The sequence below is a fragment of the Papaver somniferum genome, chromosome 9 (assembly GCF_003573695.1).
Source record: "Papaver somniferum cultivar HN1 chromosome 9, ASM357369v1, whole genome shotgun sequence".
Lineage (NCBI taxonomy): Eukaryota > Viridiplantae > Streptophyta > Magnoliopsida > Ranunculales > Papaveraceae > Papaver > Papaver somniferum.
This window is the reverse complement of record NC_039366.1, coordinates 180,957,553-181,029,641: the sequence shown is the minus strand read 5'-3', so window position 1 is coordinate 181,029,641 and position 72,089 is coordinate 180,957,553. Positions and strand designations below refer to the sequence as shown.

Here is a 72,089-nt window from a genome sequence, read left to right as displayed (position 1 = left end):
GGAATACGAACTCGAGACGAGTGGCGAAGATGGAAAGGAAAAATTTCGAATACGAAGAACAGTACCAAATTCTTAAGGAGTTTCTAATAAGTCGTTTGGGATGTTAGGCTTAATATTAGTTTGCATGGATGTTGTCAAGTTTAAGTTTTAATGTAATCAAAAAACTAGTTGAAGTTTTAATGTAATGAAAAACTAAAACAATTTGTAATGAAAAAACTAGAACAATTTCATTCACCATAACTACTACATCTTCATTAAAATTAAAGCTGATACATTTATTAATTAACTGGCACTACTTCATCGTGGTCTTCATCTTCCGCATCTTTAGCAGTTTGAACTCCAAATTGTTTTTCCAAATTTCTCTTGTTTCGTTTTTCTTCCAACTCCTCTGCTAACCTGTCCATCTCCATCTCCCATACCATATATTATCTGGGATTCATTGTTGTGGTGTTTGCATTTAGAATCTTATTTTTGTCATAGTCTGAAACAAATTTCTCTTGAGTTTGTCGATGGTTTTTCATCTCCCTAGTCAAGAATTGACGGTCTACAACTCTTTGTTTTTCGGCAATCTTCTGATGCTCTATCAAAGTATCAAAAGCACCTCCTTCACTTGCTTCTCTTTCTTGGGAAGCTTTTCTCGCTGCTCTTGCATGATTTCTTCCTAATAATTTTCTCTTGATCGCAGCATTGACATTCAAATTGGAATTGTTGTTTGTTGTGGTTTCTGGTGAAGAAAATGGATTCTCCGAAGGGGGGTGAGATGTTTGAGATGGTTGTGAACCTGGTGTTGAAGGAGAAGAAGTGTATGATGAAATTGCAGGTACATTCTGCATGTTTGCTAACACTTATGGATTATATTTAGGTTACACTTTCAAAATATGATAACAACTTTCATAAGCAAAAATTTTCCCATGTTTATGGTGCCAATCAGTTCGACACTTTCGTTCGACATCAACATCGACAAGACCGCTCGCTCGAGCACAAGCAGCTTGCATTAGAGCAGTGACATACAAGGCAACTTGGTCGTTGATTATAACAAAGCGACCGGAAAATCCATTTGCATGATGATCGTCTATGTTCATAGTTTCTTCACGAAATTTAGCAAATATGTTATCCCACAACTTGGGAGATTGTTGATGGGCACCATCGACACTATCTTGTGTATAGAACATATAGTTTCTGCAAATGCTTTCATCTTCGGCTACAGTAAATTTTGCACCCCTAATCTTCTTAGTTTTATTAGATTGAGTATTAGATTGAGACATATTAAAGAAATTATACAATACGAGTGAATGAAATAGTTGGATGATGAAATTTGTTTTAGATTAACAAATGTGAAGAGTAGAAAAGAGAAGGTGTGAGTTAAAATGGTAGAGGAATGTGGTATTTATAGAGGGAAGATTTATGGCAGTTGGATCAGATTCTACTCAGCGGTTTACACTAGACTGACCGGCCTTATAAGAGCCACTAGCGGTATAGTAAACACCTAACGGTGTAGCCTTGACCGAGTGGTCGAGTCTCGACCATTCGGTAGAAACTTGACCTGGCCTGGCTAAGTGGCAAATTTGCCACTTAGCCAGGCCGGTTTGCCAGTTTACCCGCTCCATAGTGAGCACAAAAATGACAAACTCTCAAGTTTGCCACACCCAAAAAAACCGGCCTTATGCTTCTTAAAAAACGGAAACACTTTTAATCTGGCTGCCCCATCATAATTAATAAAACCTCGTGAACTCTGTATTAGCAAAGATAACTCAGGAGACTTTTAGTCAAAAGTATATGCTCTCCAATGCAATGAATGAGTACAGGACGAACTATGTAATGACTTGGGCTGGCTTAAGCCAGCCAAAGTCTAGAAAAACTTACATTTTATAGTGCAGTTGTGTATGACTAAAAAAAATCAAGCTTAAACAACGGGATTTAAGCCATCCTAAGTCAAACCAATTTGTTTTTAAGCCATCCCAACATTCATTTTCTAGCTCCGCCCCTGAGTGAATACACCCGCCGCTAGCTATTTTCAATTTCCCGTACTTTCCTAGGTTGATCTCCATGAGTAAGAATCTCTCCAGAGCAAGCAAGACTGAAAATGAATATCTCATTTTTCAAATTGTTTTCAGTACGTGCGTCATGGATCAAGTCATTTTTTATTTCTTTACGTATAAAAGATGAAAGCCGCCAAAAGGTAAGTAGTAAGTCTTGGTCAAGTAGTACATCATTAATCTTCTAGTCTTACCGACTAATCTTGTAACGGGTGATAGTGTATTAAAAAAACGAATAGTGCAAAATTGGGCACGGCCGAATTGTATCCTAGTCATACAGAGTTGTAACTCTATAAATAATGTCTTTAGGGTCCACAAAATCTATTGATTAAATAAAATCATCAATTTAACGAGTTTTTATTTTATTTTTATTTTTTTTTTGAATCGGTGAAATCAAAATGATGATTATATGATTGCTTATAAGATTATCAAAAACACCAAAATACTAGATAATCAAATACAAATGACGACATCAACTGTAACTACATCGCAAAGAGAAAGAGCGATGAACTGCAAAGACATCCAATTTTTGTAGATGTAGTAGTGCTGAATGATGGTGTGAACCGGAAACAATTCCGACCATCCAATTTTTGTAGATGTAGTAGTGATGAATGATGGTGTGAATCGGAAACAACTCCGACTTTTTTTTTTTTTTTGGAAATCGCTGAAATCAAAATGATGATTATATGATTGCTTATAAGATTATCAAAAACACCAAAATACTAGATAATCAAATACAAATGACGACATCAATTGTAAGTACATCGCAAAGAGAAAGAGCGATAAACTGCAAAGACATCCAATTTTTGTAGATGTAGTAGTGATGAATGATGGTGTGAACCGGAAACAACTCCGACCTTTTTTTTTTTTTTTTGGGATAGGCTAAAGCCGGACCCAGGCCCCTACCCAAATCCAGCCAGCTGGACTAGCCCCACTGCTAGATCCAACCTCGCCAAACCCCTCTAAACAACTAAATTAAATACAAACCTCTACTACGGTGGGGATCGAACCCCTGACTTCCTCCTTACTGGAGTTGATGGGGTACCACTGAGCTATGCTCTTGGACCCAACTCCGACCATTTAAAATGATTATCTTCTTCGATAAGAGATGCTCCAAATGAAATGGAGTCTTTTGCCCCAATCTTGTAGATCCAAACAAATTCGAGTGCCATAAATTCCTCTTGTTGAAGATGAATTCAAACGACTCCGAACAGAATCGTTAATGTTCTTGATGAATCGAGAATAGCAAGCCAGAAAAGATCATGAAGATTTGAAAGAATCGCTATTAAAGCGAAGAGAAAATCGTCCAAAACACGAAGAAAATATCGCCCAAACAGCGAAGAAATGTGTCCATTGCCACCAAAAACAACGACAATAAAACCTAGCAACACAAACTAGATGATTCTTATTCATAAAAAACCAAAAAACCTTCCTTCCTTCTGGACAAGATCTGAACAAGAAAAATGAGGAAGTTTTAAAGTTTTTTCCTTCTTTTAGGAGAGAGGGGAAGAGAGATTTTTTTTTTAATGTAATGAGTTAAAATTTATTTTTTATAAGCCTAGTTGAAAGAAGAAATTTATATTATTTTAGATAGATTATTAAATAATTAAATATTAATTAATAGAGTTTCAATTTTATATTTATTATTTTTATTGTTATGTTAAAAAGGTCGTCGTCCATCAATTGCATCGTTGGTGGTTTTAGACTAATCACTATGGGGAGTGTTTTGGCTTAGCTATCCCTCGATTTAGCCAAACCCAACTAGTATTGACTGTGCCTTGGCTAGATTGTGCAGAATCAATTAGAGTTCGCTAACTAATTTGGGCCAGACGAATATTGTGTTCTTGACACTAAAATTCGGAAATTGTTGCAGGGCCTACGGTCATAGATGTGCGGTCCAACTAAATACCTAGAATTTATCTTTCTCTGTATATAAAGAACATTATACCCTAATATCTGATGCCTCTTTTATTAAAGGCAGACTTACATCTCTCCAAATGTAAGCCGTTCGTCATTTTGATGATCAAGATATTCTTTCCGTTCGTTCCACATAGCATATCATCTCTTTCAGATCTAAATATCTGCATTAAGTTTATCGAGCAACAAAAGTCATAATAATACTATATTGAAAGTAGTAATTTCCAATTAATTTTTTTCAAATCCCCATTACCGGAAACTGTAACCTTTGTTGAAGATGAAAATGAACCACTGATAATGTTAGATACTAATATTGAAGGCTACATACAACAACAGGTACCTAAAGTGATTCTGACTTTAATGAAACAAATAGGGCTTTTTAAGAGGAAAAAATGCATCTCTACTATAACTGAAAGACAAAATCAAGATGATATGAACCCAACTTAGCTTAGGATTATTATTCTTTCTCAATCCCAAATCAATTCAGATCATACAAACCAAAATAAAAATCAAACCTAATTCTGATTACGTCTTATGGTTTGCCGTTTATGATTGCCCCAAATCAATTCAGACCATTCAAACCAAAATTAAAAATCAAACCTAATTCTGATTGTATCTTATGGATTCAAAATAGGTTTATGATTATCCCAAATCAATTCACAACATACAAACAAAAATTAAAAATCAAACGTAATTGTAATTATTTCTTATGGATTCGAAATAGGTTTCTGATTATGATTGTATATGATATAAAAATTCTTTCTTTAGATTTCAGATTTAACAGTTCTTCTCCTGGAACAGAATTCCTAGAGAGAAAGATGAGAGAAGGAAAATAAGAAGAAGATGAAGGAAAGAGAGAAAAGACGGACAGTGTAAGGAAAGAGAATATTCTTTTACCTAGGCGAAGTTAACGAAGGAAAGTGGATTTTTTTTATTCTTTTAATAAACTAAACTCATCTTGTAAGGGTAAAATTGTAAACCATCCACCTTAGAAATAATAAAATCAGATTTCAAAAAAGTTTTAAATATCCAAAAAAAATTGTAAACTCTATGCAAAATAATAATATTTTAATCTTTCGTAACCTATACGTGGGTATACAAATTAAGAAGATCCTTTGTTTTTATCATTTCAATCAGAAACGTCAAAGGTATACTACTCAAACAAAGCTTTTTACTTTTTCAGTTTTGTTATCTGCCATCTGTATTTCTTTCCATGTGATTATGTCATGTTGTGTTTATTGTTTAACATCTTTTGAAGACGAAAAAGTATATTGGTTTTATATGATCTGTTTGTATAAGATCTGTTTGGGGATGATTTAATTTTTTTTTCCACTGCCCTAGATTTCTTAATAAATATACGTTTGTGCATTGGGTGATCATCCACTACTGATTAACGAAATCATCGTTTTTTTATTTTTCCATATAAACAATCTGAATTGTATTTGTTAACATCTTGAATGACGTGATATATTATATTATTTTATATTGCAGCATTATATTGGGTTGTGATGAAAGCACAGTATTCTTTTTATTACAATTAAATATTGGAAGTGTATATTGTTAATGTGTGATGAAAGAATTTTTGATATCACATCTCATCTGTTCGTAGTACCATCTCGACAATCTCCTCCACGCGGTATTCGGTACCTCAGTTAATCTATTTTTCCCTTTTTCAATTCAACATCGAGAATGTTGCTACATTGTTGCTGTGTAGTACGTCCTGTAATTTTGATCCTATTGCTACATGAAGCTATCGGCATAGGCTATGTTTGATGTTCTAATTGTCTTTTTGATTTTTATTTTCTTTTTCATTAAAAAAAAAGATCTGTGAGCGAAAAATTGTGTCCGTGGAAGAAGAAACGTTCCGAGATGATGAAAGAAACATCTATCTGTGGACCCAGTCGGTCAAACCCGGTCTAGCCATTCCTCGTCTAACCCGGTCCACCCGTTTTTGGTCCAACCTGGTCCATTCAGTTCCGGTCGGTTCCAGGTCCAAGTCCAGTCGGTTCTAGGTCAAGTCAGTTCTGGTCCAACCAGGTCCAGCCAGTTCCGGTCTGTTCCTATTGGTATTCCCTGTTTCTGGGTGTGCGCGACCAAGGTTGTTCCGGTTTTGTATATATACAACAGGAACCAACGTATGAGGTATGTAACTATATTGTGGGTTTTTACATTGAGTAATTGTTGAGATTATTTATTTATTTTTATTTTAAAAACATGCCTAGTTCAGTTCTTTATTATTTTTCTTAAGATAAGTGCATAAACGGTCAATGTAAATTATGAGTGCTGATCTTGATCATTAAGAATTTTGGTCTTAATGTTATTTTGTTCTCTTGAATATGATATCGGCTATAGTTGAATGATGTCTTTTGTTCAATTGGTTGTACCAACTCGATTCAGATATATTTATTTGGGGTTTAGAAGTATTTGAACACCATTATTGCGTACTTGATATTTTCCTCCCAAAATTTGAATGTTCCGTGGAATGTAATCCACTTGCTCGGCTATTAACTTGTTAGTAGTTTCAAAAGATACATTCAAATAAAATCGCATGTATTCTAATTTTTGTGGAAGAACTCACAAAAGATGATATGAGTCAGAAAATTTGCATTTATCTACTTCATCCATGATACTAGCGAACCAGTATATGTTGAAGTATGACAACAAGAGCACTATATTTAGTAATATATTCAACCTAAAGTACGTGGTTGACATGTGTAGTGAGATTCTCTTGGCCTGTTGAGATAAAGAAATTTCTCAAATTAAGCTTAATGTAGCAAAATTGAAAATGGAAAGAACCCTGAAACAATGAGGGTTAGACGTACCGCCTCATATAAAGCATGTGAAAAGGGACATATATATCATGAGGAAGATGTAATTCTCATGTGAAAAGGGACATATAAAGTACAGGTATCAATTGAACATGGGATGAAGCTAAGATGTAATTCTAGCTCTCACCAAAGAGTTGGGAATGAATCTTCTTACCGGTATTGGTACAACCAATGTAATGCGGGTACCATAATAGCAACCAATTTCCATAGGAAGGTCATAATTTAGACATCAACTTTAATGACAAGAAGAACTTTGCCTAGCGAATTGACTATTCAATTGAACTAGATCCGATATTAGAGCTTATGGAATGAAAAGTACACCACTCCCAAGAAACATAAATTCTCTAAAGTACTTGGGATATATCTGGATGAAACGTTACATTCACTCTAAAGTAATTGAGTTGAATCTCACTTTTTTGTTACTAATAAGGCCACACCACTTATTTAATATCTCAAGACTCAATGTCTAACAGATAGTGGTTTCCCTCCCACCGGCTTAAGGAATTTAAACTAGTCGTTGAACTATTTCCTTATAATGTGACTACGAGGATTGGATCATCGAGAGCAGCACTACTCAAAATTTGCTTTGTTTTCGAGATATAACAAAGACGTCACAAAATCTCTACATGAACCGAGAGATAATCACACCTTGTTGAATTCCAAAGAAACCCATGCAAATAGATATCATGTGGAACCTCACAATGATGAGAATGTAACTGATTGCATCTTTTATAGTATTTGGAAGGAAATATATTTTAGAGAAACTAATGAGTCAATCTAGTGAAATATAAATCACTATAATGTTTGGATTATTGAATCTATATTGACTCCAATGATGAAATGTTGGGAATTGACTCATACAGGCTTTGGGAATAACCATAAAGCAACTTTGGTGGTGACATAATGATCGTTTTGAAAGGACTCATGCGAACATCACTTTATTTGAGTGAACAAAAACGGGAAAAAGATCGACATAATGCGAAGTAATGACATATCTCTCAATAAGTGTTTTTTAAAGTACCAGATGCAAAACCCCCTTCTCCCTCCCATTATGCTTTTAAGTAAGAGAGCATATCACTCATTTTACAAAGTCTTCAGTAAAACAGGATCGAGACCATCCTAAGATGCAAATGGTAAAAAATCATATTACAAAGATAACAAGATGAAATTTAGAAAAATATTCATGCAGAATGCGGACCATTAAAGTGACTTATGTCTCTGGTGAATTTTTGACATTTTGGACTAGTTATAGTTCCAAAGAAATTTGCGTTTAAAAACTTCTAGCACATATTACACAATACAGAGTGCAAAGGCTCACCACCCTTATTAATGCTAGAGAATTTACATCAAAAGGACTTGATGAATATTGCATGTTTAATAGGATCAATATAGAGCATATTATACCCAATGGTCTCGCAGAGGTTACCATCAAAGGTTACAAATGGTGCCTAAGGAATAGGTTATGCGTACCAACCTATCTTTTCTTGCTTTGGGGATATGCAATATTACATGCATCTTACTTAATTCGTTTTTAGAACCCAATATTAGTCAACCTTTTCTGCGTACCAGTTGGTAACTGGATTTAAGCATGATATTCATGCTCTTAAGCTTTTTTGGTTGCACTATACATGTGCCATTACGACTCCACATCGTATTATGATGGGTCTTCAAAACTGTTAAGTAGTTATGTTGGAAATAAGTTCCCAACAATTATCCGCATTTTAAAACTTTTGGCAGGAGATCTCTTACCGTTAGATTTGCGGGTTATCACTATAATGAGACAGTCTTCCCGTCGTTAGGGGGAGATAAGAAAAAGTATTTTCTAAGGCAGCGACAGGAATTGTCGTGGTGTGCTCCCACTGTGTCTCACATTGATTCTTGTACTCCACAAATATAAATGTGAAGTGATAAAGAATATTCGATTTTCAGAATGTACACTGAAGTTGCTAAAGTGATGAGATCACACATACCAGCTGCAAACCTACCTGCAAAATTACAAATCCTCGATACAGGATATACACCATAGACTAAGATGTTGCAACCACACTCAGTGGAAGTGTGGTTGAGGCCGTGGCTCCATAAAGGAAGTTGGAGAGACCACTTGGTTCGATCAATCCTCATCTAGAAAGGAAGTAGGTGAGTAAGGCACAACTTATTTATATCATCAGAAATCATCTCATAAGATTGTCTCTGAATATGTCCATAAATCAAACTGGAGGACGCTCCGAAGTTTTAAATGATTCTAGAGAACAATGAAATCCTGACGGATTATGAGAATGCATATGAGTCAATGGAAGGATTATGCGTGCACAATGATGAGATAATCCATAAATAGTTGCTCCAGAAGTAGAGCACAATGATATCGAACCATGCTTTATCTTGATTAATTTCAAATAAATAGCATATTTGGCCTACGGAATCCAGGTAGAACTTAGTTCTTTGACAAATATACGGGTATTTGGTGTGGTAGTGCTAACCAACCTAGTGTAAATCCTGTGGACATATGTGGTTATTTGTCACAAAGTGTAGTGAGAAGAATGAGGTCTTAAAGTATAAAGAATCACTTTGTGGCGCGAGGTTTCTCACAAAATCCTGGATCGCTTACTCTTTTGAACATCATAATGTTCAGTTAATTAGTTTGCTTGGTAGTTTCAAAAGAACTTGAAACATAGTAGATGTGGTTATATCTCTGGAGATTTGAACTCAAAGATATTTGCAAAAGTGCATGATGGCCTTTTGCTTCCCAAGTCAAATGACTCTAAACCATGGAGTGTGTTTGCAGTTACACTGGAACACTCACTTGTTGATTTAAACAATCAGGCGGATGTGGTATACCCGTCTAAGTGACTATTTGATTGGGAAGGGATAAACAAGTAAGGTTTCGTGCCATGTGTATTAAATAAGTTCCTGATTCAGAATTATAGCTATTTATGTCGACGGTATGGACATGATAAGTACTCTTAATGGAATAAGAGATCTTACAAGCTATTTAAAATCTGAATGTGAGATGAAAATCCTGGGAAATCTCGATCTTATCTATGTTATAAACTAGAAGACCGAGATTGTGGTATATTATTCCACCAGTTTGCATATGTTCATTGTCAGGCAATTAAAAAGGACGTGCATGCTGCTAGCACTCCCATGATTAGTCGAGTTTCAAATGTACATAAATGACCAATTCGTCTAAAGGAAGATGATGACGTTGTGTAGGGAGATGAACTTCCCTTATCTATGTATAATATACGCATTATTGTACTTAGCATAATATACTCGACCAAATGTTACATCCTCAGTGAACTTGTTAGCTAGACTTAGCTCAGCGTCAATGCAACGTCATTGGAATGATATAGTGAATGTAATTATGTATTTAAGAGTAACCATTGACATAAACTTGTTTTATCCCTGCAAATACATAAAAAGGAATGCTAAAGGAACTGCAATCCAAAGGTTGTTGATTATGAAGGAACAATAATCTCTTCTCCAACGAAAGTAATCAGGGGGAGATATGATAGACTATTTCTTAAGTCATTACCGATATTTAATTTCGAAAAGTACATGACTAAAGGAACTGTATGGAATAACTCTGAAAAGTAATTAGGGGAGATGCCGACATCAGGGGGAGGATCCAAGGATATGATGTCGACATATTTTACTTCGAAATTGAAGTTGTGTTATACTCTTTTTCCCTTTGATCGAGAATAGTTTTCCCAAAGGTTTTTGTTACTCGACAAGGTTTTTAGCGAGACAACACTAAAAACATCAAGTATGTTGTACGTTGAAGACATAAAGATCGCGTTGATATTACTGAAAATATCTGAATCAAAGAAATGAAATGCGATAGTCCATTAAGCAACGTAACTTCCAGAATCAACAACAGGGTCTTATAAATATTCAAGTCTCCAAAGTAATGTGTGATAAACTCCTTTTGACTGCATTAGACTAATGAAAATTATCTAACATCAGGGGGAGCATCAAATGGTGTGTTGAACTCTTTTCCTTCATCGAGGTTACTTTTTCCCACAGGGTTTTGTTGCTCGGCAAGGTTTTTAATGAGACAACAACAAACACCGGGAATTAATTTCCCAACTAAGGCTATTGTCTTTCCCACGAGGATTTTCTGCCTTAAGAGTTGTGAAGCAACTAATCAACTTTAACGAAGCAAAGTGATTATCTGCAACGGATCACCTTTACTTGCATCTGTCACGTTGTACTCTTTCTCCTTCGTTAAGGTTTTGTCCCACTGGGTTTTCCTTGTCAAGGTTTTAATGAGGCAACATATTCGAGTCCAACTATGTTCTAAGTTTGCTTAATATTGTACTCTTTTTCTTTAATTTAGGTTTTGCCCCTATGGGTTAGCCTGACGAAGTTTTAATGAGACAATTAACTTAGACTCAGCGATCTTTAAATTTCTTATTACATGTGATGAACTATATGTAAAATACGAGATAACATGTGAAGTACTACATGTGAAGAGTTGTACCAAGGTTTTGTCCCATTGGGTTTTTCCTTGTCAAAGTTTTTATGAGGCAATTGATTTCGACACAAGTCATCAAGGAGAGGAAGACATTTGAATAATTACATTCGAAGCACTATATGTGAAGTACTGCATATGAAGTTCTATTGGACCGCACGAGGGGGAGTGTTGTAGGGCCTACGGCCCATAGATGTGTGGCCCAAATAAATACCTAGGGTTTACCTTTCTCTGTATATAAAGAACATTATACCCTATGTAATATCTGATGCCTCTTTAATCAATAAGAAGTTCTCCCTCTTTGCTTTTACCTAATTATCACTCCAAAAGAAATTAAGTTTTTGTCTCCGAGTTTATTCTTGTTTGACCTTTTTTTCTTACACCTGATTCACACTCGATCTTGGTCATCCATTATTTTTAACGGCTTTATCCTCTCTTTCGTCGGATTCTAAAGGTAATTTTTTGAAGATTTAATTTTTTCTCTATATAAGAGAACTATTATTCTCAACCACAATTTATCCCAATCAATTTACTTTCAATGATTTTATTATCTCGGCTACTTAAATTCTCTTAATTGAGTTCAATATGGTCCATAGGAACTTTTTTCCAAAATAAGATATTGATCGTACAACTGTTTATGTAGGTTGCGATAAAATTGTATAGGGTCGCGGCAAGCATCCGCTTTGTTTTGGAATCGTATGCATGAATTGTTTGTCTCTCTTAACGGATATGCTAATGAAAGAAATGTGAGTTCCTAACAAAAGAAAACTGATTTTTTTTTAAAAAGACGTCAAACAAATATGTGTCAATTTTTAACGTTATATATCGACAACATAAAAGCAGTCATATGTGTCGATTCTTAACGTCATATGTGTCAATTCTTCACGTGAAGATTTGGTAAGTTTTACAATACAATTAAGTTTTTCAGGTTGTTATAACAATAATTAATGTATTATTTTTACCACAACGTTCCAAACTCGAGAATGTCGAGAATAATTTCAAGTACAAATATCGCAATCATTCAAGTATGAGGGTAGTTATGAAAGATCCTTATGAAATAAAAACTTTCATGGTTTGATTATGAGCTCACTGTGTTGCATATTTTCCAAGCGTCAAGAATTTACACCAGTCCAAAATGAAAATGAAGTACTACCTAATGGAAAAATTCGTTGGAACTACAAGTATTTGGTGAAACTCATAGGAAAATACCAAAAAATAAGCAAAACAGAAGAAGGATCATGAGCAAGGTACTTTTAAGGATGAACGAGGTGGTTGGGGGAGTTTTTCAGGCCATAATGGATGAATCAAACATTGATATGAAAAAATTCAGAAATACTTGAGTAGTTTAAAGAGACACGATTAAAATGAAGCAAAAAAAAAAACGAACTAAAGAAACGCGGTTCTATGACATTTTGTTGCGTAACCAACAGAATATTTATCCAACGTAAGAAAAATAAGATCGTATAAATGGATATGGATACATTGATGATTCGAGCGATGATGAAGTATCTATCTCTATTTTTTTCCCTTAAAGATGTAATTCAGTTTAGTTTTAAATTTTCTAATTTAGTTTTTACTTAATAGTGTTCTCTTTATTTCTTAGTGTACTTCTAGAAGGCACAATTGGAGAATACTCTCACAAATTGGACGATACCCACAATTATATGGAGCTAGATTTTGGTTAAGGGTCATTTTTAATTTGGTATCCCCAAATCGTTGTTACCCGGAAAAAAAAGTTTAGGGTTTTCAATTAATCATGCGTATCACCCCTGACATTTTATATTGAATTGAATTTATCAGAAAATCTGATTGTCAAAAAGCATTAAAAGAAGAATTTTCTATTGAATTGAATTTATCAGAAAGTGATTTAAAGATTTGGATATTGATTAGGATCATGACATGGATCAGATTTATCCATGACTTCATTAGCTTGATCAAGGTATGGTCTGAAAGCGATTTCCATAATATGCCAACCAAAAGCTAGGTCATCGAACACCACTATCGCTAATTTTAGTGAAACCAATGTCGATGACGACGACTTCCCCTCTATTATTATTTTTCTTTCCCTTATCTGTTTCTCAAGTTCTCTTCTATGGGAATACAACAAAAAATGGTCGAGATTTGGTTTAGTTTCTCTAAATGGACAAGATTTGGATTAGTTTCTCTCTTGAGGAAAGTATTTAATCGTTGATATGAATGATTATTTTTTCGTTGTTCGCAATAATGCGATCGATCTGATTATTTTTTTCATTCATATTTTAGTCGGCATTGTTATTACACATGAATGCAATACCAATTTTCATAATCGGTATTGTTTTGTTGATGAAAGCAATACCGACGGTGTTAGTCGGTATGGTCGGGTAGGACTTCGCATTGCCGACTGTTAATATATTTTGGGATACTTGGATAAGGGGTTCTTAAATTACTTCGTAATTTTATTTTATTTTCTTTTGAAGTATCCCCCAATTTGTGAGAGTATCCCCCAATTGTGCCTTCTACTTCTAACCCAGTTGTTGTTTGAGTTAATGAAATGTTTAAATTTTGAGTCATACGAAAACCAAGTTTTCCAACTATTCTAATTTTGAATTAGCGTAAAAGAATAGATTTTTAAAACAATTTAAAACATTATTCATTAATTAAAAATTGAAATTACAACTGCTCATTCGACTTATTTGTTATTAGAACACTTTTTTAACCAAAATTAGGAATTAGGTATTTTCCGGCGACGCCTTCATTGAGTAGTACAATGTCCTGCATTAGGATCATGACGCCATTGAGGATCGTGACGCCCTGTCGACAGAAAAATCCATCTCTATTACGGTCATTCAAGTTACCGACTTCAGTGCAGAAGTTTTCATGAATGGTCTACCAATAACGTACCATTTTCGGAAGATCGAAGCAAGAGGGGATGATTTGTTAATAGAAAGAAGGAACTGTTTATAGTCGTCTCGAGATAAGTGAGTATACCCATCCAAGCCGCATGAACATGTACATATAGAATACGAGAATTTCCACTCATAGTTGAAGTACCATTTTGCATTCATTCTTGATCCCTAGCCGGACAGTATTGTGCCAAGTTTCGACAAAGGGATGAATTTTCCTCCAAGCTAAACTCTGCAGGAGTAATATAATATTGAGCAATCTTTCACAAAGTTTGAGTAAACTCAAAAAAAATTTATAGGATTTTATTGGTGTAGAGGGTATGTGAAATGAGCATGGGTAGGTACATATATGGCCATTGGAAACCGACAGATATACTTTTTGAACACTACGTCCAATAGATATATCAACGGTTAAATAATGCTTATATCAAAGGTTACATAACGACTATGGTTGGTCCGTTAGAACACGCATTACTTTCAGTTTTTTCTGAATACACCCAAGTATGTTTTCCAAGAACAAAGAAAAAAATGTAGTATCGATACAAGCAAAGGATGTTTGACCATTATGTTATAAGGAAAATCATAGTCTAATGAAATTCCCTTGGATGTATTCTAACAAGTAGGTTATTTTGGCATCAAAATGGCCTTTCAGTCATAATAAAAAAAGATCAGGTATTTATTGCAATATCAAAATCTTAATTATTGTGAAAAACAATCGTTGTTAAATGATGCTATGAAATCTAAACAAGATGAAAAAAGTAGAAAATTTTTGCAAACATTTCAAATTGAAGAAGTTACAATACAACCATTGTGCAGAATAGGATCACCAAAAAAAAGCATTGCCAGAGCAAAATGCGAAATTCTCAAACCTAATTTGAATGCCCAAATGTTGTTGAATGCTCAAACCCTGATTGTAATACTTATAAGAAAGTCCACCCTTCTGGAGCAAAAGTCTCACGTATAAAACAATTCTGGAAATATCATCTTTATCATTTGGTGAAACGGACAGATTAAGTGTCGTTGATGTTTTAGTTTAATTAAACGATAAAGTTCAAACTTAAAACAATAGAATCTGAAGTGAGTTTTAAAAAGTGCAACCACCGTAATGGAAAATATATTTCTTTTAAGGTTGGTTCAAGTCTGCAATTCAATATTCGTCTCCATCTCCATCAGAATCATCATCAGAATCGACATATATAGTCTTCCTTTACGTATCCATCTACGTAGACAAAGTTCTGGCGCATACCATAATTATCTGGAACTTGGTCATAATATTAAGCTCCACCATCTTCAGCATCACCATGATCTTGTCCATAATAATTAAATGCGCCATCAGCGGCTACACCCATAATTTTTTTCTTATTCTAATGACTATGTATATCATCAATTTACAAAAAATCTAGCTTGATGTACGTATTTCAAGTCTGAACCGCCAAAACTTGTACAATTGTTTAAACATATAATTGTATATCTTTCCCGAAAAATGTATGCCTCTAGCTATCATTTTTTTTCTTCTGATGGAACTATTAGCCTAACAAATAAAATTTCAAAAAAGTTTTTCTTTTTTCCCCAACATACAGCTTACCCCATTTTTATTTTATTTTCTTCTGAGTAAGCTTGAAAGACAAATGTTGCATACTCGAGGAAAGTTCAAGCAAACATCCCATTTTTATTTTATTTTCAAGCCAACATCTCCTCCTTCGATTCGAAGCAAGTGATAAAGCAATTAAATCTCAAGCTTTTTTTTTTTGGTAGAGGAATTGTCCCGCTTTGAATGAAATTTATCTCGACAATATAATGTCTAATTGGGGGCAAAAATTTATAAAATAGTCTATTTACCTTGTTATCTTTTGGTCTCTTAGGGTGAGGGTCTTAGGGATACTTTATAACTCTCATCCCTTTGTCGTTCTAATCCGATTACTTCCCGTAAGCTTTCTATCAAACTAATTTTTACATTTGCAAATTTATTTAAGCCATATCTGAGCAGATTTCTAGCCTTTTTCTTGTTTTCTTAGTTAGCTTGTAGTCTCGGATGGGTTAGTTTAAGTTTTTACTTCAATCTTCATTGCTTTTAGGAGATTTCATGTTGTCTTTGTTGATGTTTTTCCCCTTTTGTTTGTCTCTTCTTCTTTATGGAGATTCTCTATGCGTTCTCATGGCATTTCCTTATGATTTAATTTAGATATTTGATGGGAATTCAAGTGTGATGACCAAGATTTAAGACTTCAGGCATGTTACTCTCTTTTTATGAGAAGATTTCTTTTTCTTGAAAAAAAATACTCTTTCTTCGGATTTCTTGGTACTCGTGTTAGTATTTCGTTATTTCTGTTCACGAGTTACTATTTATTAGTACCTTTTAGTTGTATTGAATTTTGATCCCGATGTTCTTGAGTTCATGCAGTATCCATGTTATCATGAACGAAAATCAATCGCAATAGGGTGATCGCTTCTTATACTCGCCCTTTGCTCGCGGGCTGAAGTTGGTAATTCGACGTGGCAAAGTACATAAAAGATATTTTTCCAATCAGATATTTATGGAGAGGGACTATAAAGAAATTCCAATCGTAAATAATTGTACATTACTTACTTGGATCCCTAAAAATCCGTTTCTTTATTCTCCATCAAGAAAACAAAAAACTCATTTTGTCTTCTCCACCACAAAAAGCTTTGAAACCTACAAGTACTGTAGTTTAATCGTCAAAAGATTCAAAACTTTAGAAAACAAAGTAACTTCTTGATCAAAACATGAAAGCCTCATCTTTATAGCTTTTTCTTATAATTGGAAGGATGCTCGTGATATATTTTGTAATATGTTGTAATTGGAAGAATTGGGTATCTATGAATTTCTTAAACATCATTTAGCTATGCATGATTGAGTTAAAGCTGATACTTTTTTAATATATTTTGCTAATAGAATTTTTGATACCGTTCAGAACCCTGAAAAATAGCCAAAACCTGCAACGAAAATTACAAACACCTTACCAAAAATCCAAACACTGTCGCCTAAATTACGTGTTTTTTTTGTTGTTGAAGGAAGGTCTTTTTTTCCAGGTTGACATAATGCCTTTTTCATCCATGTCCCTCCTTCCATTTTCGAGAGAAAAAAGACTGAAAATCACATGTATATGTGCCGGAAAAACCATTCATATACTGTCCATAAAGATTTTCTATATATTATATCAAATCAATTCGAACTATATGGACGGAGACATATTAAGGTAATCTTTTGTTCTGATGTATGATGGGAGATTTTTCGGCGATAATATTTTGCACTAATTTTCAGTTGTGTCTGTAAATGGAGAGAGAAAAGGAAACGTTCACTCTTTCTCAAACAATTAAGAATTAAATTTAAGCCATTAAATAATAAAGTAATCAGCTTATCATTAATCCTCTCTCCTTATTAGCAGCAAAAGTAATTATTGCAACTTCATTGTTTTCGGATGAAAATTATGAGATTTATCAAAAGAAATTAAAAAAAGGAAAAGCATCTTACATTTTGATGAGGAAACCATTTTTTTTTCGGAAAATGGGTCATTTGTCCAAATATTTTTAAATCACGGTTCAAATGGACGGGTAAAAAATAGTGGGTGAAATGGCAAAAAAAAAAAAATTGTAAGGATGAAACCAGTTTCATTCTAACTTAAATTTAAAAAATAACAAGGATGAAACTGGATACATTCTGTTTAAATTAAAAATAAGAAAAAATATTTGAAAATAGACACGATGAAATTGGTTACATCTTGCCTATTTTTACATTTTTGGCCATTTAAACAGTATCAAAATCTAACTGTCTATTTCACCCAGAAATTGTTGATTTTGATCTTTTTAACCAATTTTGTGTTTTTTTTTCTTTTGAAATAAGCCAACTTGTAATACACAGCCACACAAATGATAAAATAAAATAACTAAGGAAAAAGAAAGTACTCAAATAATAACAATCAAATATTTACTGCTTTGACAAAAAAAATCAAATATTTATTAAAAAAAGAAAGAAAGAATAACGAGCCATCAAATTACATACTGTAACTTTTCCTTTACAGAAAACGACAAAATGCCGTATCTTCTCTAGATTAATGAATCATTGTTATTGCCTATTGGAAAACTTACAATAAGCACACTTGGTTCAAATTCAGTTATTCTTATCTGACTTGGTAAAACTGTGTGCCTTGGGTGATTGTAAACCCTTAACTGATGAAGAAGGAGAAGGCTCGTCACCAGCAGGTAGGTCAGAAAGAGCAGCCATAATTCGCCGAATACTAGCTGATCGAACAGTTTTGATGCTGAGAGATCTCATGTTTTTAGAGAAGATATTCGAGGACTTTGATAAGATTAAGTACACCAAAGCTTGAACAAGCAGGAACATACCTATCTTCACCAATGTCTCGGTACCTGTATTAATTTCCACGAGCATATCTCTTGCTTGCAATCGTCGAAAACGTCAAACGTACTGATTTTGTCGTGAGTTTCTCGAAAATTTTGTTTGGAAGACTTGAAGATGGTAAGTGTAGAATGAGAAATGGTGATAACAGAAGAGGGGTTGAGCTGCTGGAAAAGAAAGAGTTTGTATGGGGCATTTATACAACTTCAGGGAGACCAATCTCTTTTGACTGGTGTACGTAATTAGTTAGATGATTATCTTTTATTAATCAGATTGGTTAGCGATTGAAAAGTCTAAGCTATGACTTCTAGCTTAGCTTCCAGGGAAGAAGATATAAGGAAGGTGGGATATAAATAATTAACTCGTAATTTTCCATACCGACTCTTTGAGATCATAACCTTAATTAATCAATTAGTTAGTTACGTGGTAGAGGAGTAAAGGGGGCCGGCACCGCAATACCCACTCATTGAAGGTCGTATAGTGCGACAAAAAAACTTCTCTGTTAATGTCAAGGCTGCTGATGGTTACCAGATTTGGTGGGGTGTACCAAACCAAGAAAGAATCTGTTTTGTCCTGTATGAAAATCTATTTTGTCTTATCTTGGTTTTGGTCCACTCCTATCTAATCCGTTACTCTTTATTAGCAATTGAAAATGATAGTCTTTTTTCACTCCCTTTCCTCATTAGGTGTCAAACAGATAGTGGTTTGACACCACATAAAAGAGTCCCTGTTGATTTCAATCTAAGCGATCAAGGATTAAGATCAAGAATTAAGATCGCTGTCACCTAACGGGGGAAGGGGGTGAGTAAAAGGAGTGGGGGAAGTGTAGCAGGTTCGATTACCAATCTTGATTAATCTGTCACATGTTATGCTGTAGTATAAGAGATTCTAAAGGTACAAATTAACCTGGCACAACAAAAGATACGAAATCTGTATTTAACATCCAAAATGTTGACGTGCTGTCGTACCATAAAATGGGCCGGAACTTACGCTTCATCTATCCTCAGCATAGTGTGTGTATATATGTTTATCCTTGTCCCATCCACATGTAACAGCACACGTGATCAATTTAATGCACTGGAAAGTCAATCATGCAAAGCAGCCAAGTTTTAACATGCTGAGTCTGTGACCACACATGCTTTTGGACCAACTCATCTTGCTTATCAGTTTATATATCCGTGTGGACCGAGTAAATTACGGTCTAATTTTGATCGTGTCATGATTCAATTGCTTATAAAAAAAAAGTTATTTTGTTTTTGGTACTCAAGTTTTATCCAGTTTTTGAGTTTGGTCTAACATTTGTCCAGCTTGACGTTTGGTAGCTGAAACAGACGTTGACCCGCGTTGATCATGTCAAATGATGACGTGTACTTACTTTCTATTAACTACATATCTAATTACAAAAGTATATTTGACTTTATTAACAATGACCAAGTAAGTCCTTAACAAAGTTTACACGTGAACTATTTTTGTCCGTCCAAAAAATGAAGGGCTAAGATTAAAGAAATCTGTTGTATGATGTTCTTCCCCAAATTGGAATTGAAGAACCCTAAAAATTTGGCAGTTCCCTTCTTGATTCCACCTATCACTATCTCTGCAACACCACCAACACAAATTTCATTTTTGCTCCCGTTAATCCATCAATCAAATCTGCTCTTTCTCATAGCACAGTTCCATTTGCATTCGATTTTGGATCACACACAAAACCCCCAATTTGAATTTCCATGATTGTTGTACAACAATGGATATCACCCATGAATGGATGTTTAATCTCATCTCTAATTCACGTTTAAGCTCTACCCCACCAAGGTAATCAGGAGAACCACCACTGTAAACACCCAATTTTAGACGACAAACGAACCCTAGCTTCCTACTATAAACACCCTTGTAACCGCTCTTCCAATTGATGTTGTTCTGAACCTTGCATTAACATCAAACTCATCTGTTTAATTCACCATGCATCTTTGTGATTTAAATTAGCACCACCTCCTATCGGCGACCAATTTCTGTTTACATCAAGTAATCCCATCTGTTTTGGTGCCTCAGATACATACCAATACCCCATTTGTTGATATTGTACCATTAACTATTAATAATACTCTCTTGAATAATCAAGTTGATTAGTTGAATCTCAACATGGAAGAGATGAAAAAATTCTCACATTTTGTTCTTCCTTTTTATCTCATGCTTCTGGTTCGTGAATCCTTTTTTTTTTAATATATAGAAAACATATTAAGAGGATGATAAAGGCATCTAAACGGTGTTAGATTTATTTAATTTTTTTAGTAATTAACAAACAGAAGTTATGTTTGACATAGTCAATGCAAGTCAACGTCTATTTCAGGTACCAAACATCAAGCTGGACAAATGTTAGACCAAACTCAAAAGTTGGACAAAACCTGAATACCAAAAACAAAATAACCCTAAAAAAATGTCATGTTTCAATTTGAACTGGTCGGGTTCAGGCAAACAGCAAACCACATCTTTTTATCATCTACTAGGAATCACCAGGGCCTTACGGTCCCGGCTCAAGCTCCTGTGTTAGTATCAGTTTACATAATTTATTTATTTCTCATTCCATGATATACTCATAATTTTATTACATTATTAAATACTTAATAATATCAGTACTAATCGAATCAGTCTGCATTTAGGCACTTATTTCCAGCAAAAAAAATAATCAGTCACTTGATTTAATTTCATCAATACTCCAATAATTGTTATCATTACTGAAGCGTTTGTAATCGAGTTTCGAGGTCTGTGGTCAGTTTATAATTAACCAAGACATGTTCTGACAATTGCATTTTTTTGTTACCTAACAGACCATTATCCCTTGCAACAGGTGCACTTGCATTGGCGACTACCAGTGCCTCTAAGAGTATTGATCAATCTGGAGGTATGAGTCAATGAATTCAAGAAGAAGTAAGTGCCTAGAAAAAAAAAGTAGTACCATCTTTTTTTGACTTCTAAAACCACGACATAAATTTACACAAGTTCAAATCCGGGGAAAACTGAGTCACAATGGCATGCGCGCCACAACCTGATGATCCTAGTGAAAATAAGAAGACTATTCATGAAAAAACTTAGTTTAGTTTATAATATAATGATGATAACGATGAGAAAGCAACAAATGAGATGTCTTTTTTCTCTACCAAACATATTTCAATATATTTAGAGAATGATACAGAACAGAGTGCTCAAATTGGATCAACTCCATGAAAGATTAAATTGCTGGTAATTTACTTTAAAAGTACAATATGCAAGTCTTTTACTTAACAAAAGACATGTAATAGAGCGTAAGGTATGCTTTATCAAAGGATTATGAGGGGTTCTAAAGCATCAATTTGGTAAAAAAAAATAATGGTATAAGCCTGATCAATTTGGAAACAATATTTTTTAGCATATAAGATTCTAATACGTTGTTACTGGTTTTTATAATCATCTGATTTAGTATATGTAACCAATTTGATTGCTTACAAATTTTTCGAGCAGTTGCACGTTGATAAATTCTCTTGAACAACTGTATCAAGTTTCTAATGTTTAATGAAACTTCTAGAATTCATTTACGTATCTACTAATAGCAATAACAATGTAACACAGTGTACATGTTTGGATTACATGATCATAGGAATCCATAAAATCGTCCATTAACTAACACAGAAAAATGAGATGTTCATCCCCACTTTCAGTTGTCATATTTTTACTAAACCGGTAACTACACAAACATATTCACAAAATCAGCAAAAACATAATCTATGTCACCACTTTCATCCACCCCCATCGATCAACGACATCATGAGAAACATGATCAACAATATGATCTGGTTCTCTCTTCCTTAATTAGATCAAAAATATAAGATTGAATCTAGTGAAAGCAAGTACACTATTTAGATTCAAATAAAAATTCAACTCACGAAAGGTAAAATTCATATAGTCCTAATTTTATTCCGCGCACTTACTTTTTCTTGAATTTATTGACTTATGGTATATCCAAATTGATTAAAATTCTATAGGCAGTGGTAGTAGCTAATTCAAGTGCACCTGTTGCAGTTAGGTGAATAAATGCTAATGTCGGCACTTTTTGCGGTTAATTATTAACAGAACCTCTAACCTTGGAACTCTCTTAAAAACGTTCCGGTAATAATTAAATTATCGGAGTATTTGTATGTTCCTCTACAACACCCTCTCCTACTGATTTACACCATTCAATCCAAACAACAACGTCATAAGATTAATCGTCAAATTATTAAGGATATCAATTCATAATTTAGAAATAATATACCTTTTAGATCAAAGTTACTTACTTTGTATCTTCGATAACTATCTCTCCCTTATAAATCTTCGCCAGATCCTTTTTGGCCATCAAATGCAACCATAGTAATACCTGAAAAACATTTTAATTTTTTAATAGTATTGGCAAGTAACAATGTTGTCAATTATATGTATCTTATATATGTCGCATGGAAAATACAAAGGTATCTTGGCTCTTACTTAGACGGAGTGTGGTGTCCTTCACTTTTTTCGCACTTTTGAAATTTATAATTTAAATTTGTGGTCAGGAAATCCTGATTCACCAATGTATAGTTGCTTCACTTTGCTAAACCTGATAAACCACAAAACGTTTTTATAGTTAACAATTCGGAAACTTTCCTTTGAGGCAGAGAGATTAAACCTTTCGATGGAATATAAATTCTCTTCCACCAGCTGAGTTTCTAATATTTCTATCAGCTGCTTTATACCTTTGCATGCCTCTTGGTTTTCCATGATTTGCAATAAACATATATTTTCCCTACATAATTCAAGAGATATTCATCCAAAGAGGGGATTTTTTTATATTTTCATCCATTAAGTGCAGTTCCAGCGCATACACTTCCTTTATCTTTCGACTTCCTGATTTCCAAATCTTTTAAATCCTTGCCCTGACCACCTTATGACGAACTTGGTAAGCATCTAGGTAATCAAACAAATTATAATCCATGTTTCCTACTATTTTATCTGCTCAAATTATCGTAGGCAGAAATGTAATCGGTAAACCTTTAGACCACTGGTTAAAATAAAATATTTATATGCATAAGAATGATTTTGCAAGAAAATGATCACAAACCTTGGTCGTTTGCTCCGAGTATTTTCTCCCGCCATGTTTACCTGTATCAGCGTTTGTTTTTCTAATATAAGCATAAAATTTGTATTAATTATTATTAAAAATCACGCAATCAAACGATTTTATTAGACATACAAAGAAATAAATTAAGAGAAGCGTATCCGGGGAATCTGTGTTTTGTTTCGCAAAAGAGTCTTTGGTATATGTTCAGAGTACGTGGTCATTTGTCCTATGTATAGATTTCAAAGAGGCCTTGTTAAGGAAATCGGGTGTTTCCGTATAATTAGAACTGTGTTAATTTCCCAATAAGGAAATCAACGTTTCATAATAACCAAATTTGTATTAGGTTTCCTATACGTATCCTAACTCAATTTTGTTATCTATTATTAGTCGACTCCCTAAACTAATACACCTAAGTGAACTTGAATTTGGGCGTGCTGTATTTTATTGTTCAAATTGGGCTAGTAAATATTATATAAAAAGAACTATGGCCCTGGGCTAGTAGTTGTAATTGAGACTCTAAGACACTGAGAAAGAAGAAAAGAAAACTATCTTTTAGTATTTATTTTTCTTCCTAGATATAAGAGACCATGAGGATCAAGTAGGTAAAGAACTAAAACAATTAGCTGTGGAGGTAAAACACTATATGTAGTTCAAACTTTAAACTAATGACTATAGATTATAGCATTCTGAGAAGTACCATTGAATTATAAGACATCATAGTTTATCCACTTTTGTACCTTTCTAGAGTTTGATTCTTTAACTGGATTCTTGAAAATTTGAACGCCAAGCCTTTTGTTCTCTCCAAAATCATCGGATCGAGGATTTTCTTTAGGACAACTTCTGCATTAGAATGTCAGATAATTAAATAGATTTTCTTCTTGAAGGTAAAAATTACACTTGAACAAATGCATATTTATCGAGACAAAGATTTACTAAGATCTATCTTAGTCCCGCAAAATTTCTACTATTTGCAGCCACACTAAATCTACAAAGTATTCCATACCCCTTGTAGAATTATAATACCAAGAAAATTTCTATTTTTGGAAGAGCTGATTTTCCTCTAAAAGACAGGAAATAGGAACTGAAAAAGCACAATGGAATAACAATACACAAAATTCCGAATATAAATCTGCAACTGAATATCATGTAGTCGAGTATTGATGGTGGTTTCCTCAGCGTATTCATGGTGAGTTCAGCAAATCTTTCTGCCAAGTACCATAACACGACATAGCTTCAACGTGATAAACTTTCTTGATGCCACTGGATTCTCAAGTAATGACTGGAATCATAAAAAACGACAGTTCCTGAAGGCAGGAGAATGGCTTGTAAACCTTTACTATAAATACTCCCACGTGTAAACAGAAGCAATAGGTTAATCCAATGAAATAAATATAACAACCAAACACTGCCATTGATAGAGAAAAATCAACACACAATCAAATAATCCATGTGATGGGAATTATAAACAAAACCTCGACTTGATTCCTTTGCCGCTCACTTAGAGTGCCCAGTCTTGATTCTACTTTTACTTGCTCAATTTCTTGCATTTCCCTGTAAAGTGGTTAATCTAGATGCTTACTCGAAAGCTACATTATAATTGCATTGCTGGAAACATGGGTTTAGAAGCCAAGCAAACTTTTCCTTCGTGTGGTATGTCTCTAGAAACTTAAGTTGCTCCTTCCATATATTTGTGTTCAGGTCAAGTACTCCAATATCAACTATTATAACAAAGATTGAATCTGTAAGGTTTTGGATGCACACTCCAGTTCTCAGGGTTTCATTTATTGAATTACCTACATGGTAGGACTTGAAAGAAGCCTACGACTATGTCTAACTGCAAGTGCACAGTGTCACAATGGAACACAGGGCAAGCACAGGTCGATCCACAGGGACAAGGTGGGTGTAGATTTGAAACTATGGTCTCACTTAAGCTGATTCTAAACAAGGAAGAGTAACCAAAATGGGGGTTGTTTTGATGTGTCGATACGACAAGGTGTTGGTGAGGATTACAACAGAAAATAAATAAAAGTAAAATATGCAAATAACACAGGGAGTAAACACTGAGAATGAAGGTACTAGGATTGTCGAATCCACCATTAACTCATACTATGTATTCAACTGATTATGATACTCTTGTCCTTTTAACAAATAAGGTAGAGGTGTCAAGTCTATTACTTACCTAAGGTGTTTCACCAATGGATGATTCAATCACAACTAAAATATCAATCCGGAGCACTAACTGTCTAATTAAGCACAACTAGTCAAGGGATTAACAATAGTCTCTAAAGCATGAGCTGTAGCATAATCAACACAGTTTTATCCTGACTACAATGGATACATGGCATACACTGTGAAAGAAAAGCATTGACGTACTAAGATTGAAACTATCCTAACAGTTTAAGCATTCAAGAACAACACAATTAGTATGAATAACACACCAAAAATCTAAGGTTTCATCTCAACCTTAGCTTAGTGAACTAAAACATGATCAAATTATACTACTGGATGAAACAGATGAAATAGTAAAAATTACAGAACACTAAGAGATTGGTGCTCCGGCTAGCCCGGGCATACCCACACACACACAATACCATGTTCTATTTATACCCAAAATTAGGGTTCTTAACAGTTTCCCCCAAAATTCCCAAATTAGGGTTTACATTGAAAATTAAAATTAAAGTTCACCCGTCTCTGCTTTTGTTGTCTCCCCCTCGACCTATGTCTTGTCTTCCTTCTCTGCTACTCCTCCTGCTCCAATTGTCGCCTATGATGCTCTAATTGTTCCCTAACTCGAGTTGTTTTATTCACCCCAAACCTAGGGTTCAGTGGTTGTGAGATGAGTAAAAGAACTAGGCTAGGGAGATGGTGGAGATGTTTGGAATGATTTGATGGAGATGGTGGCAGTGAACATCGGGGTCTGGTGGTGGCAGTGATGGTGGTGGCGGAAGTTGCAGGTGATAGGGAAAAGAGGAATTTGGGGAGAAGAGGAGAAGAGGTCGATGAAGAATGGTTTAGGGGCTGTTTGTTTTGTGGTGTAGGTATTTGGCGTTTGGGTGTTGAGCGGGAGTAGCGAACTTTGATGCACAGCGAGTAAAGAGCGTTGGATGATCCCGTATAGATTGAATCGAACGGCTACGATGGAGAGGTATGTAGCGACCGTTGGATTATGAGATACAACAAAACTGACGGCTTCAGATGGAGTTAGGTACTATGGTGTTTGGCAGGAGCTTCGGATTTTGATGCACAATGATGAGGTGGCCGTTGGATGATGAGATGGATCCAATCTGACGGCTCTCATGGAAATGGGTATGGATAATGGAAATGGATTTGGGTAAGGGTTTTGGGCCTTGGGTATGCCAAGCCCATATCTTCTTTAAGAACAATTCTTCCTCTTCAAGCCCACTTTTAATTGATCCGGCTCTTGCAAACATCAATCTTCGCTGCCTTTCTGCGGGAGTCTTTGTCGTTTCTTTGCTCTTTTCGCTCAGTGAGTTAACCAAGCTTTATTTAGTACCTAAAAATGCAAAATTAATTGAGAAAAGTATTTATTCTTGAAAACAACGAAAACACAGAATATGGGATAAAATTGAGCGTTAGTGCACGAATGATGAGTTAAATGCCAATAAAAAGGTGCAAATATATAAAATATTTGGCACTCATCAAATACCCCCAAACCTGATTTTTACTTGTTCTCAAGTAAAACAAAACTAAGGAAATCCTACATATACCACTGTCGCTGGTCTCTCGATTGCATTTAGCGAATGCAATAAGCCTTTTAAACCACTAAGGGTCCCTAGTGGACGAGTTGAAGTCTCGTGAAGGTTTGCTTAGAACGTACCTACAAAGTTCTAGGACAAAATATAAGCTCAGATTCCATGAAATGTGACATGTGCAAGACAGTAGAAGCTCACAGCAAAATGGAGATGTCAATCTAGCTATCAAAGGCACAATCCTAGCACTGATAACAAATAAAGACATGTGATAAGAGTGTAAAGTGTAACTACACATGTGTAAAGAAAGATCGGATGTTATGACTACTAATCACCAAGAGATAGTTTCTCAGGCTAAGAACCGAGGTCGAAATCTAGCTAGCTGTCCGGACTCTTTACATGACTCTTATTTACATTGACTACTCTCTTTTATTTTTGGAACAAGAGAGGATGGAATTGATAAATACTTGATTTTTTTTTTCTAGAACAAAAAAATTATTTACAACATGGTAACTCTTCATAAGCAAAAAGAAACAAAAAATTACATGACACTTTGCAAGAGGTAGCCCTTTTTGATGCACCTAGTTAAATTCGATGATTGTCTTTCTTAATGTAACCTCCACCTTCTATCCCAACCAATCAAAGAACAAGCTAGTCAAGTTTCGTTCAGTATTCTAAAGTGATTGGCAATCGTGACTTCCGTAGAACACCTCAAGGATGAGGCTATACATGTATTGGTAGATCGTGCGCGTGCAAGTTTCTTATCACTATGTGAATTGTGCTAGAATCAGGGTGCCTAAATATCTAGACTAAGAATCCTTATGTTTACATACATGCACAAGAGTCAACATTTCAAGGTAAATGAGCTCCATTTTTATGTTGTTGTTTTTTTTTCGAATTTTTTTATTTTTTATTTTATTTTTTCAAAAAAAAAGAGTTTTGTTTTCAATTATGCCATGTTATCAAAGTATCTACTTTTCACCCCCAAACCTAAACTAAACATTGTCCTCAATGTTTCAGAAGATAAACATGATTATAACACATACCATGAGAACGATGCTAAGTGTAGAAAAAGGAAAGAGATTACCGGATATTGGCGAAAGCAAGTTCTGAACTCCATTATTCAAGGCGAAACCCAACAGTAACTCAACTGAATTCACATTGGGTTAGCACATTATATACAAGAAACATATGATTCCACTAAACATTACCTACCAGATTATATACAAACAATTCACTATATACATACAGTCTAAAGAGTTGAGGATCAACCCAAAAGACAAAGTGTTGAAACATAGACAGTTTCAAACAACTATAGTTGGACTGAAATGCGAGTGAGAGTGAAAAACCAAATGAGCTACCCCTAAACCTGGATTTTACACTAGATATACTATTGGATACAAAATCTCGCAGTTTTGGGGGTTCATCATGCACAAGGTCTAACTCGAAATGGATTTTGCTAGGGACGGGCAAACATGCATATTCCAACTGTGGCTCCTTAAAGGTATTGTATTTAGATGCAAAATAGTCCAAGAGGACTTGGGAGGCACGCAGTTCCATGCCTAGATTAGGTATTCTCAGAAAAGTTGGTTTTACAATATTGTTACAAACCAAATCTAGGTTGGGTGGAAGGCTATCAGATTGTGACTTAAGTAGGAAGGTGACATCTAAGTTTCTCACATGCATGAGATCAAGAGTACCAATATTATCAGTCACATCAGCATTTTCTAAGTCATAATCAAGTTGTGTAGCATGTTTATCATCACAAAACAATTGCACAAGTCCAAATTCAGAATCATGGTTATCCGAAATATCCAAATCAGCATCAAAAGAAGCAATATATTGTGGCTTAAGTATGGAATCAGACACATCAACTATATTTTCATGCATAGGATCATTAGTGTCAACAGAAGATTCAATATTACCTAAGTCATGCTCTTCACAGGATAACTGCACAATATCTAAATTAGTAGCCTCATCACATGTATATGGAATACTAGAAGAAACATCATTCATGAAGGTCGGGGTAGAAAAGCCTAATGTATTTGAACCCAACATTTTCAGCATAGACATGTTCTTCTAACATAACATCATCATCATCATCATCATCATCATAAATACATGAAAATCCTACTTTGTCAAAACCATTAGTGTTTTTCGTCCATACATCTGCCTCTAAAATAGGTGAATATGGATTGACATTTTCAGCAATAGGGTATGAAACACTATATCCAGAATTAAGCTCATTGGGAAAATCAACGTCTGACTCATGGTGATTACCCAGATCATGTGGCATGGTCCTAGTTTCCCTATAGGTTTCCCACTGATGGGTTTTCTCTGCAACTTCAGCTAGAAATGACCATGCATCGTCCACAGTTTTATCAATGAACTCACCATTACACATAGATTCAACCAAGGCTCGAGACTTAAAGTCTAGTCTCTCATAAAGAATCGCGACCAATCTCCACTTCTCAAGGCCATGGTGAGGACACTCAAACAACAAATCATTAAACCGTTCAAAATAATGAAAAAGTGTCTCTCCATCTAACTGGACAAAACAATTAATACTTTGACGAATAGAGATGGTCCTATGATGGGGAAAGAATTTTTTGACAAATTGATTTGTGAGTTGGTCCCAAGTGGTGATTGACTGCGGTCTCAGACTGTAAAACCATGTTTTAGCCCTTTCCTTTAAAGAAAATGTAAACAAACGCAATTTCAAAGAGTCTTCAGACATATAGTCAGGTTGTATAGCCCGGACAATTTGTTCAAACTCTCTTACATGATTATAGGGATTCTCAGAATCGAACCCTCGAAATATAGGAAGTATTTGTATCATGCTTGCGTTTAGTTCAAATGGGCCATCAGTCTGGGGTAAGACGATACATGATAACTGACTTATTCTGTTAGAGTACATGTATTCATGGAGACTACGGGGTTTATTCACATACTCGCCCATTGTTTTCAGAAAAATTTGGTTTTGATGGGTTTTGAAATTTTTTGGATTTGTTGGGTTTTGAAAAGAAAATTTGGTTTGAATATGGGAGAAAAATTTTGGTTATTGGGAGCAAATTTGGTTTTAAAATTGGGAGCAAGCCCACATTGGTGGAGCAAAGCTTTGGTTTTGAATTAGGAGCAAAATTTTGGTTTGAATATGGGAGAAATTTTTGGTTTTGTTGGGTTTTGAAACTTTTGGTTTCAAAATGTGAGAAATTTGAGCAAGGCCCACTTTTGGTTTTGAAAAGAAGCCCAAAAGCTTTTTTGAAAACTTTGAACTATTGGGTCTTTAAAAGTTTGTACTTTAAAGCCCACTGTTGGGAGTTGGAAGGAAGCCCTGGTTTTGAAGCCCACTGTTGGGTTTTGAGAAGTGGGTTTTAAAAAGTTTGTGAAGTGAAGCCCATTTGGGGCTTTAAAAACTACTCAAATTTTGAAACAAAAGTTTTTACAAGCCCACAAATAATCAAAGTTACAAGCCCAAAGAAAATACAAGCCCAACTGTTGGGTTTAATATTACAAGCCCAGAATTCAAAAATATAAACCCAACAGACAATTGGGCTTTCCTACTGGGTTTAGGCTTACCTGATTTTTGGAGGGAAGCCCAGTTGGGCTTTTTATCCCTTTTTTGTTGCACAAGCCCGGTTGGGCTTTGATCTTAATCTTTACAGCACAGCCCAGCAACAGAACTAGCTAGCCCACTTCTTCTTAGCTCTTCCAATAGCAGCCCAGCAACAACTTGTAACACCAAACCCAATAAACTGGGTTGTATGCTTTGGTTGTTGTAGCAGCAACTCACAGTTCACAAGCTCCTGCTCCTTTCCCTTTTCTCCCAGCCTTGGAAGCAACAATGTTGCAGGCCTGTTCAGCAGTAACTCAACAGCAGCAAGAGCCACAGCAGCACCAGCAGCAGCCGGGCTACACAGCACTCAGCAGCAGCAGCTGGCAGCAGTAACAGGCAGCAGCACAACAGCACAAGCTTCTTCCTCAGCAGCACCACAGGTACCTAGTGGCTCAAAGAAGCTTGTCAGAACCTTCACATATGGAAGTTCAGTTGTGTGTAGGAAAAAGAAACAAGCAAAATTACACTAAGATGCTTACAAAGCTACATAAAACTACTACACTAAGATGCTTATCAGAAAAGTTACAGCTACTACGTGGGTTTAAGCTACATATGCTATGCAAGATATGCAAGTTACACTAAGATGCAGTTACACAGCAAGAACTAGCTAAGAACTAGCTCATAAAAGCAATGAAGATGAACAAGCTAAGATGAACATGTTAATGCAAAACAATATGCAGACAAGTTAGTATGCAGAACAGCAAAGATGATGCAAGTAAGATGAATATGCAAGAATCAGGCACAACACTTAGTTAAAAGATGCAAGAATAGCACTAAGCTAAAAGATGCAAAGAACAAGACAGCAAGTGAGCTTAAACTAAATGCACAACAAGTAAGAAGAACAACAAGTATGCTTACACTAAATGCACAGCAAGATGCAGGAACTAAGATGCACATGAACTAAGATATAGGGACTAAGATGCACAACAAAACTACACAGCTATAATAGAAATTAGCCCAGAAAACAGTTAGGACAACAGTTCAACTACACAACAGCCAAGTCCCCGGCAGCGGCGCCAAAAACTTGGTAGGACTTGAAAGAAGCCTACGACTATGCCTAACTGCAAGTGCACAGTGTCACAATGGAACACAGGGCAAGCACAGGTTGATCCACAGGGACAAGGTGGGTGTAGATTTGAAACTATGGTCTCACTTAAACTGATTCTAAACAAGAAAGAGTAACCAAAATGGGGGTTGTTTTGATGTGTCGATACGACAAGGTGTTGGTAAGGATTACAACAGAAAATAAATAAAAGTAAAACATGCAAATAACACAGGAACACTGAGAATGAAGGTACTAGGATTGTCGAATCCACCATTAACTCATACTATGTATTCAACTGATTATGATACTCTTGTCCTTTTAACAGATAAGGTAGAGGTGTCAAGTCTATTACTTACCTAAGGTGTTTCACCAATGGATGATTCAATCACAACTAAAATATCAATCCGGAGCACTAACTGTCTAATTAAGCACAACTAGTCAAGGGATTAACAATAGTCTCTAAAGCATGAGCTGCAGCATAATCAACACAATTTTATCCTGACTACAATGGCTACATGGCATACACTGTGAAAGCAAAGCATTGACGTACTAAGATTGAAACTATCCTAACAGTTTAAGCATTCAAGAGCAACACAATTAGTATGAATAACACAGCAGAAAGCTAACGTTTCATCTCAACCTTAGCTTAGTGAACTAAAACATGATCAAATTATACTACTGGATGAAACAGATGAAATAGTAAAATTACAGAACACTAAGAGCTTGGTGCTCCGGCTAGCCCGGGCATACCCACACACACACAATACCATGTTCTATTTATACCCAAAATTAGGGTTCTTAACAGTTTCCCCCAAAATTCCCAAATTAGGGTTTACATTGAAAATTAAAATTAAAGCTCACCCGTCTCTGCTTTTGTTGTCTCCCCCTCGACCCATGTCTTGTCTTCCTTCTCTGCTACTCCTCCTGCTCCAATTGTCGCCTATGATGCTCTAATTGTTCCCTAACTCGAGTTGTTTATTCACCCCAAACCTAGGGTTCAGTGGTTGTGAGATGAGTAAAAGAACTAGGCTAGGGAGATGGTGGAGATGTTTGGAATGATTTGATGGAGATGGTGGCAGTGAACATCGGGTTCTGGTGGTGGCAGTGATGGCAGGAGATGGTGGTGGCGGAAGTTGCAGGTGATAGGGAAGAGAGGAATTTGGGGAGAAGAGGTCGATGAAGAATGGGTTAGGGGCTGTTTGGTTTGTGGTGTAGGTGTTTGGCGTTTGGGTGTTGAGCGGGAGTAGCGAATTTTGATGCACAGCGAGTAAAGAGCGTTGGATGATCCCATATAGATTGAATCGAACGGCTACGATGGAGAGGTATGTAGCGACCGTTGGATTATGAGATACAACAAAACTGACGGCTTCAGATGGAGTTAGGTACTATGGTGTTTGACAGGAGCTTCGGATTTTGATGCACAATGATGAGGTGGCCGTTGGATGATGAGATGGATCCAATCTGACGGCTCTCATGGAAATGGGTATGGATAATGGAAATGGGTTTGGGTAAGGGTTTTGGGCCTTGGGTATCTTTAAGAACAATTCTTCCTCTTCAAGCCCACTTTTAATTGATCCCGCTCTTGCAAACATCAATCTTCGCTGCCTTCTACGGGAGTGTTTGCCGTTTCTTTGCTCTTTTCGCTCCGTGAGTTAACCAGGCTTTATTTAGTACCTAAAAATGCAAAATTAATTGAGAAAAGTATTTATTCTTGAAAACAACGAAAACACAGAATATGGGATAAAATGGAGCGTTAGTGCACGAATGATGAGTTAAATGCCAATAAAAAGGTGCAAATATATACAATATTTGGCACTCATCACTACACTGCACCCATGAGTAGTATCATTGCTTTGAAAGACTTCACAGAGAATTTGAATTAGCTTGTTCTATTCAGATGCTTCTCATGTACCGAGATGACATACGACACCCCTCATGATCCCATAAATGTGTTGCACTACGTAATGAAGAGTTAATATTGACAACAGAAGCATATGAGGTCCTAGCCTACTCAAATAACAATGCCATATGTGGGAGTCGAACCCACAACTACATGGTTGAGAACCATGTGCTCTTCCATTTGAGCTAAGACAGCAAGTAAAGTGATTACATGAATTGTGCTTAACATACTATCCAAGAGTAATTTAGAGTAAGGTTTCAAAAAGGATCAGCGGGATTCTAAAGAAAGAAACCCACGACAACATTATATTAATGAAGCTGCAATTACTTCGTCATATATTTCCTCCGTTTGATAGACTCCTACTTTACCAAATCCTAGTTCAGAAGGAACCCAAGTTCAATCATGGACACTTACAGATCACAGTGTTTTTTTTTTTCTGAAGCGTAACATATTGTAAGTAATTGATAATCCAAAGAGATCAGTCATAGAAAGAAACTTTACTAATGGTTGAAGCCGATTTTTTTTTTTATTTTTGTTTTAGTAAACTGTAAGTTCTTATTTGTTTTTTCCTCTAATAAAAATACTTAAATTTTTGTAGATATTGTATTATTAAGCCATGGCCATGACCAAGATCCAAATTAGACAACAAAGACCTAAACAGGGGATACAAAACAATAAAATAAAAAACACTACCAACAGAAGAGAGACTTGAAAGAAAATAGTTATAGAACATGAATTGAAGAAAACAAAATTCTAGAATCATGTTTAAATGGGAAAAATATCTCATTATCCACACCCATAGAGACACGACACGAATATTCAAAGGTATAGGTAACATATGATTCCCCTTTGGCTTTGCACTACATGTATAAGTTTCCTATTTGAAGGTATAGAAGAATACCTGAATAGCTGTTGATTGGGCCAAGCCCATCAAAGGCCTACTCCATGTACGTCTGACAGGGTCTGCATCCTTGAAAATGTTGTATCTATTGGATCCAAATTAAACTAAGTTTTAGACTATCGTAACTACATGAATTCAAAAATTATAGAATACTATTTAGCATACATACATCAATAGAAAGTTAGACCCCTAATTTAGCAGAACTTATGATGTAGCACATATTATATATCATTTGCAGATTCCAATATAAACTGAACACGATTTAAGATGGTAGGTCACAGGCTTATGGATGTTTCACATCCAACCAAACAAAGTATTTTAGCACAAAAGAAGATAATACCTGTCCTAATATTGCAGTGAAACCCCCAATAACAATAATTATTAAGTTTTCACTGGTTCCAATAGATTTAGATCGCTCTTTCTAAGATATAACTTCTTAAAGTAGTTGTATCCATGGCAATACACAACAGTGAAAGATTGCAAATTGTGGGTCCCAAGCCCTTGGAACTATGGAATAACTTGTAGTAAATGCTTCACATATGACATCAAAGAGGTTCCTACAAAGGTCATCCACCGCAAGTATAAACAGTCTACGAAGAGTGCTGCAAGTTGTTCTCCTGTAAACTAATTCACAAAACAATGGTACTCGTGGACGTCAGGATTTAAGAATACACAAATAAAAAATTTATTTAGAAGCTTAAATGCGAGACTATGTAACCTGTTGAACAATGTCATAAGAAATAAACAGTTATAATAACGGCACCTAGTCGTGCCATTATCTAATTCGGAATTTTGATCTCGAGTTCCAGCTGCTAAAGCATAATTGTCATTCTTAATTGCTTTTGCAGTTGAGGATTTAAGAATACACTAATAAAAAAAATATTTAGAAGCTTGAATGTGAGACTACGTAACCTGTTGATCAATGTCATAAGACATAAACAGTTCTAATGACGTCACCTCGTCGTGCCATTATATAATTTGGAATTTTGATCTCAAATTCCAGATGCTAAAGCATAGTTCTCATTCTCAATTTCCTTTGCAGGTTTCAACTGAAAAGATGCAACAGTGAACTATGCAACAGTGAACTTAGAGATTCATGTTTCCTATTATGACCAAGTTAACCTTAGAGATTCTATTCTAGAACAGTTCATAAGTTGAACAAATTAAACAATACCCCCTCCCTACCTGAATTGCATGTACAAACTCAGAAACCCCTTCCAATTTTTTATTTTCTATTAGTCTCAGCATCCCTAATATCCGCAACAAAAACATCATCAGCTCCTACATCAAATCGAATAAATTGAAAGAAGAATACACATGAATACCTTTATACCAAGAGATTGACTTATTACCAACACACACGTTTCAACATTAGAATCCACGTACTTGAGATAGTTCCCTGTGATTCAACATCAATTCCTGTGATGAATAGATAAGAATTTCCATATTAGAAATCTCTAATTCCAGTGACCTTGTACAATAGATACAATCAAAATAGTATACACCCAACTATCAGAAATAGATTTGAACTTTTGTATTAATTTGTTATGCAATGTTTAAATTCATTTGATGGTCATGCTTGCAATGGTTCCGATATTGACTACACAGTTTATGCAAAGAGGCTTGGGGCCAGACAGGTGTTGATTCTGAAGTTCTTAGATTAATTTTGAAGTGGCTAATGAAAAATTACACACATACCTTTGCACAACAACGTTCCTGAAGATAGTGTACTTCACATGCATTCTGTTCGTTTTGACTTCAATCAAAGAGCGGAGCGACAATCATTATTCCTAATAAGAGGATCAAACTATTATCTGGATCGCCTCTATCAACGAAAAAGTGAAGTTATAAAAGAAATAAAGCTTGCACCATCGATAGATCCTCTGGGAACCACCAGTGAACAACAAAAAATATCAGCAACACCCCGATATATGCCCCTTGTACAACCTGAGTAATGAATGCTTTTAATCTCTTCTTTTCAACAGTTCCAATAGGTCTACATGTGCATGCTTCTGAAAACGGGGATTTCACACCACTCAGCATTAGTTGCTTGTGCAAAAAGCATCGACGGAGGGCCTAAAATTAGCGCTTTAAAAATACATATGCATCCAAAAATGAGGCCTTATAAACTACTATAACAACAGCAAAACTTTCTAAATCTTCAAAGAAACAGTATCCACTACTAATTAATACCGAGAAACATACCCCGTTCAACTGCGTAGAGAACCTGGCAACAACAACATATGTTGTTTTTCATATTTTCGAAGTCCATTAGCCGAGATAATCAATAAAAATACAATATAGATGGAATGGCTTGCACATTTATAAAGCACCTGTAAATTACACACATCAGCATTAGTTGTGTCCCATGGCTTGCCCATCCAATTGAAACACTATCATCCAATTTTCATTATATTTAGTTAACTACATATATCAATGCAACACCTAATTCACTCATCCAGTAAATAATACCCAGTGCCCAATACAGTAAGATCGAGAAAAAGTTGTTACCTTACTACTGCAAGCATTCCATAAATAAACACAAATATCCAATCCAAAAGCCTCACCAAGGGACCTGATCTCGGTGCTCTGATGATGCTCAAATACTGATGCCAAATGTGTACTTATGTCTAATTGCTCAAGAGACAAAGTAAATCTCCTCTCTGGACAATCAGGTATATATGAAATAATATAGAAGAAAAAGGAATTTACTCTAAACTAAAATCACAAATTGTTTACAAAGATTTTGAGCATGATAGGTAAAAGTAACCACAATTTCGCAGGTTCAGGCTTATGTTTCCATATAGTAGCTAAGAGAACATCATCCAGTCAACCAAAACCCTAATCACATAAAAACAAACAAAAAGCCGAATCAAAACTTAGCAAATAAAAAATAAAAAAACTGAGACACACAAATCACTTCAGAAAAGTTTCAATTGAAATTGAGTGAGAAACTGGAAGATTTTCTATCGGTGAAGATGAAGAAGAATATAAGGTTGCCATTAATCAATCAAATTCCAAACAACGAATAAAAAAAGCCCCAACAAATTTCAATACCTAATCGGCTTGCTGCATCAATCTGATTACAACAACCCTAAAAAGCTTCGCATATTTCTGATTCGACCTTTACCCGACACAAAACCTGAAAAAAATCAACAAACCGCAAACCAAAAACACAGGCAAATAAAAATTTAAGGTTTTCAGGTGAGGGGAAAAATATTTGTAGATGCAGAGAGAAAGAGCAGAAAAATCCAGTTAGAAAATCCTTTTGTTTTCGAGAAGAAGCTTATTTTAGAGCTCGAGCATCACCCCACCATATCTCTGTTGACCCATTTGGAAAGGAATATCAAGGACTACCTCATTTCATTGCAAAAATGGACGAAGGAAAATGCAAACTGTCCTGTAATGCAATACGAAGCTGAACCACTGGTTATGCTTCCTAAAGGAGCAAAGCCAACTGCAAGATGTCTCTACCACTCTCATTCTCAACATCTGCCGATTCTACCTATAAACATGCCATTTTCATTGTTGTCATCATCATCTACCTGTCACTATCTTCTTCTCTCTTACTTTCAACAGAATCTGTAAAATGGCAGGATTGTAAAGACCTTCTGCCTGGCTAAAACTCAATGTTTTCCAAGTTATTTTGCTGTTTTTTGTTCCACAATACATGGAAAGCTTAATAGTATGTACTGATTTGTTCCACAATACATGGAAAGCTTAATAGTATGTACTGATTTTGAAACTTTAGTTTGAACATATGTATCTCGAACCAAGAAGTATCTACAAAAGCAACATATGACGTTAGGTGATAATCCCACTATTAGATTACATTATTCACGTAACACAGTAGTGAAACAAAAATTTACATTAATAACAGTAATTGAAATTTCTGATCAAAACAAAAAAACGGTAACTGAAATGCTATCGATGTGAGACGTAATTAGAGGAAAACTACATGATTCGAGGTATTTAATTTTCATTGACGTCTAGTATGAAATGGAAGTGTTTTTTTTTAAGCAATGGAAGTTATGTTACACTTTCAGACACACCATGTAAGCTACTCATCAGATGTAACATCTTCAATTGAATTCCCAATCTTTTCGAGATTTAGAATAAAGAAACCTAAAAACAGAAATTTGATTTATAAAACTTTACCAAAATTTTAACCTTTCATCGATTGGACCATATGATATTTTTTCTGCAATAAACATAGATACTTTGGATTAAGATGTAGCTTAAACTTAGAAACAAAAATCTGATGAAATATACCCAGAATTAAATCTGATTAAACACCCATTGTAGAAGCAAAAATTTGCGTGAAGAGAGAAAACGGAATAGCAGAGGCAGCCAGAAAAACCATTCAAACAAAGGTAGACAGAAAAAAATAACTTTTAGGAATTATGCGGATGGTTTACCTTTCAATCACTCTTGTAACATCTTTTTGATTAATTCTTTTCCATCTGCATCGTTTTTCTCAGCCTTAATTAACAGAACAAAAAATATAAAAATAAGCCGACAGATACTAAACGGAAGCTATTGATAAGTTCAATCCCATAAATTAATCCAGATTGGAAAAAAACTGACCTGAATTGGAAAAAGGCTTCTCCTGTGGAGATGGTTTCAGCAGAAATGTGCATTCATAGCTAGATCTCTTATTAGACCACAGTAATCAGCATCCAAAAGTTTGAAGAAACTTCTATTTGAACCATTTATGGTTGAGAGGAGTAAAAGACCTTAGAATTTGCTAAACCCAGAAACCCCAAAACCATATTTTGCAACAATCTTACGAAACTTATTAGAACCATACAAAGGAGTAACTCAATAATTCGAGATAAAAACGAATCAAAACCCTAGATACATATAAGAAATTGATAAATTAGGGTTTGCTGCAATGAATTTCGAGAAACTTACCTCTTCGAAGTACTACGATATCTACCTCTTGAAGTTCTGCAAACCATACAAAAGAATCCTGTCCACCGATTGACTCTTTGATCAAGGAGTCAATTACCACATCTTTGATCAAGGAGTCAATTCCATTCCACTATTCAAGGAATTGTATATAGTGGTTTAGTCTTAATATGCTGATATTCTCAACTGTTTCATCTTTATGCCACGGTAATATATCTTCGTTACTATTCTTTCCCTCTCATTTCTTTTCTGATTTACCCTATACTTACTAATCGATTTGCCAACTATATGAGAGGGTTTTGTTCACATGTTTAATTGATTAAAATGGCCAGTGAAAGCAAGTACATGAGGTTTTTCATCATTATTCATTTGCAAACTATCCGTGTCATTATCACCATCCAGAGAGGTTTCATCATGAAGTACATATGATATACCAAACCGAAAGAAATTTCTTATTCACATCAGTTCTATACAATAAACATCATCATCTATCTATAAGTATACAACAATTAATAAACTATTTTTTCCTGTGTTAATATCACGCTACCTCAAATTTATTCGGTTTGATTCCAGTGATACACGCACAATTGTGGACATATCATTAGGTTCTCCAAGCTCAGTTACAATGGGATGAACTGCAAGAGGAGTATACAAATACATGAGCAGAATTAACAATGAATTGAACTTGCAAAGTCAAACATAATGTTATTTTACCATTATGACTAATTGTAATATTTTTGTTTATCAATATTTTCATGTATGTAGAGATATCCTTCCAATGGGACGTGTGCCCTGCCAAGGAAGTTACTAAATATAGTGCCAAAAAAGCTTACCGTGATCGACATTGTCTATGCATTTCCCTCCTGTTTTGTCCCCTTAAGAATTCCCACCATTTTCTGGTTCAAAATAAATTATGTAAGGAAAGATGCATATCATTGCATAATTTAAATTTGAAAGACTTCAATAATGCTTACCATGATTGCCATTGTCTATGCTTCGCCCAAATATACAGCATAAAGAGAATAATAAAAACCCGTTATACATTAGGAATCCTGAGTCTATCTTAACCATATTTTAGTAACACTATTTAACTCTATATCATTATTTTCCTTGAATTTACAGCTTTCTTCTAGCAACTTTCAAATCCTATCACTTCCTTAGCACCCCTCCCCCCCCCCCCCCCCCCCCCCCCCACCCCACCCCACACACACACACTTCTTTATATGCAGGTACTTCGACATCAGAGGAAACTATGAGCTCTTTATCCTTGTGTCAAACGCTTTTTCATCTCCCTTTCGTACAATACGGTGGTAATAGCTTAATAAGAAAAGTTAAAGTGAATGAAACCAACCTATCCTAATAGAAAACTCTCTCTTATCCTAAATGGTTTTCAAGAAGGCAAACATACAAAAAAAATGTATGAGATCAACCAACCTATCCTAACAGAAAACTCTCTCTTATCCTTAATGGTTTTCAAGAAGGCAAACATACAAAAAAAAAATGTATGAGATCAAGTTGTGTTATTTTATCATTCCAGTGATCATGTTATTATAGAAAGCAAAGTGTATAAAAGGAGAGGGAAGAAAAACAGGAGCATACTTCTATTGACACAGTGTGGTTCTAAATGAACTTTGTTAATACATATACATTGTTAATACAGTGCGGTTCTAAATGAACTATACATTATTGGCTATTTCCTTCTCTTCTTCATTTGTTTGTTGTTAATTTTGAAAAACACACCACTACTAAATTATTTGTAGAAATATTTAAGATTTGCAATGACTTTGGTGCCTGATATGTGCATCCAACCTGGGCATGGTAGTGTTCAACTGTTCATGGTGTGATCATGTATGTTGGGAGCTGCTTCATGTCAAAAATCAGTTACAAAAGTAATTACCTTCAGAGTATCTATGGTGACTCCATCATGCATGCTCCCTCTGAAAAAAATTGCAAATGCAGATACATATTAGTTCACCAAATTTAATACGACTAAGAGATTACAACTTTCTTTTGCATACAGATAAGAAAATTATGACTAAAAAAATATCATATGGGAGATGGATTACCATTAAAGGATCATGAAATTCTGGTGGGAATTAACTTGACATGTCTCAATGGCAATATTAAGTTTATGCGGATTTAAGGGAATGATTCTTCATGTGCCGATCTCTGTTGCCTACTGATACATGTAAATTAAAACCATTAGAGGGGCACATGATTGCGTTCAATGATTGGAGTTCCTGGAGATGTTTGCTCTACCGTTGGTGTTGGGGGTTCTTTATTGAAGGCGTCGTAGATAAACATAAGCAATGATATCTCCTCGGATTAATAAATTAGTTTGCAAGTTAACCCCGCACAACACCATGGGCTCTATTTCCGTGGTAGTGCACCTCTCACAAATCCTCCATGCCATCCATTAGTATTATCCTAGTGGGCCTGCCTCATACTCAATTAATTCCTGTTGGCGAGGAAAAAGTCTAGTCTGTCTCCCTCTACCTTGGTAGTGCAACCCATTTTTGCCTGAAACTGGAATGATGCATGTTGTTGCAGTTACTGGTGGTGCACCTAATACCAATAGACAATCGTTAAACTTTTGTACTTTACATTAGGTACAACCTACAGAACATGACATAATTAATACTACTTTGTGTTATAAATGTATAGTTAATTGGGAACGCCTAAAATCATTGAGTGATACCAATAAGATAAGTAGTATTATCTTAACATATCATAAACGATAACCCCATCGCCATCTCTTAAATTTACTCCATAGGCTTGCATCCAACAATGTTTTACTAATTGTGCAACTCTGCCTGCATGTTACAGAATTGAGTAGTATGTTTCAGAATTGTCAATAAGATTATGCATAATAATGTGTCGATATTGAGTAGTATGTTACAAAATTGAATTGCAGAGAAGATTACCTTTGTCTATTAGACATCAATAACCATCAAAAACCTTCCAAGATGCATAATTAATAATGGTATCTTCACTACGACAAACCTATAAAACACATGATTTTTGAATGTATAAGTAATTCTGAAATCGAAATGCAATTGAAATTGATGGGAAAAAAATAGAGAAATATTTGAACCTGGAATATTTTTTCTGGATTGATTTCTTCATCTGGTTGCAAATATTTGAGCTCAACCCAACTCTTATCATCATCCAAGAACTCTCAAACCCCCATCTTCAATTAACCCATTCTCATTCTTACCGATTCATACACAGTCTCAGCTGCTCTTCCCAAAACCAAACCCTAGATTCTGTAAATTTTCAAATATTTTTGTTTGAATAAAAAAAAATTCAAACAATCCAACATTGATAACATAGAAAGAGATTACAACAGTTACAGAAACAACCACAGACCGAATTAATTTCTCTTCGGCTACAAAACCAAAAGAAAAATCAAACATTCAAAACACAAACAGAGTTCTAGGGTTTGTCCGATCCCCAGGTTATACGCTAAGACCGAAACCAAACAGGCGTAGTTTAATCACGCAATATAGAAGAGATCAGAGCATACCTTGGCAAGATTACGATATTTTAGGTTTGAATTGATAAGCCATTTCCTTTGCCAATAGATCGATCTGCTTGTAAGTATCTCGTTGTTTCTTTTACCAAGTTCTCTGTTGTTTCTTTTCCTAATTGTTTTTCTCCGGTCTCCATTGTCGAGAATTTGAGTTTTTTTGGAGAGGAGAGATGGAAAGAAAAAAACAGACGTCCCATACCTTCCCCGAGAATCACCCCACCATATTTTGTTGACCCACACCCCATCCCGTCACGTAACCGAACTTTCTTGGCCGTCCAAGTCATAGCTCGATCCGGTCGATCCCGACCGCCGGATCAGGGTCCCCGCCAAATCCTGTCCGTCTAATGACTCTCAAATCTCAAAGTCAAACACCACCTTGTTTTCATTATAGTGATTTTCGGACCATACATTTCGGGACTTAACTAGCCATTAGATGTTGCTAGTTCGTTAGGTTCATGCTGCAAGTTGAATTTTCCAAGGTATGTCTGGGAGTTTCTTTTGAGTGCAGGGACGGAGCTAAACACTTTGGGTCTGTTTGTCAGTTTGGGTACGAAATACATTGTCCAGGTTAGAGAATTTCTTGGTTTATCCAAGACTATTATGACAATGGTTATTTTAAATGATATTTGTTTTCCATTGTGGGTTGGTGTAGTATGTTGTTTGTCAAAAGACTTGTATACAAGCTAAAATAATTAATTGAAAAAGAAATAAAAAAACTAAACCATATAATTATCTAGTTTTGAGCATACAAAATATTAAAATAAAAAAATTAGTTATAAAAGTAACCGTCTAACCCAGGAAAGGATTAAGGTATTCCGGATTTTACATGGAATTCCAAAACCCCACCTTTTTAGCCTCCTAAAATTTAGGTAGGATACACTATCCTTATCTTGACATGGAATAAGCACCCACACAAACAGAAAATACAGTTCAGGGGGGACAGATGAAAGTTCAATGCCAAATTTTTTTCACCTCTTCTTGACTGTATTTTTGGGTTGCTAATTCATTGAAATAATTGTTAAATTATGGTATATGAATTCGTGAATAATAAACATGCTAGGGAAGGGTGTGATTGACTGTTTTAAGGGTAACCAACCATTTTGAGTCAATTTACTATCTTCAGATTAGCATATTGCCTATCATATTCTTAAATTTGCTTGCAATATGGAGTTTTGATCCAGGAAAACTATTAGTAATTAAGGGAAGAATACCAAATTTTAGTTTTCTTACCAATTTTCCAATAGTCTCTTATAAACTTGTCCATATGTACTAAATTTTTTCAAATTACCGAACCTATATAGGTAATATAACAAAATCCAGGGGGGACAACTGTCCCCACTAGACTGTTAGTAGCTCCGTCCCTGTTTGAGTGGCATGACTGATGGAAAATATTAAAATTTGAAGAATATTGTTGAACTTTAGAGCCTAAATTTATGCGTATTTTTTAATAGCGCGTTTGGATACAAATCTGCTTCTGATTTCTGCTTCTCCAGAAGTTGAAGTCAGAAGCAAAAGTCAGGAACAAACTAATAGATTTCTAGAAGTCGAAAAGTTATTTCTAACATGCAATCCAAACATGCTATAAGATTATGTGTGCGTGCGATATTTCAACTCCGTTCTATCATTTAACTTTGATATTATGTAAAGAGCGATAAGATTTTTAGCCAGCGTAACACAATTCCTCAATAACTAAACCAATTAAATGAATTTTGTGCTTAGAAGTTAGCAACATGAAAAATTATTTTCAAAGGGGCAAATAACCCTTATTTAAAATGTGTTAAGCCGCCCTCTCGAGTCTTCATCTTCATTTTATTTTATGTTTCTAATTTTTAGTTAAATAATCAAAAAAATTACTTCATAACCACGCCTATCAACGAAAAAAAACATCCACAAACGTGGAATGTAAAACAATGGTGGTTATAGGAAGGATAACGGCGCTTTGGATCCAAGTGACAAGCCATGTTGACTCACAACTCATCAAAGAAAGTACACATGTGACAACCCGATTCAATAATAACAGTCCAGCCAACCCTATTACCAATGTTTTCATGGTTCACTACGTTAACATTTAATCCACATAGTTCACACTAGCTCAAAAAAAGATTTGTTTAAGACAAAAGTAAGAAAAAATATATTTTAACAAATTGAGAGTTATGAAGTATACTAACACTTTCCACTAATGAAAGGATTATGTTTTAAGAAAGTTTCGATAAGAAAAATAGTATGTTTTAACAAAGTTTCAAAAAAAAATAGTAAAAAAAAAACAATAATAGTATTTAACAACGTGATAACCTTGTTGAGATTAAAGGAAAACAAATACAAAAGAAAACCACATCAAGGAAATTTCTTCACAGATACTGCAACAGAAACTCGATAAAATCCTAAGACTAACCCACTTACTAATTCTGCTACTTGAAAAGGAAAAAAATCAACACAAGGTCAGAGCCTTGGATCGCAAATTCACTCTCATTCCATCATATATATTGATAGCATATAAGCAACATAAGTATTAGGTTATTTTAAATCTTTTAACTACAATGAAAGATGGTCAGGGGTTTTTCATTCAAACCGAGTGATGATACCGCTTACCTCCAGCAATCCAAACTTCTTAAAACACACACACATTCGAGAATAATCATTTACATCTAGTGCCCACTGTTGCTCACAAGTTATGTTATTGCGGCCCTGATCTCCTGGCTTAAACACCTAATCTACTACACACCGGTACAACTGGACTATTTGAATAGCCGAGAGCCTTCTCACTTAGTAAGTAGTTACACATACAAACCCATCATTTATAAGGATTTATTTAAATGCTAACCATACATCAACATATATACAAGACAATTTAGAAAGTCTAGGATATAGCACTTGCACCACAACGTAACATTCATACTCATCAGCATAATGCCGAAACATTATCACAACACAACAACAGGTCACAACCTATTCCAACAGGATAGCTTACCTCGACAACTATAACTGGTCTTGTCACATTCTCAACGAATACTGATTTTATCCCAACTAAATTTTCATCACACATTTATAAACATATCACGAATATTATATTAAAATTTCAAAAAAAAAAAACGGTTAGAAATTAAATTACAACTGATTCTATACGTTCATCTCAGGCTAAATTCCTACAGGCTCATCTGAAAAAGTCAGTTGGTTAGGGTACTTTCTGAACTTGGTTTCACTTGAAATTTTTACAGCATAAACATCACTAAAATGGGTTACATATACCAAAAATTCAGGTCATCCCACACAGTACAATTTTTATTTTCACGTGTTTCTATCACCGCCAGTGAATTATGTAGCAATGTAACCTGAGCCTGGTTGAATCTGTCACAACTCTATCTCCGATCATACTGAAATTTTGACAGCCGTTTGGTAATACTGTAATGTATAACACATATAAAAATTAGTAATATCCAATGGTTAGATTTTAAACGAATATACGAACAGTTTCCAAGGTTTTAAGTGTCGGTAAAATACCCAATTCGATTTTACCCTAATATTTCAGCTTCTTGATCTAGGTTTTCATGAGACTCAACAATTGAAACATATGTATTATGAATACTAGATGATAAAATTCAATTTTCTTAGATTTGAGATGAAAGCGCCTAAGACTTTCCACGGGATCCAATCGAACCTGTTTTTGCAGTAGCAACAATTTTCTCTTGTCGGCCTCTTCTTTTTGTTCTCAAACAAAAAAATTCTCAGGTTTTAAATACTTACACTCTTTTTTCTTAATTTAGGTTTAATGATATTAATAAATTGACCTTTAAATGCTATCTAAACTCTACTTCCTAAAATGGGCAGCCTACAATTAACTTATTGTTAGAGCACTGCTTGGTCGAACTCGCAAGTGTTGCTATCTCAAGCTTGTTGTCAAGTTTAGTTTCCAAAACTATAAGTCTTGATTTCTAGTCTACTTATATCTAAGTCTTGGATTAGGATAGAAAGTGTAGTTGAGCATTAGACTTCATGGGGTTCATCGATTAAAGACGAAGATCTACTAAGGGGAGCTTGTGGAACATCATCAACAAAAGGTATGTGGAGACTTGAACTCATCTATCACTCAAAAGTATATCTACTCTATCTCCTATTTGATACAAAAGTAGTATAGATATATAAACTTCGATTATAAACGTTTGATATTTCGAGTTGAGTTTAACTCACTTACATATTTCTCAAAATATGTGTTGGTAAGTTTTCGCTTTAACCAAGTTCATCTTATATTCTTGACGAAAGTCAAAAGATGATCATGTGAAAATCGCCTTGTAATATCTTATATGATTTGTGTGAGACAATCATTTGATGTAGACTCGGAATGTTTGTATTGATCATTCGATCACATGAAAATTGCTTTGAAGCTTATAGTTTGTGTGAGATAGCTATTGTCGTCTTGTAAGAATGTTTCAATTATTGAAATGGGAGTTTAAAACAATTAACCATAATTGGATTATGAGCACAATATGCGTACTTGCATATGTGTTGATCCAAGACCGAAATGTAGTATGCATACCCGTATGCGTACTAGCGAGGTCAGGTAAAGCCCCGCGAGCTAGAGTATGCGTACCTGTACGTGTACTGGCGAAGTCAATTGAAGTCCGGGTACTATAGTATGCGTACATGTACGCGTACTAGATTCAACTGAAGTTTGGAAGTGTACGATAATATGTGTACCCGTTTGCTTATTGGCGAACACAGTCCAAGTCCGACTACTTGGGTATGCGTAATGTTTGCATACTTGAGCGGGTTATATTCTAAAATCGGTTTGTTCATGAACTAATACATTTGTATAACAAGGAATGCAATCTTTTGCAAACCGTGGCTATAATGTTCATGAACTGATTTGAGTGAATCAAAATCGATTTTGCTTCAATTATGTCTTGTATACTTCTATGATAATATAAACAATTGGACAACTCTAGAACTAGTTTCATTTGAGTCATTTGAACTAGTTATGGTTAAGATAAATAAGGTTAATTTGAAAGAGTTCATATGGCTAACTTCGGTTAACTATTGTTGAGCCAACAAAGGTGTACACGTTTAGGTACGGTTACTCATATCTAAATGAAGTCACTTTTCATTTGTGTGTACCAAGCTAAGTTCGATCTAACGGTTGAAAGATATTAGCTTGAGTCTAATCAGGTTTTCATCTAACGGTGAATATTGAATGCTTTGTTACCAAGGTAACATTGATTGCAAACCCTGATTTGAAGACTATATAAAGGAGAACTCTAGCAACTGGGAAACCTAATCCCCACATCTCCCGTGTGGTACTAGTTACGACTAAAGTCGATTCTCCTTTAACCTTAGGTTTTTCTAAAACCCTGTAGACTTCATTGGGATTGTGAAGCCAGACCCAACTATTTTCTCTGTAGTTGTGTGTTCTGATCTTGTTGTTTTCTATCGTACTGAGTACTATCTTCTCTAACATTTGCTCGAGATTTAATCTCCGATAGGCAAGATAAAAAATAGTCACAAACATCTTCGTCTCATCGTTTGTGATTCTATAATATCTTGTTTCGCTGCCATACGATTATGATTATTGTGAGGTGATTGATATTTCTATACTGTTCTTCGGGAATATAAGTCCAATATATTAATTGGTTCTTGTTCACCTTGATTTATCAAAAGAGGGAACAAAACTTATAGGTATATCTGTGGGAGACAGATTTATCTATTGAATAGACTTTTCTGTGTGAGACAGATTGGTTTATCAAGTCTTCGGCTTTGGGTCGTAGCAACTCTTAGTTGTGGGTGAGATCAGCTAAGGGAATCAAGTGCGCAGAATCCGGCGTGGTTCTAGAGGCGTAAGGAATGCGACTGTACCTTGATCAGTGTGAATTGGTTAGGGCTCAACTACATTCTAGTCTGAAGTTAACTTGGAGTAGGCTAGTGTCTGTAGTGGCTTAATACAGTGTGGTGTTCAAATCTGGACTAGGTCCCGGGGTTTTTCTGTATTTGCGGTTTCCTCGTTAACAAAATTTCTGGTGTCTGTGTTATTTCTTTTCCACATTATATTTTCTATATAATTGAAATATCACAGGTTGTGCGCAAGTTCAATCGATTGAGGTTGTTGATTAAATTGACTGACACTTGGATATTGGTTTTTGATACCGTCCAAGTTATTTCTTATATTCAATCGGGCTCACAAATTCCTATTTGTTTGATTGCAGATTGAATTGAGAAATTTAGATATAACTCTTTGATATACTTTTCTTAATATTGAGTCTGACTGTCTAGTTGATTCTCTTGAAAGTATATTGGAGTTAGTCCATACAGATTAAGCGACATATTGGGTGTGGTTGTTAGATCCCTGCTTTTTCACTTATAATTAACTGTGGTGTTATAACACAGTTGGTAAAAAAATCTTCTATGCATATTTTTTTTTTCGTGAAACAAATAACGGATGTGCTATCCAAAAAACAGTGGTAAAATGAACGATATTTGGTCTTCGTTATTTTTGAAAAATAACTTTTGTTCCATGGTCCAATCACTCTTTCTACTAATAAGGTATTAATAAATATCATGGAAAGGAAAAATATTGTACGAAATAATGCCTTCAGTTGGGCAACTCAAGCATGTTTCCAAAGTGAATTGAGATTTTGAGTCAACTAAAACACTGAAATTTAGTCCATAAAATAAGATTGAAATGAATGGTTAATATTTAAGTTGACAAAGAACATCTATGATGCGACCTTACTGAACAGGTTGACCAAAATCTTTGAATTATTGTTAACCACATGATCTGGCAATTAAGGTCAATGCTTAATTTGAATAATAATTGGATTCGTCCGAAGAACAAGATCTAATAAATCCTAAGCTTCGCTTCGTTTCAATTGAATATAAACCTAATTTTATTTTCACATTTAAAACAGAAGAAATCAATAGTATCACGTTACAGAGAAAACTAGAATTAGTGATTTGGTTGAAAGTTATTATTAACAAATGTCGCGTCCGCTAGTTTGAAGATTTTCTAGTGATGGTTACCTTCAAAGCCATTGTTGTATGTTGGTATTCATCCATCTTCATATTAACAATTGATGGGATGCAAATTCTTTAAGGAAAAAAGATTTATTTGCCTCAGTGAGTTCTTATTTAGGTTTGATTGAATGTTTTTAGTAACAAGATGTTGTTGACTTTCGTCTATTTTATTTTTATGCTTGGTTAATTTCTGTTTTGTAAAGGCCCGATTGCCTTATAGAAGTGTGGTGATTGAAATATTTTTACATTAGTTGTTGTTGAGTTTTTTGTTCAGTATTTCCAATTTCAACAAGTATTACCCTTAATAGCGGGGAAAGATAACATATTTATATGTTTCTTTGCGTATCTATTCCAAGTTGTTAAAACGACACATGTTTTATACGTTCCAACACGTAGTTGACCTTAAGTCTTATGTCCACATCATCATTTGTTTCTAAATTTAAGAAAAGTTTGTTAGATAAGACGTTGGAGGGATACCATACTGAAAGATGAGTAATGTTATTGACCCTGGTGGATCCAATTCCAGCGGTCGCGATTCATTAGGATAGTCTCCCTTTTATGTTAGACCCTAACCTCGTCTCGCCTTGCTCTCTCTTTCCATGTCCCCCTTTTCTCCACTTTTTTTTTGTTAGGGAGATAGTTATAAGTCATTGAAAACAACCTCTACAACCTTTGACGATGAGTGATGTTTTCGTGTGATCTTCCGACTTCGCATCAAATACTTCAGAGGTAACTTAAATCATTCCGGCCTACACCTCTACAACATAAGTCTAACCTAATCCGATGTTGACCTTAGCAAGTGGTCAAGCGTATAGTTTTGACTTTAAATTTGACAACAAGTTTGATATACCAACGTCTATGGTTTAATCGAGCAATGGTCTAACAAATTACAAGAACAACTACATTTTTAACTGATATAAAAGGGAAATACAATACATATATAAAAGTTATAGTCGAAATAAAATATGTCATACGTGTGGATAACATAACCCGACGCTATCAAGAGAAAATAAAACTTTATCATTCACAGGAAAGGGATCTCCTCCCTAACTCCGACCATGAGGCAAATCCAACCAGAAGACATATGCACTGGAAATATGACTATTAAGACAAAATTTTCAAACTTTTCAAAAAATGATTGACCCCAAATGATAATGGTTTAAGTTATAGTCGGAACCACAACAATATAAACTCACTAGAAATACTCTTAAAGAGGTAACTGCCATACTTCAACCTAACAACAATATTCTTTTAAGATTTCTGCAAGTGTTTGTCTTTTATCAGCAAAGTTAAACTTAAGAATCAGAAGCAAAGACTCCTTATGTGTCAAAATAATAAGCTGATTTTATTTGCAAATGTATTCCGGGAACCAACCATTAGGCAGGAGCCGTGTTTTAAAAGTTGCTGCTGGCGTGTTTGCCAAACACGCTCTCAATCCAATAGGGATATATACTGAAAGGTGAGTAATGTTCCGGTGGATCCAATTCCAACGGTTGCGATTCATTAGAATAGAATAGTCTTCCTTTCTGTTAAACCCTAACCTCGTCTCTCTTACTCTTTCCTTTTCCCTGTCCCCCTTTTCTCCACTGTTTTTTTTGTTAGGGTTTAAGAACCCAATATCAGTAGGAGCAGAAATTGTTGTAAAGCATCGAAAACAAATGAAGGTTCCTAAGAAGTCTGGTCCTAAAAAGGATGAAAGCCAGAAGAAGAGAACCAGTGATAAAAAGATTAAGATATCGAAGAAATCTGTACAAAAAGTAGAAGATGCTGAAGAGATTAAACACGAAGTTGTTGCCCTAGAACCAGAGTCTAAAGGAGTTACTAATAAGAATGATAAAAGTGATAAGAAGAAGAAAAATAAAATGTCGAAGAAAAAAACGGCGAACAAAGTAGAAGAGGAATTACATGAACTAGTTTCTGCCCTAGAACTAGAGTCTAATGGACCTACCGATAAGGTAAAGTTACTGATGAATAGGTCTGATTGTAATCTAATTTTTGAAATTTCTTGAAAAAGGTTTTGATTGTAATTCTAATTTTGTATCCTAAACAGGAAGAAGAAGATAGTGATGTTGAAGATTCCGATTTTAATCCAGCTTTTGAAGAGAGTGATACGGATGGCGAAGATTCTGATTTTCATTCAGCTGTTGAAGAGAGTGATTCTTCGGAAGATGAGGTTAGTTTTGTTAATTAATTAATGTTTTTTGAAATTCTGAATATAGGAAGTATTTGATTCATCTAAATTGAGATTTGGTTGAATAGGTTCCTTCTAGAAATACCATTGGTGATGTTCCATTGGTATGGTATAAAGATGAGGCGCACATTGGATATGATGTTAAAGGGAGGAAGATTATAAAGCCATCAGTTATAAACAAGCTTGAAGAACTTGTAAATAGAGCAGACGCCTCCAAAAATAAGTAAGAGAAATTTACTTCATAATTTTGGAATGATGTATTTTCTTGACTGGCGTGTATATCGTTAGAAGATCAGTAACTCTAATCACCTTAGTGATTGTCTTTCTTTTGAAGAAATGTATTTCTTATCACGTCTTATCTTTTATTGAGCAACAAATCCTGATATACCGGACCTTTACAATTCTGCCAAAACATAAATGTTATCATTGATTTTCTCTTTATCCCTGGTAAAGATAAGTGCTTTCATATCTCTTGCCTTCTAGAAATCATCTTTGTATTTTGTCTCTTTCTTAAACACTTGTTGATGTTGTATTGTTAGGCTCATACTTCATGATGAGTACAATGGCGAGGACGTTGAAATAACAAAGAAAGACAGGAAACTTATCCAAAGATTCCTTAAAGGAAAGACTCCGCATGCTGAAGTCGATCCATATCCGGTCAGTGTTAACATCCTCCGTTACGTTGTTTGTCTATGCAGTCTGATACCTCAGTTTTACAATTTATGTTGCTCATTTTCGGATTTGTGTATTCAGGATTATGTGGATTATGTTGAGCATCATGCCAAGCATCCACTTTCAAATGCTCCGGAACCGAAGAGGCGATTCATTCAATCAAAATGGGAAAATAAAGAGGTGATTATCCGGCGTCGTCTTTGGTATTTAAATAAAATGGTTTGCTAAATGGTGTTATATTGGTCTTTGCTAATATAGACTGATGGGTTTGAGTTTATCAGTCTGTATTTACTGTTTGACTCGCTATGGATCCAAAACAAAACAAGATATAATTTTGGCTTTCTAATCTTTATTATGAATTGCTTGCATACATGCAAATTCAGGTTAAAGCTTCTCAAAATATTGACTTACTAAATCTATAAACTGTTGTGTAAAACTGGATGTTTGAGTTAAGAGGCCAACTCCTTATTGATCTAATTCATTGCTTCACTGAATTTACAGGTTCTTCGATTGGTCCGAGCAATCAGGAATGGACATATTACATTTGAGAAGCCTAAGGAAGAGAAACGTGTTTATTCGTTGTGGGAACCTGATTCCGGCCCAACTGAGAAGAGACTCGGTTTGAATTATATTCCTCCACCAAAACCGAAGTTGCCAGGTATTTTCTCATTGCTCATTTTTCTTCTTCTGTTGTCTCACGAATTACTGTATGCAGGAGTAGTTTGTAATTTAATGTTTTCCCTGTTGCAGGTCACGAGGAATCATACAACCCTTCATTAGAATACATCCCGACCCAAGAAGAAATTAGTGGATACGAAATAATGTATGAGGAAGACCGACCTAAGTATATCCCGAGAAGGTATGATATAGACCTCAAAGATAGTGTCAGGTTCTTTTCTTTGATTTTGATTGAATATCTGGTAATGTTCCAATTTGCATCTTTAATAGGTACGAGTCTCTGAGGAAAGTTCCTGCATATGAAAATGCAGTGAAGGATACATTTGATCGTTGCTTAGATCTTTACTTATGTCCTAGAACCCGAAAGAAGCGTGTAAGTTAGGGTCACATGAGATTCAAGTTTGTTCCCTGTCACAGTTTTTCTTCTAACTGCTCACTTATGCCACTTGTAAATTATAATTTGTTTCAGAGATTTCTGCGAACCTATTAGATGGTGTTTGATTGCTCACTTTAGTGTCTTGTCATTCTTTTTCCCTTCAGATTAATATTGATCCTGAATCTCTAAAGCCCAAGCTACCTAGTCGAAAAGATCTAAAGCCTTACCCAACAACATGTTTTCTCGAGTACAAAGGCCATAGTGATGCTGTTACTTCGATTGCTGTTCAAGTGTCGGGCCAATGGCTGGCTTCTGGTGCGGTGATGCTTTTCCTTTTATTTTTATATGTTCTATCTCTATTTGTAACGAATAAATTTTATGTTGGCATCTGAATGTGTCAAACCACTTCTGAAGGTTCAAAGGACGGAACGGTGCGTATTTGGGAGGTTGAAACTGGGCGATGCCTTAAGATGTGGGATGTTGGCGAAGCTGTCCATTGTGTTGCTTGGAATCCAAATCCGCAGCTTCCTATCTTGGCGATTTCTGCGTAAGCCCTCTACACTTTTATAAATATTGGCAACATTTCAGATCTTTCTAACTGTACTTGATCCAAATTCTGGTGGTACATCGTAAAGGGGTCAGGATGTGCTTGTTCTGAACACTGGACTTGGAAATGCGGAAGAACAGCAGAGAATTAAAGAACTTGTGCATGTTGACGCACCTTCAGCAATAGACAACTCTGGTTGGTATCATGTAATTTGAGTTTTGTTCATTTAGATCGAATAGCTTGCTTACCCCTTTCTTTATGCATAGATAAGAGCACACCTATAGTGAGCTGGCTCCAACACGATAAACACGAAGGGATCAGGTTGAAGCATATTAAGGTGCGTTACTGCAATTTTAATTGATATTCCATATTATATGTGGAGATATTGCATGTTTTCGTTACTACAAAATTGAGTTGATTGTTGTATGTGTTAATGCAGATGGTAACCTCAGTTGAATGGCACCGTAAAGGAGACTACTTCAGTATAGTGATGCCGGCTGATATCCTTCTAGTGTTGAGTAACTAAATTTAATTATATGCTTGAATGGGATCTAGCATATTGTACGCCAATTAGGTTTATGGACCAAAGTTTGAAGTCATATTTTTTAGGACACACATATGTTGTCTCTGATAAAAAGTACCACAATGAATTTCAATGTGCATCTCTGGTATTGATATGACACACCAAAATGTGTATAGTGTATTTTCGCACAAATATGGGAATGCACTCTCAAATTTGCATACTGCATACCCTTGTTTAATTGGTTTGTTTTCTTTAAAAAAGATGTATCCTTGAAATTAAGGGTTAGGTTATTTCAGTATGTTACTGATCAAATAATTCTTTGTAGGAGAAGTCTTATAGTGTTCGTCATATCTCTTGAGCATTATTTACTTCCAACATGCTTAATGAATTTTGTATCTAGTTCCTTGACTTGCATATATACGTGACTCGAGAGCTATTCTGATACACCAACTGTCAAAGAAAGTTACCCAAAGGATTCCATTTAAGTTGCATGGGCTTCCAGTTTCATCAGTTTTCCATCCATCTCGTTCCATCTTGTTCGTTTCAACAAAGAAAAGTGTCCGTGTTTATGATCTATTAAAAGAAAAGCTCGTTAGAAAGCTAGAGCCTGGAGTTCGTGAGGTTTCCTCCATTGCAATTCATCCTGCTGGTAATACTCTCTTTGGCTGGATGCATAATTGGATGTTATCAGTTTTCATTTTCCTTGTTATCAGTAAAATTTTCTGAGGTACCATTTCTGTGCAGGTGATAATGTAATTGTCGGGAGTCGTGAGGGTAAACTCTGCTGGTTTGACATGGATCTATCTTCTAAGCCTTACAAAATTCTCAAGTAAGGCATTTAGATGATTATATATTCCTTTTACTCGTTTGATTGTCTTGCCTGTTGCAAAGTTTTATTTATGATTTATCTATCATTTTTATGCTATTAATGGTCTTGCGTATTACTGGATGATCTCAGATGTCACCCCAAGGATATTACAAATGTTGCCTTTCATCGTTCGTACCCCCTCTTTGCTTCATCCTCAGAAGATGGCACTGCATATGTCTTCCATGGCATGGTATATTCAGATCTTAACCAGAATCCACTTATTGTTCCATTGGAAATTCTCCGCGGTCATTCAAGAGGTCAGTAGTGATGTTGTTTACTTATTTTAAATCCCATTGCTTTTCAGGATGATTAGGAATTCCGAAGAAGAGCTAGAATATGTATATGTAAATGTCAATATTTAATACCTATAAAGCAAGTGGGTTCATCATATTCGGTTGTCTATAAATATTGCGATGTTTACGTTAGACTAATTTGTAGATGGAAAACTATCTCTTAACTCTTGGGATGTTTAGTCTTGTGCACGACAGAATGACCTGCAACTTCTTTCAACTGTTAACCTTAACTTTTCCAAAATATTGGACTTTGTTGCTTTACAACTCATTTGATATCATCTCTACCCAGTAAAATTGATTTAAGATTTGAGAATGTTATTTTATGTTTGAGAATGGTTTAAAACAGAGTAGTTGGTCATGCACCGTAAGATATTGCATGGCCAAATAAATTCAGCGGAGATTGGATCTTTAACTTGTAAGGATACGTACAGTATCACCTGCACAATCTTATTGCAGGAACTCTCCAATGGCCCATTTCTTACAAATTTGCAATCTGATATATTTCTGTGCTTCTGAAATGCAGGTGTCATGGATTGTACCTTCCATCCTAGGCAACCCTGGTTGTTCACTGCCGGCTCTGATTCAGTAATCAAACTTTACTGCCATTAAGAAAGAAGCGTTGAAGGGAATGGACCTGCTTTTGCAGAATCAAAGTTGGCTTTCAGAGGATATGCGAAGTCTTTGTCATTCCTTGCCTTTTACTCGTGTTATGGAATTTGGTAGCCCTGTGTACAACTGAAAATCCTAGGTGCAGTCTCCAGATTTCTAAAATTTTGTCCATTTAAAAAGAATTGTTAACCTTATTTAGAAGAAGATTGAAATTTTCTGCTTTCCAAACCCAATTACATTGTTTTCAGTGTTCAGCTAACTTTTACATTAAAGCTATAAGAGAGTTGCGTAAAATTTCAGATTTCAGAAACTTCAGAATTATACCAGTTTGAGTTACTTGTGAACTCTTAAAGTCAGAAAACCCTATTTATTAGACCCGGGACACTTTGATTGATCATCCTCCCCGAATCTCAGCCTATGCAGTGTTCTTACAGTTGTTGTCAAGCCTTTGTAGATCTAATGGTTCTCAGGATTGAAAATTGATATAGATTTTGCTAAACCAATACCACATAAAATTTGGGTTCAAACTAAATTGGGTGGTGTTTTTTTCTTCCTAAGGTACTAAAACTGCAACATTATTATTGGTCATTATGTTCCTGAATGCAAAGTAATTAGGGAGGTTATGTGAATAAGAATGTTGCTGATAAAGAGATGGGGACAATAGTTCATGTCATGTGGATGGTGGTGAGAATTTATTTGCTCAATTGGTAGTTAGTGAATCATCCCTGATTGTCCAAATATCAAAGAGATTCTGAAGTTACTACCAGTGAAGGTGCAATTTTTCAATGTGCCCGGAGAATTAGGTGGTTGATATACTGTGTTTACTAAATACAGAAAAATGAAAATTACTGGAATCAATTCTGAAAAATTATAATCTTTACTAAAGTGTAGAGAGTACTGAAAAGCACTGGGACCAATACTAAGATATTATCATTCTTTCACCTATACGAGATTACCGTAAATCACTAGGATCAATACAGGAACTCGTACTCTTATCTATAAAATTAAAATAAATACAGACTCGTAATCAAGTGCCATCAAAGAGGCTCCATGAGAGCAGGGATCGAGTTACATATGCAGCATTAATAAACATCACATATCTATAAGTACTTGAAATAAGAAACAACACAGCAAAGATCTGGCGTTAAATTCTTACACATTTCTTGTTTAACTAGCACCCACCTCCACTTCCACAGCCTCCACCACCACCACCACGACCAGCATTACTAGAGCTAGTAGTCGTAATAACAATAGTACGTCCTGCGCCACTTGGGTGATTTGTAACGCGAATCTCGTTGCGGTTGCCGGGAGGGTTTCCTTTCTTTTGCTTATACGTTCACTAACCATCTCAAATATCAGAATTAGCATAAGTACACCACCGAACAAAGATAAGACAATAATCAGACAAATGTATCCTGGATCCATATGTTCTCTGATTAGTTTCACCCAACTGATCACCCTGTTTTCTCAACTCTAACCTCTAAGCTCAATCAGAAAGATCTCCTGCAACTATGTACTTCTCTTTGCTTTTTCCTTTTCCAAGACAACATATCAGTGTTCTAGGCTAGTAGTCCTTTTATAAGCTTAACGAAGGCGTATTTTCTTATGATGATCCATTATCATTTCGACTAATTAATGCTTCAAACTGCGCTAGTTTTAGGTTTTTCTCTTTTGAAAGTCATCAGAAAGGCTCCACTTCGACATTTATAGAAACTAGGAAGTTTCCTGTATACTGCTGTTTTTATGGATATCGTTTTCACATCCATCAAACTTTTGAAAATCCGGGGAAACTATACTAGGGAGTTCCATTTTTGTATACCCATGGTTTCATTCTTGGTTGTTTAATCTTTTATACTTGCAATCTACATTAATGTATCTAGTGTTTTTTAATGGAAACCAGTTTAAAGTTACTTTCACCAACTCAACCATCTAATAAATTTCCCCGCATTAAACCATTCATCTAACATATTCCTAACCCTATGGTACCACTTTCCAAGCGTCAGTTGTGTGTATTTGAACTGTTTATCTCATTTGCCAATTATTCTCACACTAGCTGGACTGTTATAATTAAGGGGTAATTTTAATATTCTTGACCCTTTAGTATTACTTCAATAAGTTCTGAACTACAATCAAATTTCAAAAATGGAACAAAAGAAGGTAGGGGCTGTATCAGCTATCTACTGTTATTGTATATTATTGCCAATAGTACATCGGACATTGTGGTGCCTTTGCGGGATTCTTCCACACTACGGAATTGGGTAGCAGCAGACAAGGGCAACCAGCCAAACCTGGTTATAAATGACCAGAAAGTATTTTTTCTCTCTGGGGATCGGGACCCATGTTAAAGTTGTACGAAAGTACTGGTGGCTTAATGAGATGAGAATAAGAGGTGTAACTAAAAGATGCTAGTTGTTGATCTCAAATAAGTAAGAGTGATAATCGACAGCATCTCTTTTGTGATTTTCTTGTTTTATCTGTAAATCGTTAACCTTTTCGCCTAAAGTAAAAGAGACCCTACGTACTAAACCTCTGAAAAACATTGAAATTCCTGCACAGAAAACCATTAATGGCCGCATATATGCTTTCTTGTACCGGAGACATAGAGGAAAGGACCAACACTAAACCTCTGAAAAAACTGATTTTACAAATCGGCTTATTAAATGTATATTCACTTGGTTTGAAGTATTTGTTAGTGACTCTATCTTCATAAAATAGAAAACATAACGACCGAAAAAACACTTCCTAACATGCACAATCATCAAACCAGAACATAAGAAGAAGAAGAACGAAAAGAAAAAAATAGGAAGAATGATATCAATCAACATATACGACTATACGAGCACTGTTAGGTGCTGTTTAACTAGGTAGCTGCCTTGGCACATACGTGCAATGACCTCAACATCATCCAACTGATCCATATTTCCAAGTATCAAAATTGTGAAGTGACTAGTGAAGGTGCAATCTTTCAATATGCGGGGAGAAATAACCAATTAGGTGGTTGATTCTCTATACTGTATGTTTATTAATTAAGGACAAAATTTATTTATACTGAAAGATGAAAATTACTGGAATCAGTTCTTAAAAATTATAATCTTTACTGATATATAGAGGTTCCTGAAAATCACTGGGATCAATACAGAAACTCGCACTCGATCTATAAAAGTAAAATAAAAACATAGACTCGTAATCAAATGCCATCACCATGAGAGCAGTGATCGAGTTAGCTACATATCCAGCATTAATAAACATCAAATTATTGACTACTCATGTATATACTACGTACTTGAGAAATAAGAAATAACACAGCAAGATCAATTTGCCGTCAAACCTTTACGCACTTTTTTTTTTTTTTTGAATTAGCACCCACCTCCACCTCCACAGCCACCACCTCCACAACCTCCGCCTCCACAACCACCACCTCCGCCTCCACAGCCACCACCACCTCCGCCTCCACAGCCACCACCACCACCAGCATAACTAGAACTAGAAGCAACATCCATCATAATAATAGTATGTCCTGTGTTAACATCGCTGCTGCTGCTGCTTTGATGTTTTTTATCCTTAATCTCGGTGCGGTTTCCTCCACTTTCTCTTGTTCCAACCGGCCGGATGGCTTCTTCTTTCATCAAGTTGTTTCTTTTGCTTGTACATTTACGAACCATCTTCCATACCAGAGCTAACAGAAATATACCGCCCACTCCAGAGAAGAAAACAATCAAAACAATGTATACGTCCTCCATATGTTCGTTCTCTGATTAGTTTCACCCAACTGATCCTGTTTTCTCAACTCTAAGCTCAATCAGAAAGATCTCCTGCAACTATGTACTTCTCTTTGCTTTTTCCTTTTCCAAGACAATATATCAGTGTTCTAGCTGGTAGTCCTTTTATAAGCTTAACGAAGGCGTGTTTTTGTTATGATGATGACTCGATATCCATTATCATTTCGACTAATTAATGCATGAAGAAGATAACATTGCTTCAAACTGCATTAATTTTAGGGTTTTCTCATTTCAAAGTCATAAGAAAGGCTCCACTGGTACATTTATAGATAATAGGAAGTTTCCTGTCAACTGCAGTTTTTATGATATGATTTTAACATCCATCAAACTTTTGAAAATGAGGGGTTACTGTGCTAGGAGTATTCCAATTTTGTATACCTAGCAATTTTTCTAGCTTCAATAATGTATTTTAGCCTCTTGTATGGCAACCAGTTTGAAGTTACTTTCACAAACTCTGAAACTCAACAGTCTAATAAATTTCCCCACAATAAAACCATTCACCTAACATATTCCCAACCCGATGGTATTAGGTACTAGCATTTTCCGAGCATCAGTTGAGTTTGTCAACTGTTTTGTCTCATTTGCCAATTTTTTTCCACTGGCTGCATTACTACTTGAATACAATCCCACTCCAGAACGGAACAAAAGAAGGCGGGGCTGTATCAACCATTATAGTTTGCCTATGATACATTGGACATTGTGGTGCCTTTGCGCCATGCTTCCACACTACGGAATTGGGTACCAGACAAGGGCTGCCAAACCTGGTTATAAACGACCAATTTCTTTTTTTTTTCTTTTTCTCTTCGATGTTTTTGCAAGTTTTGAAGATTAAAGTTGCACGAAACTACTAGTGGCTTAAGGTTACCGTCCAAGTCGGTGTAACACTTAAATGAGATGAGAATAAGAGGTGTAAGTAAAAGGTCTATGAGTCGTGATTTAAGAGCTGATAATCTGACAGCATCATATCTCTTTTGTAATTTTCTTCTTTTAAATGTAAATCATTAACCATTTCGCCTAAAAACACTATCAAATGGCGCCTATATGGTTTGCTGTGTAGACATATATAGAGGAAAGGACCAACACTAACCCTATGAAAAAACAGATTTTACTTATAAAATGGATTCACTAGGCTTGTTGTATTTGTTAGTGACTCTAGCTTCAAACCAGAACACTTTCAAACGTGCATAATCATCATTCAGAACATAAGAAGAAAAATTAGGATCAGGAAGAAAGATATCAATCAACATGCACGAGCACTGTTAGGTGCTGTTTGAACTGTGCATCTGCCTTGGCACATACGTGCAATGATCACAGAATGACCATATGAATATCATTCCAAGTATCAAAATGCTCAAGTTACTAGTGAAGGTGCAATGTTTCAGTATGTGGGGAGAATTAGCCAATTAAGTGGTGGATTCTCTATATTGTATGTTCATTGTTGAAGACAAAATTTATTTATACTGAAAAAGGAAAAGAATTACTGGAACCAATTCTGAAAAATTCTCTTTACTATAATATAGATATAGTGATTACTGAAAATCACTAGGATCAATACAGAAACTCGTACTCGCTCTATATATAAAAGTAAAATAAAAACATAGACTCGTAATCAAGTGCCACCAAAGAGGCTCGATGAGAGCACTGATCGAGTTACATATGCAGCATTAATAAACATCACACGATTGACTATCAAGTATACCACTACGTACTTGAGATATAAGTTAATAACACAGCAACGATCAATTTGCCGTTAAAATCTTACCATTCTCTTTTTGAATTAGCACCCACCTCCACCTCCACCTCCACAGCCACCACCTCCACCACCTCCGCCTCCACAGCCACAGCCACCACCGCCACCACCAGCATAACTAGAACTAGCACTAGCACTAGCAGCCGCCATCATAATAACAGTATGTCCTGTGTTAACGTCGCTGCTGCTGCTTCGAGGTTTCTTATCCCTAATGTGCGATTTCCTCCTTTATTTTCTCTTGTTCCAACCGGGATTGTTTCTTTAGTTAATTAGTGTTTGGGTCGTAAGTTTTGGTATGTCTTTGAGTTTGGGCATTAAGTTTGTCCATTTTAGAGTTTGGGTCGTTGACCCGTTAGTCAACCTGGTCAATTGGTCAAACTGTTAGTATCATCTGACGACCGTCAACTTCTATTAATTAACTTATTTACACGTTTGCCATTAATCAGTTTTGTCTTCCCTTATTCCCCTTCTCTTATTATCGCATCTTCTTTTCACTTTAGATCTAGATACCAAACTCCGAGAGGCAATTCAGAGATTCATAGGAAAAAAAAACTCATTTATCTTCTTTATTAGCTCGAGACATGAACGTTTCCTGTTAGGTGCGATGATTATGACGAGTTGATGAAAGAGGATAGAGGCGAGTTTGCTGGTTCTGAGATTTTAAGATGAAGAAAGGAGCAGTTGACGTTAGATAAGTGAATCAGAGCTATATACAGCACAACCAAGTAAGTAAAATCAAACCCACACATATTTTTTTGCCCAAATTCCATGTTTAATTGTGTTAATTTGATAATGCAATGAAATTTTATATCTAGGGTTTATATTATAATTGGAATTGAATGATTAATTTGATGTAACTGAACATGGGTATTTCTGATTTGGTGAAAATTGAAAATTAGGGTTTGTGTAAGTAGAATAAGGGTGGTAATTCTATCATGATTGAGTGAAATTGAATGATGTAAACATGATATGAATTACAATTACATTGATATAAACGACTATTAGTTATATTGAAATATCAATATCATAAGAATATGTAATTGAGGTATGGAAAATGGCTACTTTCATACATTTCATTTCACTGAAGTGTCAATCCAATCGTAGGGAATGAACTGTCAGGAGTTCATAGACGTGTATGGTTAGACATCAATCTAGTATTAGATATATAAAGAAAACGATGCAGCAACAGCTGAAATATATTGTCTCGATAGAAATTATGGCAGGAGAAATAGATATCATAGATTCTGTTCGAATTAAGGAAAAAGAATTGTCGGAGGCAGAGCTGGCGGTGCTATTGGAGCTGTTAGAGGTAGAGGAGGTAGAGCTGGAGTTGTTGGAGTCAGAGGTACCGGTGCAACTGCAGCTGTTGGAACTCAGTCTTCCCAAACTTCCACAATAACCCAACAAACTCCAAGAGGAAGAGGAACTGGAATTGGTAGAGCTGGTAATGCCAGAATGAGGGGTGGAAATAGTGGACTGCAAGTTATCCAGTGGAGAACATGACTAGGAGGAATGCTTCTCTGATGGAAATGGACTCAAGACCAACCACCTGCAAAGAGAGGCAAGCAATCAAAGAAAAGCACAGTCGTGCAGTGGTGTTAGGTAAGCTTCTTTTATTAGAACTGAAATTGGATTAAGTGTAGTATAGTTTCATGGTAAACAATTATATTCAATACTTTTAACTTACTTTCTTTTGGATGCAAAATTGATCTTGGAAGCAAAACTGAAGTTGTGGTATGTTAACTGTTAACATGAAATACAATTGATTTTTTTGTTAAACTGGACCTGTTTTATATGTTGTCATATTATTTTTAGATCAGACTATTTCTTTTCCTTTCATCATATATGTAATTTCATCTGTTCTAGTTGTATGAGAGTTGCTGGTACGAAGAACTCAGGCAGTTCTACTTGTATTTTTTGGGTTGTAATTGTTTGAAACGGATGTCAGATTTGTTTTTGCATCTTATGAAGGCATGCAACGGAATGAATGTCAGCTACACATCTCGGAGCAATTTGGACCGTAGATTCTTTCAATGATAGCACGTGATTTTTAAGTGTGCACGTGTGTGAAACATTTAACGGAGTGTCAAACTGCGTAAATAAGTTAATTGACGAAAGTTAATGGACGTCAGATGACACTAACAGTTTGACCAGTTGACTTGGTTGACTAACGAGTCGACGACCCAAACTCTAAAACGGACAAACTTACGACCCAAACTCAAATACATACCAAAACTTACGATCTTCAAGTTGTTACTAACAGTAACCATCTTCCGTTTCAAGTTGTTACTAACCATATAACTAAGCATCTTCCATACCAGAGCTAACAGTATTACACCACCCGCCAAAGAGGAGAGAACAATCACAAAAACATAGACCCCCTTCATATTAGTTTCACCCAACTGAACTGATCACCCTGTTTTCTCAACTCTACCCTCAATCAAAAAGATCTCCTGCAAGAACCAGTCTTCCTGTTTTTCTTTTTCCTTGTCCAAGATAATATCAGTACTGTGTTCTAGTAGTCCATATATATAGAAGTTAGGAGTTGTTATACTGACAGTATGAAATATGCAGGCGTGTTTTCTTATGTTGGTGACTCGATAGCCATTATCATTCCCTTTCGACTAATTAATGCATCAAGAAGATAACATTGCTTCAAACTGCAATAGTGTTAGGTTTTTCTCGCTTCAAAGTCATAAGAAAGGCTCCACTGCTACATTTATAGATAATAGGAAGTTTCCTTGCAACTGCAGTTTTTATGAAGATCATTTTTACATCCATCTAACTTTTGAAAATGGGGGGATACTGTGATAGGAGTATTCCATTATTGTATGTAGCTAACCACTATTAAGTTACTTTCACAAATTCTCCCCACATTAAAAGCATTCATCTAACATATCTGTAACCCTCTCCAGCATTAGGTATACAAGTCTTTCAACTGTTTGTTTCATTTGCCTTACACTCTAGCTTCATTGTTATACTTTCTTGAACCTGCGGCGTTAGTGCAATCCCAATAAGTTATTAATTAGTTACAATCAAACTTCAAAAAGTGGAACAAAAAGCATTTCATATGGAAACAAAAATGCACCCTGCTACATTTTATACTTTTGTATATTAGTGCCAATACAATCTGACGATTGGAGTCCCAAGACCCAGAGTTTATAAAAACATTGTGGTGCCTTAGCGCGATTCATGCACACTACGGGTGTAGCAAACATGGCCTGCCAAACCAGATTATAAACGCCCATTTGGAGTCTGGACCCATGTTTTTGCAAGTCTTAAAGATTAAAGCTGCAAGAAACTACTGGTGGCCTAATGAGAGGCCAGTAATTAAGCACCACAATATATGGTAACTAGGTGCACTCTTTGATGGAGTTCCTAAAGGTGGTTCAAACTTCTCATTCTTAATCTCAAACGACTTTTTATTAAGCTGTAAGAGTGATGCATTTTGATAGCAACTCATTGCTTTTGCTAGTTTTGACTTGGTCGTATCTAACAGTATCTTTATCTCTTTTTGTGAGTTTCTTCTTTTTATCCGTAAAAATCATTAACCTTTTCACCAAAAATAAAGGCTGCAAGAGTGAATTTGCCCTACTGGCCTACTCTAATTGCTCTGGATAACTAAGAAAGTAACTCAGATTCAAAGCATTTTGAAACTTCGACTGATACACATATTCAGATCAAACTTTGACCAAGTACATTCCAGAACTGAAAACCATTAATGGCCGATATGCTTTGTTCTTGACTGTGTAGTCATGGAGGAAAGGACCAACACTAAACCTCTGGAAAAAACTGATTCCAAAGCCTTGTTAATTGTTGGTCACTTGGCTTGATGTGTTTGTTAGTGAGTCCTAGCTTCATAAAATAGAAAATATCACGACCAAAAAAACACTTTCCTAACATCATAACATGCATAATCATCAAACCAGAACATAAAAAGAAGAAAAAAAACGAGGAAGAAAGATATCAATCAACATAGATGAGAACTGATTTCTTGGGCAACTGAAGTAGAACAAACGTTAAATATAAGCAGCCATATATTATATATTAAGAAAGCTTAAACAACAAGGTCTAGTAAACACGAGCACCCAGCCTTCCTAATTTGTATGAACACAACTCCTTTTAACCACCATACCTTTGGAACTCGTACCAAGTACATAATATAAACCCAGACGCGTTTTTCTTTCTCTTCAGTTTATAACTTTTTAAAGCATCATCATGCTTCCACCCTCCAGAGCCACCACCACCATCTCCGCTCCACCACTGTGCGTCCAGCTTCCACAGCCACCCCCACCATCTCCACTTCCACCACCACACTACATCCTCTATGATCACTGCTTCGGTCTGGCTTTTCTTTCTTAATCTTCTTTCTTTGGCAAATTCGCGCAATCGCTACCCCAAATAAAACAGCAAGGAGAACTCCAGCAACCACATACAAAATGTGAATGATCTCAACATCACCCCACAAATCCATTTTTCAAGTATCTAACTGAAGACCCTCTCCCTTGGTAACTTTTATCTTCAAAGTAAAAAAAAGAACTCCCTCAACAGATGTGCTAATAAGGTCTCTTTTTTTTTTTTTTTCTCTCTCTCTTCCTTCTTGCAAGAGCTAGAAGTACCAAATTGTACAGCTTAAATAGTAAGTTGAGGCTCACTGACAATAATAGCTAAATTTCAAACTTAACAGCTCTTTTTAACTTTTTGTAACACGCCAGAGTCCTCTGCTGCAGTTTTGACCACAGTTTAAATTAATCTTTTACAAGAGTAAGAGCACTTGCCGTGGACTACCTGCTCAATTAGAGTAAGTATGAGTACCTATCATGGATCACCTATCCAATCCCGACTTACATTTTCACGAGGAACAAATGAGTTGACAAAAACAGCAAAAATCACCACGATTTCTAACAAATGTTTCATCAGAGAATGGGAAATTCTCCATATACATGTCTATCATACAATTCGCCGGTTCATCTAATAAACCCAAAAGCATTATTTACAAGCTTTGGCCATCATTGCCTCCATGTTGAATTGTCACAAGCAAAGGAAGAATACAGAATACGAAGATGAAACGTGAAAACAAACTCTTAGTGTGATAGTTCTTTTACTGAGAAAAACCATAGTGCAAGTCCTCTGCATGATGAGAATCTTGCCACTGCAAATGGAGAAGATAAGGTAAACAGTACCCTTTCTTTTTTCTTTCCCGATTTGTACCCTATTTGGGCACCCTAAAATACATTTTTTTCTACAACATTTTAATCTATTGAACAACATTTACTGCAAGAGTTTACAATTGAAAGTATGAAACACAGCTGACTCATCAACTCTCTGTATAGAAGTCTGAATCCTCTTCCATAAGCTGCTTTGTAATCTACTGTACATAAAACTGCGCATCAAAAATTCAGAAAAACAAAGCTACAAATTCAGTGTGCGTAACTAAAAAGTAAAAAAGGATGTTAGAGCTAAGCTAAACAGTGCAGTATAATACGTACAGGATGATTGATAGGCATAGAATGATTGGCATGCCTTGGTAAACTAGTAACAACTCTCACAATACTTAAAACGTTATAAATAAAAGGTCTGAATCTAACTACAGAAAATATGAGGTAATTGAGCTGGAAATTGGAAGATCACTAGATATAAAAAAACAAAGAAAGAAAAATGCACAACACAGTTAAAAGCTTTTCGAAGTAAGGTTCATGCATTTTGCTGAGTGACACATATGAAATATAAATAGACCTCTATATTATAACCGGCGAGTCCCAAACACTCAATGATGAAAAACACTATGAGTGGATGCTTGAGGAAGACACCCCTCTTTGTAAAGTACATATTAAGCAGGATCTACGACTTCCTAAGAAAAATCACACAAATAGGATACCTTTTATAAACTAGTCACCCATTTGATATTTGATCAAGGAGGTTTCGGCTTTCAAAATCCTAGTTACTCAAAGTAAAAGAGTTTTCTTGGTGGAATGTATCAGAGTGCAACAGCTATCAGTTCTTTTAACCAGGACATTCCTTAATTTATTATTGAACAAAAGAAAGAAGGTAAGGAATATAAGTGATAACATCAGCAGAAGCCACACTGTTTGGAAATTCCAACCAATATCCAGCATTAGCGGGACCATGAAATTAGCATGATATCATCTGCAATCCAGACTATAATCACTTTAACCAGCTATATAAGCAATTCAAAGCTCATTGAAGCTAACCAACAATAAACAAATAGAGAAGGGAGCGTACTAAGCCATTTGACGCTACACATTTAACAAACTTCCACATACAGATGAAAACAAAACCAAGCATGACCGAGGCCTATATCTCTCACTTAGATTTTCAATCAGGAATTTAAAAGACAAGACAACCATACAGAACACCAGATTAGGCACCACTGGGAATTTATACAGTATCCAGAGAAGATATACAAAGGTGATTTCTATGAGAATAAATAATTATAGAGTTAATCCAATGTAAACAGTGTAACTACTATATTTTCAATTTGATCACTCTACCAAAGCCTATTTACTCATGAAACAATTCAGAATGAGATAATCAGTGATAGACGGAATGAGCAGTAAAACTGAAAAGCCATATATTCTAAAAGCTAAATTTTGATGAAATAGCACACTTTCTTTCTCTTACCTACATTTACACGAAATGATATATGCATTTCAAGGGTGCCCTAGTCTCATTCTTTAAGCCCTGATATGTCTATTTCAACTATGAATTTCAAACAGATAACGTTATTCCAACAATTATAATGATAATAAACATCAATGAACCCCCAAAAGAAGCAACCAAAGCCGTACCTTTAGAAGTTTCATTCCAGCAAACCTCCCCTGATTTCAGACATTACAGTATCACCATCCTCGTCCAGCCTTCCACCACCATTACTTCCTCCACCCCGACTACCACGACTACCAGCAATTCTACTTCCACCTTCAATAGGCCAACTCGATACAGTCTCACCACTATTAGCAGGTCCAGCTGCACTAGTCTCAGCTTCCGCCATCTGAGTTGGGGAGGACGAAGAATCCACACCAGTAGTGGACCTCATTGGGAAAACCAATCTGTGTCTCCTAGCAATGTGTCTCAAAGTATTTCCCATACCAAACAGATCATCAGCATCATCCTCGATATCATCCATCAAATTCCCAAATCTAACCCTAGTTCTAGTATGAGTCGATCTTCTCTCGGGTTCATCTGTAGGTAAACAAAACCTACACACAGGACATGAATTATGCTGTTCAAGCCATGGCAAAATACAATCAAAATGATAGATGTGATTACAAGGTAATTGTTTAGCTTCGACATCAACCAAGAACTCATCTTTACAAACAGCACATAAAATTGAATCAGAATTCAACAATGAACTAGTGATTTTAACTGTGGGTATTGATTCAACAGATGCTTTAGAAGCTGGGGATGAAGTCTGATGATGTTGTCGAATCGGGAATCCAGGAATACCATCATGAGGATCAGCTAAGTGTTGAATTAAACGATCAAGAAGGTAAGCATCAGATACACGAATCGGAGATGGGATTTGAAATGAATCGAAATCATTAGTATCATCATCAGTAGTAGGTGTAGTTAGGGTTTGAGGAGGTGAAAGGATAGGAAATGGATGCAGCAGAGGAAGAGATGGATTATTGTTATTAGAATTTGGGAAATTAGGGTTTGATGACGAATTGTGGTTAATCGGGGTTTCCATTTCTTCTAAGAAATCGCCATTGCAATGTGCACAAAGAAGAGGTTGAGATGATGATAAGAGAGATACACTCATATCACATTCATGACACCAATATGTTTGCCTTCCATTATTGTTTGCTGTTGTTGCTGCTCCTGCTGCTGCTGTAGTTGTTGACGACATTCTTCCTTTTTACTGTAATTATCTTTTTCTCTTTTGATTTGTGATGATAAGATTTGGTTAGAAAAGATTGGATTTTTCTTCGGAGATACGCAGGCAGAGATGACTTAGGTTCGTCTCTGTTATTCAGCAGAGATGATTGAGAAGAGATCAGAGAGAGACAGAATTTTTCAAAGTACGAAAATGCCCATGAGAGGATAACAAATTACTAGTTGAGTGCGAGTTTTCGGACAAGTTCTTACTTACTTTCCCTGCTACTGTACGACTTGCATGTCAAAATGCCAGTAATCAGTGACCAAGCACTTCATGATTACGGGACCAAAGCGTCCGGTTTGCCGGGACGTTTTTTGATTGGTGTTTTTCTTATTAATCAATGGCTTCCAACAATTTTGCTTCTCCAAATATAAAAGTACATTTCGGAAAAGAAATTTAGTTATATTTTTTTTTTTCATAAAAAGAGGAAAAACCTCCGTACATTCATTTATTAATCTGATTTTGGTGGAAGTCGGAAAACTTTCCAACATTTTTAGATTTCATGTTACAATCATCAAATCTATGGTGTCTCCCCCGATTCTTGACCAACAGATCTACCCCTTCAAACATTTCAACCATTACAGAATTCCACAAATAACAAATCATACTAGGTGGTCAAACTATACAATTAAGTCTAGCTTGCATCACCGTGTTTAACAGCATATCTTAATAAGATCCAACCCAGTTTTTTAATAAGCATTAACCACATCAGGTGGCCAAGCTAGTCAAACAAGACTAAAATTCATCACTGCACATAGCAGCAATGGGATCTTGGTTAGATCCAACCAAGTTTGGCTAAGAACAGGTGAATCAAAGTTATACCAACTAAGATTATCTAGGTAACAATAACTAAAAGTGTCAAAGTAACAGGAACATGAACACATGTCTTCTGAATCAGTAACAAAAGGTCTGAATCGGGTTGAGTCGGCATGGGAGTTTTGATAACAGTTTCTGGAGCTGATGATGTTGATGATCTTGATCTTGTTGGTGATTTTGATGTCTTTGTTCCCATTACTAAAGTTGATGATGTTCTTATTGCTGCAGTAGTAGATTTTTCTCCATATAGAATCATAACGCTATACTGGAGCAAACTCTTCATGTTTGAAGCAGAAAAGCAAAAACCCATAGCAATAAACCAAAAATTAAACTAGAAATAAAACCCTATAAATTATTACTGTAATCTAAGAAAGGGGATGAAAATCAAACCTTCCAGAGAGAAAACAGTAAGAGAAAGAAAGTGGGCCGAAAATCTAATAATAAAACCTAAATCTAGTAACAAATCGAAGAGAAAGATTGACAAAGAGAAGAAGAAAGATTTTAGGTGTTGATCGGCTCAGATCTGCCCCCATGGGAGCAAATCTGAGCCGCCGGAAAACTAGGGTTGATGGTGGGTTTCTCTTATGTCCTCGTTATATTGATTGGTTAAATTTCATCTTTGACATTTTTGGAAATAGAATTTGTTAAAACAATTAATAGAAAACACGTAAATATCATTTGTTCCTCATGTCCTCGTTAAAAATTTATTCAAAGTGTCCCAGAGATCAATAATTAAGATTGGAGCCGAAATTAATGTCATAAATTAATTCTCTCTTCTAGTTTTTTTTATATTATTATTGATCAGTCAATAGAAATATATTAGAAACACGCAAATTGCGTGCTGGCAAATACAACTG

General features: G+C 35.5%; 4 protein-coding genes, 2 long non-coding RNA genes and 1 other non-coding gene across 37 annotated transcripts; 1 reads left to right on the top strand and 6 right to left on the bottom strand.

Annotated features, from left to right (window-relative positions):
• Positions 1-14,278: 14,278 nt before the first annotated feature.
• LOC113308216 lies at positions 14,279-17,715 on the bottom strand. Its single transcript, XR_003339578.1, has 3 exons — positions 17,117-17,715; positions 16,722-16,817; positions 14,279-14,366 (listed from the first exon to the last, which is right to left on the bottom strand). It is a non-coding gene; the product is annotated as an uncharacterized LOC113308216 (long non-coding RNA).
• A 340-nt stretch (positions 17,716-18,055) lies between these two features.
• LOC113313544 lies at positions 18,056-18,848 on the bottom strand. Its single transcript, XM_026562333.1, has one exon. It carries the CDS (start codon positions 18,543-18,545, stop codon positions 18,264-18,266), a length of 282 nt encoding a protein of 93 aa, XP_026418118.1. The 5' UTR covers positions 18,546-18,848; the 3' UTR covers positions 18,056-18,263.
• Positions 18,849-33,614: 14,766 nt separating this feature from the next.
• LOC113310148 lies at positions 33,615-43,411 on the bottom strand. 26 transcript variants are annotated; one of them, XR_003340972.1, is made up of 19 exons: positions 43,226-43,411; positions 42,794-42,965; positions 42,624-42,702; positions 42,398-42,512; positions 41,766-42,264; positions 41,597-41,636; positions 40,533-40,595; positions 39,376-40,334; positions 39,207-39,270; positions 37,846-38,989; positions 37,300-37,629; positions 36,994-37,121; positions 36,658-36,800; positions 36,487-36,578; positions 36,175-36,207; positions 35,974-36,069; positions 35,129-35,837; positions 34,789-34,873; positions 33,615-33,661 (listed from the first exon to the last, which is right to left on the bottom strand). It is a non-coding gene; the product is annotated as an uncharacterized LOC113310148 (long non-coding RNA). The 26 variants fall into 26 exon arrangements; XR_003340973.1 differs by having other exon boundaries at positions 35,974-36,207; positions 36,736-36,864; XR_003340956.1 differs by having other exon boundaries at positions 35,129-35,412; positions 35,701-35,837; positions 35,974-36,207; positions 36,487-36,800.
• TRNAE-CUC lies at positions 34,010-34,082 on the bottom strand. The gene has a single exon. It is a non-coding gene; the product is annotated as a tRNA-Glu (tRNA).
• Positions 43,412-51,720: 8,309 nt separating the features above from the next.
• LOC113310539 (ribosome biogenesis protein BOP1 homolog) lies at positions 51,721-57,297 on the top strand. 2 transcript variants are annotated; one of them, XM_026559240.1, is made up of 17 exons: positions 51,721-52,185; positions 52,284-52,403; positions 52,490-52,644; positions 52,961-53,078; positions 53,175-53,273; positions 53,595-53,751; positions 53,844-53,952; positions 54,042-54,144; positions 54,312-54,462; positions 54,562-54,694; positions 54,783-54,889; positions 54,961-55,031; positions 55,134-55,194; positions 55,639-55,866; positions 55,962-56,046; positions 56,176-56,342; positions 56,902-57,297. In XM_026559240.1, the coding sequence occupies exons 1-17, from the start codon at positions 51,889-51,891 to the stop codon at positions 56,985-56,987; spliced, it is 2,247 nt and encodes a 748-aa protein (XP_026415025.1). In that variant the 5' UTR covers positions 51,721-51,888; the 3' UTR covers positions 56,988-57,297. The 2 variants fall into 2 exon arrangements, with proteins under 2 accessions (XP_026415025.1, XP_026415024.1); XM_026559239.1 differs by having other exon boundaries at positions 51,723-52,185; positions 52,281-52,403.
• A 3,046-nt stretch (positions 57,298-60,343) lies between these two features.
• LOC113312941 (glycine-rich protein 23-like) lies at positions 60,344-62,666 on the bottom strand. Its single transcript, XM_026561674.1, has 2 exons — positions 62,555-62,666; positions 60,344-60,663 (listed from the first exon to the last, which is right to left on the bottom strand). Exons 1-2 carry the CDS (start codon positions 62,664-62,666, stop codon positions 60,344-60,346), a joined length of 432 nt encoding a protein of 143 aa, XP_026417459.1.
• A 4,741-nt stretch (positions 62,667-67,407) lies between these two features.
• LOC113310735 (E3 ubiquitin-protein ligase RING1-like) lies at positions 67,408-70,564 on the bottom strand. Of its 5 annotated transcripts, XR_003341350.1 has the most exons (3): positions 69,326-70,564; positions 69,159-69,236; positions 67,907-68,663 (listed from the first exon to the last, which is right to left on the bottom strand). XR_003341350.1 is itself a non-coding variant. In XM_026559500.1 (2 exons), the coding sequence occupies exon 1, from the start codon at positions 70,384-70,386 to the stop codon at positions 69,337-69,339; it is 1,050 nt and encodes a 349-aa protein (XP_026415285.1). In that variant the 5' UTR covers positions 70,387-70,564; the 3' UTR covers positions 67,408-67,884; positions 69,326-69,336. The 5 variants fall into 5 exon arrangements, 4 of the variants coding, with proteins under 4 accessions (XP_026415285.1, XP_026415284.1, XP_026415287.1 ...); XM_026559500.1 differs by lacking the exons at positions 67,907-68,663; positions 69,159-69,236 and adding an exon at positions 67,408-67,884; XM_026559499.1 differs by lacking the exons at positions 67,907-68,663; positions 69,159-69,236 and adding an exon at positions 67,408-67,899 and having other exon boundaries at positions 69,326-70,560.
• Positions 70,565-72,089: the final 1,525 nt, after the last annotated feature.

What these genes read in the sequence shown, in the direction of transcription:
- LOC113313544 (XM_026562333.1), bottom strand. Translation starts at nt 18,545, where the DNA reads ATGCTCGTGGAAATTAATACAGGTACCGAGACATTGGTGAAGATAGGT.
- LOC113310539 (XM_026559239.1), top strand. Translation starts at nt 51,889, where the DNA reads ATGAAGGTTCCTAAGAAGTCTGGTCCTAAAAAGGATGAAAGCCAGAAG. An exon ending in CTGAAGTCGATCCATATCCG is followed by an intron (nt 53,079 to 53,174) that starts GTCAGTGTTAAC and finishes TTGTGTATTCAG; the next exon opens with GATTATGTGGATTATGTTGA. An exon ending in CTAGAACCCGAAAGAAGCGT is followed by an intron (nt 54,145 to 54,311) that starts GTAAGTTAGGGT and finishes TTTTCCCTTCAG; the next exon opens with ATTAATATTGATCCTGAATC.
- LOC113312941 (XM_026561674.1), bottom strand. Translation starts at nt 62,666, where the DNA reads ATGGCGGCTGCTAGTGCTAGTGCTAGTTCTAGTTATGCTGGTGGTGGC. An exon ending in CTGTGGAGGTGGAGGTGGAG is followed by an intron (nt 60,664 to 62,554) that starts GTGGGTGCTAAT and finishes TATTTCTGTTAG; the next exon opens with CTCTGGTATGGAAGATGGTT.
- LOC113310735 (XM_026559500.1), bottom strand. Translation starts at nt 70,386, where the DNA reads ATGTCGTCAACAACTACAGCAGCAGCAGGAGCAGCAACAACAGCAAAC.